The sequence below is a fragment of the Marmota monax genome, unplaced genomic scaffold (genome assembly GCF_021218885.2).
Source record: "Marmota monax isolate L192 unplaced genomic scaffold, Marmota_monax_Labrador192_F-V1.1 WCK01_AAM20220418_F8-fsc00077, whole genome shotgun sequence".
NCBI classification, from domain to species: domain Eukaryota; kingdom Metazoa; phylum Chordata; class Mammalia; order Rodentia; family Sciuridae; genus Marmota; species Marmota monax.
Genome location: NW_026694610.1, coordinates 3,275,161 through 3,347,249, shown reverse-complemented (window position 1 = coordinate 3,347,249; position 72,089 = coordinate 3,275,161).

Genomic DNA, 72,089 nt, shown 5'->3' with positions numbered 1-72,089 from the left:
GCATTTACACATGATTTTGTACAGACAAGAAGTAGTCAGTGTAGGGTTCTGATCAAGGAGTGACAAGGTCAACCTTGAGTGTATTCTCATGGCTTACCCAGGCCAGCCCAGCCAGGCACATGGTATCTGTTTGTCTTGTCTCCATTACAATGTCAGCTTTCCATAATCTTCACCACTGGTGCTCAGAAACACAGTCTTGGTCATAAGAACATTCAGGATACAGAACTTCTCCATACTGTGATTCACACATCCAGATTATGTTAGCTGACAACATGAAGTTGTGAAGCTTTTAGTTTTCTTGATGTTGTCATGGTTTTCCTGCCAACTCAGTCTGGAATAAAAAAAAAAAAAACTAATTTAAAACTGACCCCAGGAAATTTCCTAAAAAAATGTATAGCCTCTGTCCCTCCTTGGGCACAGCTCTGACTTTGTATGGGACAAAAAAGCAGAGCAAAAAATACAACACAAGCATCTCTTTCAGTTATCTGCAAAAAATGAAAAATTCATCATTATCTTACAAATGGCTGTCACTCTGAATATCAGAATCCGAAATGACAGTGTAAGTAAGTGTGAGGGCAGAGAGAGGAAGATTGTGTTTTTAAGCTCCGTGTGTGTGTGTGTGTGTGTGTGTGTATTCCTATGAAACTAATAGCTTAAGGGCAAGTGACTCATTTCTGAACATAGCTTTCCTCATAAAATCTAAGCCCTTGTGGAGATACGATGGTCCACACACTCAACAAGCAGCTTCCCAAAATCTTCATTGTTAAGTTTCTCGCACTTTGCCATAAGCACTCAATAAACAATAAGTAATGAGAAAAATCCATACTATTTTAGGAAATTTTGTGAAACAAATAAAATGAGTACTATTTGTTGGCTAAATGTGAAAGACTGCAGACTAATTTCAGGCAATGATGGAACACTTTGATTCATATATGAACTTTAAATCTAGCCAGACATCCTGGTCCTGCCACCTACTAGTTGTGTAACCTTGACAATTTATTACTGAGTAACTTGCCCAAGGATACACATATAGGAGCCCTTCTAATGTATCAGGTATTTTACACACAAGTAGGTACAATTACTATTCCTGTATTGCATATGAGAAACTGAGGCAGAGATGTCAATTAAATAACTTTCCCAAAGCCATAGAGCTGATAAGCAGTATGGGAAGGTTTCCAACGCCAGCAGTCTGGTTTCTAGATCTTACTCTTATATGATAGTCTCTATTCTTTAGTTTCTTCTCTAAACAGAGATCCCACCTCATATCACCGTGGAGGAGACTTAAGTGAGAAAGAAAGCATATGTAAAGTACTTAGCACAGGGTTGGTATGTAATGCATTCTCATTAAATGTTAAATATTATAATTACTAATCTCTGAGACTTAAAAACTCAAAGAATATTAACTGCAAACTCAATTATCAGTTATATATGTGTATATTATCTTTTGTAAGGGGACATTATCCCAGGCAGAATTTTAGTTATACTAAAACACAACTCTGGGGCATTGTTTCCTCCTTTGGTCAATATATAAAATATAAGAAATATCTGACGTTACTCTAGGGTGACATTACCCAAGGTACCAAGACAGAGAAATGAATATTTTCAGCCTAGATGATTTCTTTTCCTCCTAATTATATTTTGAACATCTTTAAAGCAAGTATAAAAGATGAAGAAATAGATGTCAATGAAAATGAGAGACATTTTTATATAATTTTTTGGAGAATGCTAAAATAAATTTAAGCTTTTTTAAAAACAAGTACATATTTCTTATTGTTTTTTCTAGTTGTACATGACAATAGGATTCATTTTGACATAATTATAAAAGAATGGAGTATAATTTGTTCTAATTCAGTCTCCAGTACTTCCCTTCTCTCTCCTGTTCTCCCTTCCTCGTTCCCTTCCCTCTACTCTAATGTTTTTTCTTCTATTTATTTATATATTTTTTAAAGATTTTACATCTTATGGATGTACATGATGATAAAATTCACTGTGGTATATTCATATATGAACATAGGAAATTTAGGTGAGATTCATTCCACCATCTGTCAATATCCCATTCCTCCTCTCTTCCCTTCATTCCCCTTTGTCTGCTCCACTGATCTTTCTTTTATTCTTTTATTTAATCCACCCCCAGCCACTTTGGATAACCTTTCATATATCAGAGAAAATATTTGACCTTTGACTTTTTGGGACTGACTTGTTTCACTTAGCATGAAAGTCTCCAGTTCTATCCATTTATCAGCAAATGCCATAAAGTCATTCTTCTTTATGGCTGAGTAATACTCGATTGTATATATATATATATATATATATATATATATATATATATATATATATATTTAAATTGTATATATATTTAAATATAATATTTAAATTGTCCTGATTCTATTTTGTAAATGGAGAAACAATCATATCTTTCTAAGCATTAATGGAGAAAGACTAGTGCTTTGTGCATTTTGATATATTTGAGTTCATTTTTCCACAATGTCATACTTTTGACACAATTGGGTTTCTCATAAGTATCCTAGTTCATGTACATCCGAATGCTAAATAATACTGTGTTTCAGTTTTGTGTTGCAAGAACAAATGGAATAAACTTGAATTGTGCTACAATATATATATATAATATTTTCTTTAATCATTCATCTGTTGAAGGGTACCTAGGTTTGCTCCATAGCTTGGCTATTGTGAATTGTGCTGCTATAAACATTGATGTGGCTGCATCACTGTAGTATGCTGATTCAAAATCCTATGTACATATACCAAAGAATGGGATCATATGGTGGATCATATGGTGGCATCATTTCTAGTTTTTTGAGGAATTTCCATTCTGCTTTCCCAAGTGGTTGCATTAATTTGCCGTATCACCAACAATTAATGAATGCACCCTTTTCCCCCACATCCTTATTGACTTTTATTGTTACTGTATTCCTGATAATTGCCATTCTGACTGGAGTGCGATGAAATCAGAGTGTAGTTTTAATTTGCAGTTCTCTAATGGCTAGAGATATTGAACATTTCTTCTTATATTTATTGACAATTTGTATTTATTTTTTGAAAAGTGTCTGTTTAGTTCCTGTGTCCATATATTGATTTGGTTTATTGATTTGGTTATTTGTTATTTTTGTTTTGGTATTAAAAGGTTTTTTGAGTTCTTTGTATATTCTGGATATTAATGCCCTAGCTGAGGAGCAGATGGCAAAGATTTTCTCCCATTGTGTTGGCTCTCTCTTTATTTTCAATTGTTTCCTTTGCTGTGAAGAAGCTTTTTTTTTTAATTTGATGCCATCCCATTTATTGATTTTTTAGTTTACTTCTTGCACTTTTGGAGTTTTGTAAAGGAAGTCAGTTCCCAAGCTTACATGTTGGAGTGTTGGACCTACAGATGTTAGCAGGTGCAGGATTTCTGGGTCTCATTCCTAGATCTTTGATCCATTTTGAGTTTTGTGCAGGGTGAGAAATAGAATAAAATGTCATTCTATTACATAGGGATTTCCAGTTTTCCCATCACATTTGCTAAAAAGTCTATCTTTTCTCCAATGTATGTTTTTGCCACTTTTGTCTAGTATGAGATAACTGTATTTATGAGGGGTTGTCTTTGTGCTTTTTACTCAAATCCATTGAATTTCATGCCTGTTTTAGTGCCAATACCAGGCTGTGCTTGTTACTATAGCTCCGTAGTATAATGAATCCAGTATTGTGTTGTCCCCTGCTTTGCTTTTCTCACTAAGGATTGCTTTGATTGTTCTGGATCTCCTATTTTTCCAAATGAATTTCATCACTGTTTTTTCTAGTTCTATAAAGAGCACAATTAGAATTTTGATGGGAATTGCATTAAATCTGTATAGCACTTTTGGTAGTATGGCAATATTAATTCTGCCTATCCAAGAACATGGGAGATCTTTCCATCTTCTAAGGTTTTCTTCAAAAAGTTCTTTCTTTAGTGTTCTAAGTTTTCATTGTAAAGGACTTTCATCTCTTTTGTTTGATTGATTCCTAGTTATTTTATTTTTTTGAGGCCATTGTAAATTCGATAGTTTTCCTAATTTCTTTTTCAGCAGATTAATCATTGGAGTGTAGGAATGCAATTGATTTATGTGTATTGATTTTGTATCCTGCTATCTTGATGAATTCATTTATGAGTTCTAGAAGTCTTCTGGTGGAAGATTTTGGGTCTTCTAAATATAGATCATGTCATCAGCAAAAAGAGATAATTTGAGATCCTCTTTTCTTATTTGTATTCCTTTAATTCCCTTCTCTTGCCTAATTGTTCTGGCTAGAGTTTCAAGGACTATATTGAATAGGAGTGGTGAAAGTGAGCATCTTTGTCTTATTCCTGTTTTTAAAGGAAACGCTTACCATTTTTCTCCATTCAGAATAATGGTGGCCTTGATTTTTCATATATTGCCTTTACGGTGTTGAGTAAGTTCCTTCAATTCCTAGTTTTTCTAGTGTTGTAAACATGAGTGGGTGCTGTAACAAGCACATATTTTTAAGCTCCATGCAAAAGTCCTTTATTGTGCACAAAGCATAGATCCTTTTAAATGCCTACCTAGAACTTCCAGTCTTAATTATTGTCCTTCTGTTAACTGATTGAAGATTACTGATGAAGGTAGAAATAAATACAATTTAATCAGTGAGGTTTCTTTCCCTCTATCCAGAATATTTTATGTCACCAGTCTGTTCCAGGCACCAATTCTATTCTTTTTGTTCATTTTATTCCTGTAAAAAAAGGCTAGCATGTTTTGAGGTCAGCCTGCCTGCGTCTTTTCTCAACACAGGGTTATATTACTCAGTTGTATTGTTTTATATCTTTCCTTTCAGGTTTTTCTTAGTGTGAGTCATTTTTCCAATCAAATAAACCTGTATTAAATGCCATAGATGAAATGTTCTTTGCTGTGTCTTAAAGATAAAAACTGAAAGCAGAGGGACACAGACACTTGAGGAATAGTGGGAGAAAGAGGACTTCAAATGAAAGGTTCAGAAGAGCCAAAGTGTAAGGTAGAAAAAGTAATCTTAAAAAGTCCAAAGAAAAAAAGTATTCATTCAATTCATCCTTAAAAGCTGGTTTCTCTGAGTCATTTAATTAATGAATAAATAAAAGAAAAACAACAGAAATGAGTAAATTTCTGCCTTTTAGGGCATTTGCCTGTAAAAAGCAAAATTCAAGATGGTAGTTTTTAGGGCAGGTGAGATTAAAAGAGGATAATTAGTTGTTGTTTTCATTTGTGTGTGTGTGTGTGTGTGTGTGTTTAATAAGTGATTTTATGACTTTTCTTATATTAAATAAGAAACTAAACAGACTTCCATTTTCAGGTAGGACATAAAAGGTCATAGCAAGTCCACATCCTTGTTAATACTAAGTAGAAAATCCAGACAAACTGAAAAAAGAAAAGTCATATTTTAAAATCTTTTAGAGATTGTGAATACAGTGAAATCTAGAACTAAAATTCCTGAGAGGATAGGCCACTCAGTTTTTATCTGAGGGCCAGCAGATTTAATGTTACTGTGAATATTTGTTTCTGAGCATGGGAAAGAGGCTGGATATTAGAGCATTGTTCAGTCAGAAGGTAATTTCTGGGACAAAAACAAACAAAACTTTTATCAGTTGCAGAGGGTTATTATGCAATTCTGTAGAACTGAAGAGTCTCAAACATGACTGTTTGTCTACGCAGGACACTTGTTTAATTTTGAAGCTACATGGGAGGTTAGTTAAGACCAAACCTTCTTGAAAGCAGAGGGAAATGTGTAGCTTCACAAAGCAGTGACCTTTGTGGAAAGACACCTGAACTAACTCACCTACATGATTTCAAGGCAAAGAAAGTCATTGATCTCCAGACAGCAACAGGAGTCCTGGAGGGCTGTATCCTAGTTCCAATGTTAGTCTCCAGGAAGACAGAACTTTACTGAAATTTAACCCTGCCTTAAGCCAGCTCAGTGCCTGAATGGGTTATGTTGATAATACTTCTACTTTATTTGCCTCAAAAAGGAAAGAATGAACCCTATCAGGGGAAGATCATATCATCTGGAAGATTTGTAGTTCTTTGTATAAAATGTCTAGAAAAAATAAAAATAGTGCACATAAGATGAGAAAGTCAGGCACAGTGGCACATGCCTGTAATCTCAGCAGCTTGGGAGGCTGAGGCAGGAGGATTGCGAGTTCAAAGCCAGCATCAGCAAAAGCAAGGTGCTAAGCAACTCAGTGAGATCCAGTCTCTAAATAAAATACAAAAAAAAAAAAAAATAGGGCTAGGAATGTGGCTCAGTGATCGAGTGTTCCTGAGTTAAATCCCTGGTAATCCTCACCCTCCAACTAGTTAATAACTAGTAAAGGAAAAGAAAATAGAAGCAGTGCTGAACATTCTTCAGAGACTGAAGAAAGCAAACAAGGATTTTAAAATAACTATGATTAGTAAGTTCAAAAAAGCAGAGGAAAAGATGGAGAACACATGTCAAGATAAAGAATCTCACAGAACCGAAATCTTTAGAAGAGTTTCAAATGCACATTTCAAAATTAATGTATTTAACACGTTTAATAACAAGCAATAGGGTAACAGAAAATGCCCAATGAACTATATAGGGAGTAAACATATATAAAAGTGGCCAAAAGTGTAAGAATTATACAAACCATGTTCAAAATTCTAATGTATGTATAATTGGACTCACAGAAGAAAAAAATAAGAGATAGACTGAGACAGGACCAATTTTGGAAGACATACTGGTAAAGAAGTTTTCCAAAGCTGATGAAACATCGTGGACCATAGACCCAAGCAGCTCAGAGATCCCTAAGGAGAATAGATAGATAGATAGATAGATAGATAGATAGATAGATAGATAGACAGACAGATACATAGATACATAGATAATAGGCAGACAGACATATTTAGGCATGAAGTACACAGATTGGTTAAAAAAATCAGATCTAGAGAAAAAAGTAAAAGTAAAAGGAACCTACATGAAAACAGAAGCACCCATGGAAGGAAGAACATGGGAAAGAATAGATGTAAAGAAAAATATTAAAATATTTCATGATTATTAATTAAAATACATACTGCATTAAATGCATGACAGAAACACAGAAGGCAGGGAGATGGTAAGCAAATGTACGATAATAGACTTTGGTAGCAACCTTATGAGGTAAGTGGTAAAAATAATGATTTGCTTTATTGTCAAGTTGCACAAGTTCAACTCTGAAATTGCGTGCCCTGAAGTCTAGCAAACGTAGCAGACTATAACCACTGTTAGCGTCCTTTGATGTTACAAATTGGGTTAACACATTGTCATTTTCTTGCATGGATCCTTCTACTTCCATATCCTCAGTAAATTTATTCTGGCCAGAAGAATTAAGACTAAAAGCAGTCCTGATCTCATTACTTCCTCTGCCTTATGAGTAATTAATTTTCTAAAGAATTTCCAAGATTATTTGCCCTTCAGAAGAACAAGAACTCCATTGGTGTCTAGATATGCACCTCAAAACCCTTCTGGGCTGGGTGAAGTCGAACACGCCTGTCATTCCAGTGGCCTGGGAGGCTGAGGCAGGAAGATCTCAAGTTCAAAGCCAGCCTCAACAACGGCTAAGTGTTTTTAGCAACTCAGTGAGACCCTCTCTCTAAATAAAATACAAAAATAGGGTTGGGGATGTGGCTTAGTGTTTGAGTGAGGCTGGATTCAATCCCCAGTACTAAAAAAAGAAAAAAAGAAAAGAAAAAGCTTCTGATATGTTGCCTCTCTACTGTGAAACCCCAGGATCTTTTCTCTGAAATCTCAGATAGTATTGAATGATGTAAATACCATTAGACACAGTAAGAGAGGAACTACTACAATAATAAAATACAATAATTATAATAATAAACAGTAATAAAAGTTATGTAAGTATGGTCTTTCTCTCTCTCAAAATATCATAATGAATCATAGTCTCCCTTGTTCTTATGCTCATGTGAGATAATACAATGCCTACAAATTAGTCTACTGCAAAAGTGTTACTTGAAAAAAAAAACACTATAATGCTACAACAGTAAATACCATAAGCAAGACAGGGAGGGAGTGACCAACAGGCAGGTAGTGTACACAGGTAGGTAATCTTGACAAAGGGATAATTCCTATTGTGTGGGGTGAAGCAGAATGGCATGAGATTCCATCACACTACTCAGAATGGCACACAATTAAAACTTGGAAACTGTTTTACTAAAAAATTCCACTTAATGTTTTTGACATTTTGGTTGACTGTAGGTAACCGGAAGTGAAAAAAGCAAAACCAATTATAAGACAGGTAAATTACAGACTCTAACCTGATTGCATTCCTTCAAAATCCCAGCTCCAGTAAATATTGTGTAACCGTGGTTATTTTTATTAACTCTTCTTAACATTTCTATGTGTTTCCTCATCTGTTAAATGACAATGAAGAGAATAACTGTATCTACAATGATTTGGGATTTGGAGGTTTTGTTTGAATTAATGTGTTTAGACTCTTAATCATTTGTGCAAGAAAAACTAACATGCAGTAAATGCTAGTGTCGTTCTTATTCCTCCTTCATTGTTATTTCTTTACTGCCCTGCTTTATGGTTTTATGCACTGGTTTTACTTACTTTATGTTTATGTTTACAACTTTTTCTAATATTTGTTTAATTTTCACAAAAGCATTATTTCTCATAGTGATCTCTAAATTTTTACCTCCATCCATGCCTCCTTGATGTTCTAGTTTTGCCTTCACAGGTGTCAGAAAACAGTTTCATTTTCTAAGTATAGGAAAACAGCCATTTTACCACTTATGGGTGGTTTCATCTGCCAACTATTGACTTCATCACTTGATTCCTTCAAGAAATATTTCTACACCTGTTCTCTCTCCTGCTTGCCCAGCAGGGAAGGTGAATTATATCTGTAATGTTGAGCCCACTGGGATAATACATACTGCATAAATACATGTATGTTTCAGGAGAATGCAAAAGACATATGAGGTCCTGTGATTTTAAGAAAGTGCAATTTCTTAGATCAACATGTTATCACTCCTGGCATATACAAGCACCATAGCTTTGAAGGTTTAAAGATTGAACTACAGTTAACCCTCTATACCTGCAGATTCTGTATCTTCAGATTCAACCAACCACAGATCAAAAATATTTTTTAAAATTGTATCTCTACTGAAAACAGACAGACTTCTTGGTCATTTCTTCTAACCAATACAATATAACAACTATTTGCATAGTATGACATGTACATTGCATTAGGTATCCAGATATATTAAAGCACATGGAAGGATATGCATAGGGTATATGCAAATACTATGCCATTTTATGTAGGAACATGAACAAATGTGAATTTGGTATCCTAGGGGATTCCTGGAACTCATCCTCTAGAATGCATGGGGGGGACTCTATAAATTAGATATATTTCAACAGGTGACAGGAAGAATACCAGAAGGCATGAAAGTACTGATTTGCTCTCATTAGCCATGGATAAGCCCATGTCCTTCCCAGTGGTAGAAGCAGTGCAGGTCAATCTCTGAAGAGAAGACAGCAGAGGAGAGCAACATAGGGCTACTGAGCTAGAGAGGAGAGTAAATATGGGCCAAAATAAAGCAACAAATGAAACTGGGCCTTGAAGATGGATGTTGTCTTCCCATGTCAGCCAGGAATTAATCTTAATACAGTTACATTGAAAAAAATAAACATACTCATTTATTTATTTGGGCAACACCTCAAAAATAGTTTTAAAAATATTGAGGTTCAGTTTGGCAAATTGAAAACACTCTAACAAAATGGTTCACTCCCACCTCAATGTTTAAATTGTCTAAAGGGTTTTGATGCTTTTTCATTTCCTTCACTAACACAGTTTCTCAGAAGAGTCCTTTGATGTCAGGAGGTCTTTCTATGAAGCTCTTGAGAATATTTGTTTTTTTTTTTTTTTTTCTGAGAAACAGAAAGTTACTCACTTTCTTTGAAGTAAGCAAACCAGCATATTAGGGTTCTTGTTTTCAGTTCACAATTCCAACCCCCATGTAAAGCAGGGATTGGAACTGCCACTGTCATCCAGGGTGCAAAGCCAGCCCACTTAGCAAAGGTGCAGTTATTTCCTTCTGCCCGGGCAGTGAAATGTTCCTTTAGTTCTCATTAGAGCTGGTGTGCTGGGAAGCTGTGTGAGTCTATGAGAAACAATCCAGGAATTATTCACTGGATTTTCTTATATTGACCCACCAACTTTAAATTCCAAAATTAGTTGATATAAATCATGGCAAAATGAAGCAATAGAATTTACACACAAACATACACCTATAGATAAAATCATTTTGTAGATTAGGGAGGAGTTAAATTTTCTTCAATCTTTAATATTCATCTGCCATGGAAGTAGATACACGAAGAGGCTCATTCACGTTATTTATATAAAACGTCCTTTGACTGTGTAGTGAGGTAGAGACAAGGCACATAGTGGTCATTGGATTCTCAGAGAAGTCTTTGAAACTTTATTAGAACAAACAATGGATGCTGCAGTAACAAATGCAGGGATATTAACTGATTTAGCATACTAACGCCTTATTTCTTGCTTATGAGAATCAGGTAGCAGAGTTCTATTTTTCAGTTATTCAGGCATCCAGGCTAATACAAGGCCACCCTCTTACAGTTCCATATGTGGATCATGGCCTTCTTGGTGGCAGGGAAAAGCTAGCATGGGGATTTTATCTCAAAAATTCACTTCAGTGCTTTTTCTCAGAAGAAATACATAATTCTTCCACTTTGTTTAGTCCTTGACAACAACTAGTCATATCGCCCCACCGAACTATAATAGGACTGGAAAGTCTAATTATTTTATATTTAAAAGAGAGGAAAATCAGATGCTGCTTTTCAAGAAAAATTGCTACCATGAACCCAAAGAGATATGGGTTATACCGGATATTTATGAAGTAGTCTTTTCAAAATGAATGCCTCCATTTGGTAGCTGGGCTTTTAAAAATAAGAGGCAGCATTACCTATATATGATTGATAAATAAATAGGTAAAAGATCTGGAACTTAGTTATGGGCCTCTTGGAGTTTGGTTTCTTAATAATATTTGTACTTAGGGATTGAGGAAAGAGAAGACAGAACATAAACATGCAGAACAGGAAGCACTGACAATCATGACTTTGGTCACACAATTCCATTTAGTAAGACATAAATGCTTTCAACAATTTACAGCAATTTAATATAGAAGCAACCTTTTTCTTACATAAAAGCATAGAATGATTTGAGTCACAGCAGAAATGGATTATTGACTGTTTCAAAATTTCACTTATATCATTTTGGAAATAAATCAAAGTTTGAGTGCACCAGGGGACTGGATTTTCAGATTCACACAAGAGAAAATTTCATCTTGTCTTGCCTATGTACATCCTGTACACAGTCACAGTATTCCCATCTCACCATGACCTCCACTGCTAACAACCTTTCACTTCCCATCGAATTCAGAATGAAGTGGGAACTCCCTAGTGCACACTAGAGTCCTGGATTATCTCCTCCCTGCCTACCCCTTTAATTTAAACCTCATACTGTGGCCTATACTTTACTCTATTTTCTTGGAATCCCATAGGTCTTCACAAAGAATGGAATCATTTGGCTTTGGCCTCAGCTTCCTGAATCACTGGGATTACAGGCATGAGCCACTGTGCCTGGTTGCTTTTGGATATTTTATATGTATTTAATAATCACTACAGAGGAAATAATTAGCAAAATAGTTTTAGAATATTCTAATTACAATCCTGCTGTCAAAGGTAAACATTTGTTAAACTATAATATATGTTCTTATTTAAAGTAAAAACATAATAAAAAACAAAGAAAGAAAATTCATTCTTTAATTTTCAGATATGTCTGGAATTCATATTTCATTTTCTACAAGCAGAAATATAGACTTATTGATTCCAAAAGTTAAAGCACTGATAGTTTCATAAGATTTTTTAAAATTTCAAACTTCTACAACCTAATAATAATTGAAATCCAAAAACATATTAGCAATAATATAGTAATATTATATATAGTAAATGCTATACTACTAATGTGATTAGTATTAATTTAATAATCTTATCCCCTTCCATTTCTACCCCTTTATGTAATTTGTCATAAATAATCTAATATTCTCTTATTCTCACCTTTCTTCATGCTACATGTTACAAAAATATGTAAATATATCTATAAGCATAAGGGACAGAAAATCCACCCAAATATAATTGAAAATAAGAGCTTGTGTAGCTCCAGGTGTGACTGAAATGATATGTTCGGTTCTCAGTCTTGCCTTGTCTCAGCATGACTCTGTGGATGGGCTTCATCATAGTGGCCTCATGGCTCCACCTGTGGAAGTGGAAGCCCTGCAACTTCATAGGTCCAAGTTGTGTAAGAAAAAGACTGTTTGGGCTTGTAACCCCAGTTGCAAGCACTCACAGGAAAAGTTTGATTGGACTGTATGGGTTTGTATTGTACTGACTTTGTGTTCTTAAGGTCAGTATGTTGCCATCTGCGTCATATATTCTACCTGGGGTTGGAAACCCACATGAAGCACATATACTAAGATGGGAATGGTAGATCCTCAGATGAGATTCAGGAACTTTGCTCAAAGTTCAAGTAATCATGCTGTTCCAAGTCAGAAACTATACCTCATTCCTTCTAATAGTTGAACAATATTTTATGTCATAGAATCATCATATTTTATAAGCTACTAAATTACATTTAGAATTTTTCTGATTTCTCACAACCTAAGGAATGTTGCAACAAACATTCTCATATACTGCTGCTTTTATGCTTATATACTATGGTCTGAAAGTAGGTTATATTATACTAATATTATTGTGTTAATATGTAATATGCACTAGTAGTATATGTAGTATACCTGGGTATACATATTATTTAATACATAGTATATTCTTTATTTTTAATTTGATAAAAATTGCTACCATCTATTTAAAAAGTTAGTAAGAATTTACACCATCATTTGAAAGTGCACATCTCCCTACATATATGTGAGGACTACATGTTTTAGTTCTTTTTGTTTTTGAGGTAAAAAATGTCACCTCCTCTTTTTTCACATTTTATTTACATGTAATTAGATTGATCAATTTTCCAAATATTTATTCCAACAGGTTCATATATTAATGTTCTGTTGGGCAGAGGAGAGAGAGAGAGAGAGAGAGAGAGAGAGAGAGAGAGAGAGAGAGAGAGAGTAGGGATGTGAGTGTATATGTTTAATCAGTTTTCAAACACCCCTTATTACACAGGGATTGAATAGTTGGCTGATTTATGTGTTTCAAGCATCTTTTCTGTTTTTCTTCTGACTTGTAGTAAAGTGCTTTGCTGTGTTCCCCCTAGGGAGAAATTAAACTTTATGTTGTCAAATACGTTGATCTTCACCCTATTTATTGAGTTTTCCATTTTGCTTAAGAAATTCCTCCTTACCAGGTTAGAAAAATCTTACTGGTACTTTCTACCTGATATTAATAATTATTGTTAATATTTGAATATCTGGTTCGTTTGAAATTTTAAAAAAAATATGGTATGAGAGAGGATTCTAACTCTTTTGTCAGTTGAATGGAGCTTACTTTCATTAGATGCTTATCAAAAATGTTCCTTAAGTAATAATTTAAATCTTAATTAATTGATAAATTAAACATTTTAAAAATTATCCATTTTCTGCCCTGTTGGCATTCTCTTCTCACATATTGAATTCTCATACATGTACTTGAATATATTTCTGGAATACTTTAGTCTATCCACTTTGCAATTTGTCTCTTCTTGCATTAGACTATACAATTTTATGGTATAAAAGTTTAGTACCAATAAAGCAGATCTCCCTAAATATTCTTTAAATTTTTTTTTTTTGGCTATTTTGGTCACTCTTATGTGTGAACTTTAAAATGATATTTTCATTAAATTTCCCTAAAACCCACACATACACAGACACCTTTCTTAATTTTGGCTATTTCTAATGGGTGTAATACTGTATTATGTTTTAACTTTCATCTCTTTAATGATTAATGATGTTGAGGATCTTTTCATGTGCTTATTGGATATTAATACATTTTATTTTCAAATTCATTGATTTTTATGTCTTATTGAGTTGTAAATATTCTTCATATATTGAGAATGCAAGTAATTTCTTAAATATATGTATTGTGAATTGTACCTTGCAATTTCATTTTTTGATAGCTTTTTTTTTGAAGAACAGAACTGCTAAATTGTAACAAAAAGTAATTTATCAATTTTTCTTTTATGATTAATGCTTTTGTATCTTGTCTGCTAATTTTATGTTAATCTCTGGACTTTGAAGTTTTTCTTCTATTTATTTCCTAGGACTGTGCTTTGATGGGTATGTGTAGATATGATTCTGTTTGAATTGTTTTTGTGTATTATGCAAAGAAAATACTATTACATTTTGTGGTATCTGGTTTCTGCCTAGCTCTGTGCCTGAGTTCTATTCTGACACTTCCGTCCATCTAGTACTGGAACCTGCCTTGCCTTTTCCTGTCTATCCACATCCTCTACTCATTCCAGCACAGATTTCCAAATATAGATTCCTGCTTATGCTCTGTCCCCACTTACACACCTCCTGGAACTGACTGTCACCTCTAGATAGTGCCCTCTCCTGATTCCCCTGCCAGGACTTCCCCTGCCTGTCTCTCTGTAAGTCCTGCTGCTGCCCACAGCACACATTTGCTGCTGCTTGCAAGACTACACTGCACTAGTGTTCTTTGGTAGGGACTGAAGATCTTCAATGCACCACCACACAGTCTTTCTGCTCAAGGCCGTCTCTGCTTTAGCATCTGATTCCAGTTCTGGCATCTTCCATTCTGTGCCATCCAGTCATTTTAACCAGACCATGCCTTGCCATGTTCAGTGGTAACATAGTTCCTTTTGCATTATTTGGTCATCACTACTCCTTTCAAGCAAGGTGTGTGTGTGTGTGTGTGTGTGTGTGTGTGTGTGTGTGTATTCCTTGGTCAACCCTGTGATAGTTTTTTTCCCTGCCCGCCCCCATGATGATTAATTTTATGTGTCAACTTGACTAGATCATGGAGTGCCCAGGTATTTGACTAAACATTATTTCTGGGTGTGTCTGAGAGGATGTTTCTGGATGATGTTAGCATTCAAATTGACAGACTGAGTCAAAAAAATAGTCCTCCTCTTGTAGGAGGGCATCATCCAATCCCTTGACAGCCTGGATGCAACAAAAAGGTAAAGAAGAGAGAACTGGTATTCTCTCCGGTGTTTCCCCCCAACCTTTCTTTTTGACTTCTCAAGTTGGAACACTATCTCCTGCCCTTGGACTGGGACTTACACCAACAGTGTTCCCGGTTCTTAAAGCCTTCAGATTTGAACTGGAACTACACCACCACAACAATATTTTACTTGGGTCTCCAGCTTCCAAACAATAGATCATGGGTTGCTTAGCCTCCACTATCACATATGTTGCATCTATAAAGAGATTTTAGGTATATAAAATCTTATATAATATGTGTATATTAAGACCATATATGTGTGGTCTTAAATATATTAGCAGTTTCTAAAGTAATATTTATTGGATTGAATTGTCAGATTGAAAGCAAAAATCAACAGCAAGAACATGTACAAATAATGCACACACATTCATGCATGTAGTAGTGCCCTACAGGTGGCTTCTAACTCTTTTTGTTGCCTCTCTTTTTCTCTCTGTCCAAAAAGAGCAGAAAAACAAACATTTCAAAAGAAATTGTGAATTCACAAATAAATCTAAATTTCATAAAGATTTTTTTTAAGTCTCAAAATGTTTTATAGATTCTTACTGCAATTAGCATGAAAGAATACAGAGACAAAGGAATAATATCTGTGATAGAGACTGTGTCTTCAAAATGAGGTAAATATGCAGCAGCTCACAAGATGATGTGCTTTGGGTACAGTCTATTTTCTTTCAGACAGTATTTTATGAGCCTATGGTGAGACTGTCTGGGCAATTCAGAAATTTAAGGGCAGCTCAGACTTACACTCTTTGACCAGGGCAGACAGCTGAGAGTCTTTGTTCTCAGGGGCAACACACTGTATTGCACTCATTATTATAAAGCTAGCTGGCAGAGTTATAAAAAATATATTTTTCAAGAGAGTTTCCAAGCCATTCAACTGTATAAATTACCTAGATACCTTGCTCTCTACTTAGGAAAAAAAAGGAACATTTTTTTCTCTCCACATACAGATTGCGCTTCATTTCTGACTCATTTGTTTTATCTTATTTGTTTGAGGGTTCAAGTTTTGAGTGGGTAATAAATTCACACATCAGACATATATTTACATAATGAAACAGCTCTTTTCAAACTTAGTCTTCCATCTACTCTTCACCCACTCTAAAGATAAAACAAGTAAGCACCCTTGTTACTTTCTTCTATATCCTTCCAGAGACTCCCTATGCATACACAAATGAACATGAACTTATTTTCCAGTTCCTGCCCCTTTTAAAGAAAACATGGACTAGGCTTAAGGGAATCAACAGTGTCTATTAGCCTAGGATTTCCCTGGTTTTTACATTCCAGTTCCTGGAAACCTCTTCAGACTGGGAAGACCAGAATGGTTCTCTAGAGAGGCCTTCTACACACTAACACCAATATATTTTGGAGATGTTTTCATATCATTCGCTCAATCTTCCTAATTTCTTTTCTATATCTGCATAATTCTGTAGATGTACTACCATATATTTAAATATTCTTCTCTTGATAATTGAGGGTTTTTAAAATAATCTTTTGCTATGACTAACTGCTGCAAAGAGTAAGTTTCTATATAAATATGTAGATAAATCTTTAGGTTATATTCTAAGAAGTCGAATTGTTGAGCAAAAGACTTTACAGAAATTGTTAAATTGTCATTTATAGGGATTGTTCCCACTGGAATCCCCTAAAATGCTCAGGAATTCTGTTTCTCTACAGGCAGCATACCTTCGCTGCAGGTATGCTGAGAGATACCATTTCCCCACATCAAATTGGCAAAAACTCAGAAGTTTGACATCCCACTAGAGTTTTAACTTTTATTTTATTTTTAATAGTTAAGGTTGAACTTTATTTGTTGGAAAACCTTTTTTTGTAATTATTTTATTTTTCAGAGAACTGTAATATTTTCTATTTTTGTTCTACTGAGTTTTTTCCTTATGAAAAATATAGTACATCTATTATAACAATTCACTATTTGCATGGTGAGTTTGAACTATTTTTCTCAGTTTAGTATTTTGTTTTGACTTTTCTATACTTTTTTCTCCTCCTGCTCCTCCTCCTCCTCCTCCCCTTCCTCCTCCTCCTCCTTCTTCTATTTTTTGTAGTAAGGCTTGAACCCAGGAGTACTTACTTACTGAACAACATCCCAACCTGTTTTTATTTTTTATTTTCTCGCTGAGTTGCTGAGGGCTTTCCTTAATTGCTGAGGCTGGCTTTGAATTTTAATCCTCCTGCTTCAACTTCCCAAGCTGCTGGGATTACAAGTGTGCACTACCATGCCTAACTTATAACGTTTTAGTGCAGTTTGTTTTAAAGAAAAAATTTACCTTGATTTCTCTTGCAGCTTATTAGTTTTGAACTACAGGAAAGATAACTTCATGGTATAAAGGAATGTTCTTTTTCTTAGTATATTATAGCTTGACTTTTCTATAATTAAATCTTGAATTCATATGACAAATATTCTCAAGAGTGGCAGGGCATAGTTCTGAGCGATTTTTTCAAGATGAAAATCTAATTTCCTCATCACCATTTATTAAATCATTCAACTTCATTCATTGATTTGATATGATACCTAATTATACAGTGAAGTTCTGGACATGTTCGGGCTCTTTTCTGAAGGTTTACTATGTTCCATTGATCTGCCTATTGATTTGTTTGTGCCCTGGTATCATATTGTTTTGCTTATTGAGGCTTTAACCTGTGTCCTAATATCTGGTAAAGCTATTATCATCATTAATAGTTTGCTTTTCTAGAGTTTTCATGGCCCTTCTTCGAACATTTTTTTGTACATAAATACTAAAAAAATTATAATTGCTTTATTAGGATTCTATTGTCTTTATATGTTTACATGGAGAAAACTGAAATTTTTATGATGTTGAATTATCTTTGTCAATCTTTAAGCATTCTCTTGTGAATTCTGTTAACCTTTTAAGTTCTCATTATGGGCATTTGCATATGAGTTGTTAATTTAATCCTAAGATTCTATTGAAATTATTATATTATATTATATTGTAATGATTCTGTTGTAATTATTATAACTATAGAATTGAAATAATACATGCCTGTAATCCGAGCAGCTCAGAAGACTGAGACAGGAGGATATCGAGTTTGAAGCCAGACTCAGCAAAATCAAGGCACTAAGCAATTCAGTGAAACCTTGTCTCTAAATAAAAAAATAAAAAAGAGGGCTGGGAATGTGGCTTAGTGGCTGGGTGTCTCTGAGTTCAATCCCTGGTAAACTACCACCCTCCCCTCAAAAAGATACAATACTATACTTATGTCATTATATTTGTATGTATTTACTATAATTTTGATATTGCACTAAAGCTATGTATTTCTAATAAATTATTGTTGATTTTTGTAAAAACAGTACCCTTAAAATTTATGAAATCTCTTATCAAATATATTTTATCTGATTTTTTTGTGTTTTCTGGATACATAATCATACCAACCAAAGTAGGGATAGGTTCATCTTCCCATTCCAAATTTTATACCTTTGATTTCTTTCCATTGATTTGGATTTTCATTTCAATGTGATGCTAAATCATAGTGAAAATACTGTCATTCTTAAACTTACTGTTTTCTCATGATACTCAGGTTGACAAAGAAATAGCTTATTATATTAATATTCATTTCTATTTCAAATATTGTCTTTTTAAAAAAAATCAAGAAAAATTGTTGAATGTTGTTGGATGCCTATTCAGTTTATTCCCAAATAATCACATGATTTGTAATCTCAAATCTAATGTAATATGAAAAGTATTGTGATATATTATGCCTTTCAGTTTTTGCTGGACCTTTTTTGATAGTACTTTATTTAGAATATTTGCTTTATAATTTCATTTTTCCTATGATCTTTGCAAACATAAATTTGGAAATTTTCCTTTTTTTTCCAATGCTTTCAGTAATTTAATAGTACTGGATTACTTCAGGATTTGGTAAAATTTCCTCAGGGCTGCTGACTTTTTGAGATTATTTCTTGGAAAAATTTTCTAATTTTCCATGTAAGTTTGTCTTTTAAGATTGTCTATTTCATCTGGAGTAAATTTTAAATCATATGTTCCTAGAAAATTATTTGTTTGTTGAAGATTTTCAATCTGTTTATCTGAAATTGTACAAAGACTTTCTTGCAATAATTTAAATTTTCTGTTTCACTCTTGTTATTTTCTAATTTTGTTCTTTTTTTCTTAAACTTACTAATGAATATATATTTATTGAACTTTGTGAAAATCCTGCATTTGGTTATGTTTTCTAGTTCTTCTATTTTTCTAGTTTCTAACATTAAGTTCTGTTTTCACGTTTTAAAGATTTCCCTTGTTCTTTTTTTCAGTTTATTTAATTGTGTTTTTCCATATTTTAGTCACATGTTAATTAATCATGCGAATAAATAATTGTTCCATATTTACATTTTTTATTTTATTAAGTTAAACATTCGACTATAATTTTTTTCTCTAAGCACTATTTTTATTGTTTTTTTATAGTTTGTTTTCTATAAATTTTGAACTTAGTTACCATTTTTCTGTGACTTAAGATTGTTGAAATAGAATTTTATATTTCCAGGTCAAAGACCATTTTTGCAAGAGGCTTAAAAAAGCCCCTCGGACAGATTGCAACAATAAAACAATAAAATAGGTGAGTGTTACTCAGCTCATCTCCCATACAGTGTGTGTGTGTGGGGGGGGAATTCGCATAAAATCTCTCCTAGGCTCTCCGGGGGAGGGATTATCAGAGCAAGCCTGCATAAAGATGCGGGGAGAACTAGAGACACCTGACCTTCAACTCCCCCTCCCATGGGGCGGGGGGAAGGAAACCTGTATTGCCAGCGTGGGGGGAGGGGCAAGCGGAAAAAAATCAAAACAATACAGTGTGTGTGTGTGTTTGGGGGGGGGGGGTTCCTCAATAGCCACCCTCCACGCCCAACAAACGGCAGGCCCAGAGTACAGTTTGAACTGCCAAGAGGCATCACTGATAGGAAATCTGGTCTAGCAGGAGAAACCAGGACTAGCAGGAGAAACCAGGGGACTAGAGGCCAGGCCCTAATGACTGGGTGGCTGGAGAACACACGCCTGCCTGCGAAACTCCACCCTCTGCCAGCTTGACTGGGTGGCTGGAGTCCACCCCTCGCCGGCGACTGACCGTGCAACTGGGCAGCTAGAGATTGCCCGCCCACCAGCAACAGCCGGCCCATTGCCCCTGCGACTGGGTGGCTGGAGACCGCACGCCCACCTGTGACAGCCGGCCCGTTGCCACTGCGACTGGGCGTCTAGAGATTGCCCGCCCGCCGGCGACAGCCAGCCCGCTGCCCGTGCGACTAGGCGGCTGAAGACCGCACGCCCACCGGCGACCAATCATCCGCCCACTGCCTGCTCAACTGGGCGGCTGGAGACCGCCCAGCCACCGGCGTCCGGGAGCTGAAACCAACCAGAGACAGTCCAGTCCCACCCCTCCATTCGGACACCCCAGTAAGGAGCCTGGGGCCCGCCATAGCAGGGAGGTGACGTCACTGGAGCACGGCTGTCGGAATTCCTTCTCAGCGGAATCCACTTTAGCAAGCATAGTCTACCAACACAAAAGAGGATAACAGAGATATAAAAAAACAAAACAAATTTATAGAAGAGAGCAGAAACACAGCAATCAAATAGAATTGGAAAGTAGCGTGAACATCATGAAAAAACAAGGGAAAAAAGGAGTACAAACAATGCAGGACAACTTAAATCTACAGGAGGACCTAGAAGCATCAGAAACAGGGATAGGGAAAGAACTCAAGGCATATCTAACTCAGATGGAAAGGAATATTAGAGAAGACATGAGACAGCAAGTCCAAGCAATAAAAGTATATTTTGAAAATGAATTAAACAAACAAATTCAAATGGCAAAGAACGAGATTTACCAGGAGATAGAGATCTTAAAAAAAAATCAAACAGTAATCCTAGAAATGTAGGAAACTATAAACCAAATTAAAAACTCAAACGAGAATATTACAAATAGACTAGATCAAGTAGAAGTCAGAACATCAGATAATGAAGACAAAGTTTATCAACTTGAAAAGAATATAGTCAATACAGAAAAGATGCTTAAATCCCACGAGCAATCTATTCAAGAGATATGGGATGTCATAAAAAAACCAAATCTGAGAGTCATCGGGATAGAAGAAGGCACAGAGAATCAAATCAAAGGAATGGACAACCTAGTAAATGAAATAATTCTAGAAAACTTCCCAGAGATGAAAGATGGAATGGATTGCCAAATCCTGGAAGCCTACAGGACCCCAAACATTCAAAACTGTAATAGACCAACTCCAAGACATATAATTATGAAGATAGCCAACATACAGAACAAGGAGAGAATATTAAAAGCTACGAGAGAAAGGAGGCAGATTACATTCAGGGGTAAACCAATTAGGTTAACGACTGATTTTTCATCACAGACTTTGAAAGCGAGAAGATCCTGTAACAATGTATTTCAAACGCTGAAAAATAATGGATTCCAACCAAGAATACTGTATCCAGCAAAATTAAGCTTCAGATTTGACAATGAAATTAAAATCTTTCACGATAAACAAAAGCTAAAAGAATTCGCAGCCAGAAAACCAGCACTGCAAAGCATTTTGAGCAAAATACTACAAGAAGAGGAATTGAAAAATAGTGTCCAAAACTAACAGCAGGAGGTATCTCAGTAAAGGGGGAGGAAAATAACCAAAAAGTAAAAACTAGCCAAACTAAAATAAATAAATAAATAAACATGACTGGAAGTACAAATCATATTTCAATTGTAACCTTAAATGTTAATGGCCTAAACTCACCAATCAAGAGACATAGGCTAGTAACCTGGATCAAAAAAACAAATCCAACAATATGCTGCCTTCAGGAGACTCATATGATAGGAAAAGACATACACAGGCTGAAGGTAAAAGGTTGGGAAAAATCATATCACTCACATGGCCCCCGGAAGCAAGCAGGAGTGGCCATACTCATATGGAATAAAATCAACTTCAAACCTAAGTTAATCAAAAGGGATGAAGAAGGACACTATATACTGTTAAAAGGAACCATCCACCAACAAGACATAACAATTATCAATTTGTATGCACCAAACAAACAATGGAGCTGCAATGTTCATAAAACAAACTCTCCTCAAGTTCAAGAGTCAAATAGACTACAACACAATAATTATGGGTGACTTCAACACACCACTCTCACCATTAGACAGGTCCTCTAGACAAAAGCTGAATAAAGAAACTATTGAACTCAATAGCACAATCAATAACCTAGATTTAACCGACATATATAGAATATATCAACCATCATCAAGTGGATACACGTTCTTCTCAGCAGCACATGGATCCTACTCAAAGATAGACCATATACTATGCCATAGGGCAACTCTTAGTAAATATAAAGGCATGGAGATAATACCATGCACCATATCTGATCATAATGGAATGAAACTGGAAATCAATGATAAAAGAAGGAAGGAAAAATCCTACATCACATGGAAAATGAACAATATGTTACTGAATGATCAATGGGTTACAGAAGACATAAAGGAGGAGATAAAAAAATTCATAGAAACAAATGACAATACAGATACAAAATACTGGAATATATGGGACACAGTGAAAGCAGTTTTAAGAGGGAAATTCATTTCTTGGAGTTCTTTCCTCAAAAAAAGAAAAAAACAACAAATAAATGAACTCACACTACACCTCAAAAACCTAGAAAAGGAAGAGCAAAATAACAGCAAATGTAGTAGAAGACAAGAAATAATTAAAATTAGAGCAGAAATCAACGAAATTGAAACAAAAAAAACATTGAAAAAACTAAAAGTTGGTTTTTTGAAAGAATAAATAAGATCGACAGGCCCTTAGCCATGCTAACGAAGAAAAGAAGAGAGAGAACTCAAATTACTAACATACAGGATGAAAAAGGCAATATCACAACAGACACTACAGAAATACAGAAGATAATTAGAAAGTATTTTGAAACCCTATATTCCAATAAAATAGAAGATAGTGAAGATATCGATAAATTTCTTAAGTCATACGATCTGCCCAGATTGAGTCAGGAAGACACACACAATTTAAACAGACCAATAACAAAGGAAGAAATTGAAGAAGCCATCAAAAGACTACCAACCAAAAAAAGCCCTGGACCAGATGGGTATACAGCGGAGTTTTACAAAACCTTCAAAGAAGAATTAATACCAATACTTTTCAAGCTATTTCAAGAAATAGAAAAAGAAGGAGCTCTTCCAAATTCATTCTATGAGGCCAACATCACCCTGATCCCGAAACCAGACAAAGACACTTCAAAGAAAGAAAACTACAGACCAATATCTCTAATGAATTTGGATGCAAAAATTCTCAATAAAATCCTGGCGAATCGGATACAAAAACATATAAAAAAAATTGTGCACCATGTTCAAGTAGGATTCATCCCTGGGATGCAAGGCTGGTTCAATATACGGAAATCAATAAATACTATTCACCACATCAATAGACTTAAAGACAAGAACCATATGATCATCTCGATAGATGCAGAAAAAGCATTTGACAAAGTACAGCATCCCTTTATGTTCAAAACACTAGAAAAACTGGGGATAACAGGAACTTACCTCAACATTGTAAAAGCTATATATGCTAAACCTCAGGCTAGCATCATCCTAAATGGAGAAAAACTGAAGGCATTCCCTCTAAAATCTGGAACAAGACAGGGATGCCCTCTATCACCACTTTTATTCAATTTTGTTCTTGAAATACAAGCCAGAGCAATTAGACAGACAAAAGAAATTAAAGGCATAAAAATAGGAAAAGAAGAACTTAAATTATCGCTATTTGCGGATGACATGATAATATATTTAACAGACCCAAAAGGGTCTACAAAGAAACTGCTAGAGTTAATAAATTAATTCAGCAAAGTGGCAGGATATAAAATCAACATGCATAAATCAAAGGCATTCCTGTATATCAGCAACAAAACTTCTGAAATGGAAATGAGGAAAACCACTCCATTCACAATATCCTCAAAGAAAATAAAATACTTGGGAATCAACCTAACAAAAGAGGTGAAAGATTTATACAATGAAAACTACAGAATCCTAAAGAGAGAGATAGAAGAAGATCTTAGAAGATGGAAAAATGTACCCTGTTCATGGATAGGCAGAACTAACATCATCAAAATGGCGATGTTACCCAAAGTTCTTTACAGGTTCAATGCGATGCCAATTAAAATCCCAACGGCATTTCTTGTAGAAATAGATAAAGCAATCATGAAATTCATATGGAAAAACAAAAGACCCAGAATAGCAAAAGCAATTCTAAGCAGGAAGTGTGAATCAGGCGGTATAGCGATACCAGAGTTCAAACTGTACTACAAAGCAATAGTAACAAAAACAGCATGGTACTGGTACCAAAACAGGCAGGTGGACCAATGGTACAGAATAGAGGACACAGAAACCAATCCACAAAATTACAACTTTCTTATATTTGATAAAGGGGCTAAAAGCATGCAATGGAGGAAGGATAGCATCTTCAACAAATGGTGCTGGGAAAATTGGAAATCCATATGCAACAAAATGAAACTGAATCCCTTTCTCTCGCCATGCACAAAAGTTAACTCAAAATGGATCAAGGAGCTAGATATCAAATCAGAGACACTGCGTCTGACAGAAGAAAAGTTGGCTACGATCTACATACTGTGGGGTCGGGCTCCAAATTCCTTAATAGGATGCCCATAGCCCAAGAGTTAATAACAAGAATAAATAAATGGGACTTACTTAAACTAAAAAGTTTTTTCTCAGCAAGAGAAACAATAAGAGAGGTAAATAGAGAGCCTACATCCTGGGAACAAATTTTTACCCCTCACACTTCAGATAGAGGCCTAATATCCAGAATATACAAAGAACTCAAAAAATTAAACAGTAAGATAACAAATAACCCAATCAACAAATGGGCCAAGGACCTGAACAGACACTTCTCAGAGGAGGACATACAATCAATCAACAAGTACATGAAAAAATGCTCACCATCTCTAGCAGTCAGAGAAATGCAAATCAAAACCACCCTAAGATACCATCTCACTCCAGTAAGATTGGCAGCCATTATGAAGTCAAACAACAACAAGTGTTGGCGAGGATGTGGGGAAAAGGGTACACTTGTACATTGCTGGTGGGACTGCAAATTGGTAAGGCCAATTTGGAAAGCAGTATGGAGATACCTGGGAAAGCTGGGAATGGGTCCACCATTTGACCCAGCTATCGCCCTCCTCGGACTATTCCCTGAGGATCTTAAAAGAGCATACTATAGGGATACTGCCACATCAATGATCATAGCGGCACAACTCACAGTAGCTAGACTGTGGAACCAACCTAGATGCCCTTCAATATATGAATGGATAAAAAAAATGTGGCATCTATACACAATGGAGTACTACGCAGCAATAAAAAATGACAAAATCATAGAATTTGCAGGGAAATGGATGGCATTAGAGCAGATTATGCTAAGCGAAGCTAGCCAATCCTTAAAAAACAAATGCCAAATGTCTTCTTTGATATAAAGAGAGCAACTAAGAACAGAACAGGGAGGAAGAGCATGCGGAAAAGATTAACATTAAACAAAGACGAGTGGGGGTAGAGAAAGGGAGAGAGAAGGGAAAGCATATGGAAATGGTAGGAGACCCTCAATGTTACACAAAATTACATAGAAGAGGATGTGAGGGGAAAGAGGGGGGAAACAAGGGAGAGAATTGAACAACAGCAGATGAGGCAGAGAGGGATAATGGGAGGGGACGTGAGGGGGGATAGTAGGGGAAAGGAAAGGTAGCAGAATACAACAGTCACTAATATGCCATTATGTAAAAATTTGAGTGTGTAACTGATGTGATTCTGCAATTTGTATTTGGGGTAAAATGGGAGTTCATAACCCAATTGAGTCAAATGTATGAAAGATGATATATCATGAGCTTTGTAATGTTTTGAACAACCAATAAAAAAATATTTAAAAAAAGTAAAAAAAAAAGCCCCTCATCCAACAGTATATGCAAATGGTAAATATAAATATAAAAAGAAAAATAAAGAAATTATAAATTAATATCATGCAATACCATATAAGAATGATTAAAATTAAAATGGCAGAAGCATCCAAGGTGATGAAGCCACATGTACTTTCCTGGAGGTCTGGTGGAGGCATAAACCAGTGCAAACATATCAGAAAGGAATTTTGTTGTATCAACTGAAGTAGAACTTCTCCTAGTGTTCTGCCCACCTGAAATCTAAAATGTCCACCAATCATGTATGTAAATATTCGTATATGTTATTAAAATTGCATATTATAGTCCAATGTAAGACAAAACCAAAATGTCCCCAACAATGAATGAAGAAATAAACTGTGGCAGAGTTACATAATTGAATAGCCTGCAACATTAAAAATGAATGAACTTCAGGTACATATTACAAAATCAATAAACCTCACAAGAATAATACTGTCCAATTATATATGTACAATAGCTGTCAACATTAAACTTTTGTATTTAGGATTATTCTAAAAAGGTAAAAGAAAGAAGGTGATTACCACATAATTCAGAATATTGGCTATATTTAAAAGAAGCAAGAAGGTTGTAATTAGGAAGATGAGCAGAGAACTTCTGGCATGCTGGCCATATTCTATTTACTGATCAATGTGATGGATCCGAGGTTGTCTGTGTAATAATCCATTAATCATTTTTTCGTGCATGTTTGCATGTGAATTTTATTTCAAGATAGATATATACCACCTACACAAACGTTTATGAAATAACCAATGTTCCAAACATTGTTTTTATCTGCATGAATAAATGAATATTTTGGCATAGTTCCTGCACTAGAAAGTTCTACAGTCCTCTGGGGAGACTGATGTTTAACAAGGTTGAATGTGATGAGTGTATGTAGGTGCAGAACACATTGTGAGTACTGGTTACTTGCAGTAAATTCATCACAAAAGAATTTCTGAGTAGGTAGGAAAAGATGTCTTTCACTGGGTTCTGAACATGGAGAATGCTTTACTTTTTACATTAGTTTTCCTGACTCTGTATCTATAGAGAAACTAAAGAATCCTACAAACATTACACAGAAGATTAAAATCACCTAAAATATCACCACTCAGATGTGACCATTGACCAAAAACAAAACAAAAATAACAAACAAAACACTAGTGTGTTTTCTTACAGTTTTTACAGTGCATCTGTCCAACAATCATTGACTGAATAGCAGTATTCAGATCTCCATTCAGCAATGAAAAAAAGCAACTTATTAAGCTTGCATTATATTATCTATGCTCGTGTGTGGGCAGGTTGGCAGGGAGAGGTATAGACAATTAAGGCTTAAATGAAAATTAAGAAAACCTTGGTAATTAACAAGTGGCATGAAGAAGATGCAATAAGGTCTTGGCTCCAGGTGGAGCTTTACCTTCACTAATAGGCTTATGAAAAGCCATTTTGCACCGGCAGCATTTGCAGTGAGATTTAAATGATAAAGAGGTTGCTGTAGAAAGATCCTGGAAAGAAATGTCCAAGTGCAAGAAATAGCAAATGCGGATGTTATCACTTAACATATAACACGAACATTTCCTTCTATCACTTACTCTCAAACCCATCAATTTTCTTGTGGCCTCACAATGGTTCATTATATAACTGTAACATCATTTACTTGCTCTTTTCACAATTGCTGGAAATTTGCATCCTTTCCAAATTTGTGCTAGTAAATAGGACTGCAGTGAATGTTCCTGATCATTAATTCCTGTGTACACACGTTAATTCCTTTGCAGTAGTTGGCAAAAGCAAAGTTATTGGTGAAATGGAATAAACATCCTAAAGGTACTTTTATCTAATCAGCTTACCCTCTAGGAAGTAAGTTGCATTCCTAGAAATGGAGAGTAGAGGGTATATTTCACCAATATTGTTACCACTAAAAACAGCAGTAACAACAGCAGCAAAACATTTGTCTCCTGGAAAAACAATTATTCCACTGTTATTGTATATATTTAATTAAAAATGAGATTGAATTTCTATTTTTCCAAAATGGCTACTTGCCCATTTTTTTGTCAGAGTATTCATTTTTTATTCTTAAAACTTAATGTTTATCATATATATGGAATATATTTTTTCCAATTTTTATTTGGCATTTAATTTTTTATGATCTCAATTTTATATAACTAAAGTAATATTTCCTTTGTGGTTTACTAATTTGTTTTTATTTGGTCAATCATTCTGATCCTAAGTTAGATCAATACTTGTCTATATTTTTAATTTTTAAAATTAAAAAGCCATATAGGGAACTTAGTTTGACCTATGGAATGAATCATACATCTGCTATTACTGTTTTCTAAGCAGGTTTATTTTTTGAACAATTTGTTGAATCTTGTTTCATTTTCCCAGTGTGATTTGAGGTGACACTTGAAAGATTATGTGCCATAATCTTTACATGAATCCTGGGGTCTTTTTCTGGGCTTTCTAGTTAGTTCCATGATATGTTTTTCTATCACCAGAACTTAACTGCTTTAGTTATAGGAGTTTTACTGTTTGGAATTGCAGGACCTACCTTTATCAAAACTTTCCTTTTTATGACAAAACAAGTACATTGGTAACTGCTGGTGGAAATTTGGGTAGGCACATCCTCTGCAGAGGGAAATCAGTCAATATCTATCAAAGTCACAAAAGCCCAGCACCTGGGTTGGATCCAAAGCCTGAATGACTGATGATTATATATTTTGGAGCTGTGTTTAGGAGGAAAAAAATTGTAAATACAAAAGAAGTATAATAGTGAATGTTTATTTAGAATTCAAAAAATCCACATGCATCTTCAAATCTAGAAAAGTTCACATACTTTATTTACTAACTCCCAGAGGACCTTTGCACTTTTCTCTTTAATATTATTTGTTGTATACTCCATGATTACTTACCTCTGTGATTTTTTTTTAACAGCAAGAGCAACTTTTAAAATATAATTTATAGAGAAGTCAGGCATGGTGTATGCCTGTAATTCCAGCATCTTGTGTGGCTGAGGCAGAAGGATGGCAAGTTCGTCTCCAGCCTGGTCAACTTAGAACCTATCTTAGAATAAAAAACAAAAGGCCTGAGGATTTAGCTCAGTAGTAGAGCACTCCTAGATTTAATCCCTAATACTGAAAAAAAAATCAATCAATAAAAATTATTTTTAGAGAAAAGAAAGATAATTAAAATTCAATCTCTTCTGACACAATTGATCAGAAATCACTTCTTACTACGGTTTCAGCTTTATCATACTTTATCTACTGCTTCTGGAGGAACTCAAATCTAAACACAAATTTAGAAAAAACAATGTGTACTTAACTCTGTTTTAATTTCACTCAATATCCATTGATAGACATTAGATAGAACAATTTTCACATTCTTGATTTGGGTTAATTTCTTAGCTAGCTAGAGTTTATTTCAAATACTTTTTGTTTTTGCAGAAAGAACATATTTGTGGCAAGTTTGTTTGTTTTTTTTTTTTCTTTCTCTTTGCTTTGTTTTGCTTTGTCACTTGAGAACATTTGAATGAATTTGTTCAGGCATCGTCTTCAATCTTTTAGTTTTGACAGTCATCCAAATTCAGGATGGTTTTTGTTCTTTTGTAAACAATCTGTTTTGTTATTATTTTTTAAATTTTTTTTAGTTGTTGATAGACATGTATTTTATTTATTTATTTTTTTATATGTGGTGCTGAGGATTGAACCCAGTGCATCACACATGCTAGGCCAGTGCTCTACCCCTGAGCCACAACCCCAACCCTTATTAATTTTTTTTTGTACTTAGATAAATATAGTATTTTTTTTCTTTCCCTTGCCCTTAAAGACTTTCCAGTGTGCTTCTAAGTATGGTTCTAGTTCCACTCATTATTTTTATAGAATTGTGTGTGGCCTTTTTCTTTTTAATTTAAAAATAAAATACGGTAATTTCTCTCTCCCAGCCCTGTATTCTTAATTTTTCAATTCTTTTTGAAGAGATGGTTAATTTACTTCTCCTTTTATGAGAATTTGAGAGAAGGTCTTTCAGTATTGGCTGACCTGCCTCAGAACTGGCTTCATGGTGTGTGACCAAGAAATCTCACAGCCAGTGCTCGGTAGTACCTGACGTACCTGGGTTTAAGATTCTGCTGTCACCATTCAAAAATTGTTCATTTTATCCTTGAATCTGGAAGTTGCACTCTAATGGGATAGGTGCAGGTGGCCATGGCTTGAAGCCTCTGCTCACTGGTTGTCTAGCCTCTTGCTGCCAACACACTTTGCTCTGGGCCACTCGCTCCTGTCCACTCCTCAGCCACTGGTGCTGCCCTGTCCCCTGCAGGCTTATGGGCACCCTAGGGAGTTGCTTTGAGCACATGCTCTTTGTGCTTTGTGCGCTGTTTCACTTCAGAAAGGGGAGTCCCCAGCACATGAGTTTCTGCCATCAATCCACGAGAATGCACCTGAGAGATCACTAACAGCAAAGGAAGAACACAGTGACAGGTGGAGTGAGAAGGACTACAGAAGAAACAACCACCCAGGGTTCCTGAGTTTTTGAACAAGAAAGCCCTCATATTCATTTTTCACTGCGTCCTGCAAGCAAATTGAGCCTCAGGCCCTAGTGAGTCTCTCAGAACATGGCGTCTCTTCCATCAGATTTTGTGAAACCTAATCAATTCCTACTGAAAAGATTCCTGAGGTCCTACACACTGAATGCACGGTCCTGCTGCATTATCTTACAAACAGAACCAGTTTGCTTCTTCTCAATACCTATGTCTTGTGTTCCTCAGTGAGACAGTGTGAACGGAGCATTTCTCATCTTTTTCTGCTCTCTTTGAACTCTCATGGGTTCATCACAAAGGGCACTCTTTCCTGAAAGAATCAAAAAGGAAGGTTATGAATCAAGAAATCGGGGAAGGAAAAAAATGAAGGAAGCAGGAAGGGTTCTCCTTGTCACTGGGATTGTTACTTATCGTTCTGCAATGTTTATGATGGTTTTCTCCAATGGAAATGACATTTATTTATTATACTTTCAAAATTTATCTTGGGAAGGAAATTTGCTTTCTAGCCAGTGGACTCTGTTTGCAAACATGCCTTTATTTACTGAGATTTCTATTAAAGCCTTTTCTTGCCCAGACATGATATTCTGATGATACTATTCTTGGGACTTTCTTGAAACATATTAAGCCAATGTCTTCCTACTCATTTTTGTCACTTTGAATTGATAGACATTCATGGTGCATAACTGGGTGAAGGGTTGTTATTCCCAGACCATAAGCATTTATCTTTGCCTTGATAAAAGTTTCCATTTTTATAATGCCTTCAACCTTTTTTTTTTTAGTTTCCCCTCACGTTACTGCATATTAATATTGTGTAAATGGCCAGTGAATTCTTCCACTGTGAACCTGGGTATGTACATTCAAACACTGGTGGGAGAAATTTTCTAGCTTTGTTTTCAACCTTAATCCTCCAAAATGTGAATTTCTCTGTGGCTAAATTATTTCAAAAGTACTTTCCTTTTATAAATTAAGAAAAAAACTTAGTTTATTTAGCTGAGTGTTTATATTTTGACCCAAATTTTATTTGATGTCATTTTTATCTGCAGCTGCATATGGGTCAGCTGTTTAAAATTAAGCAACTCTCACTCCTCACATAATTGCTGAAGCAATATAACCTATTAGTATCAGAAAAGTGAGTAGATTTAAATCTATTAGGTATTTGTGTTTAATCTATAGAAGAAGACAGAGAGATGACCAGGGAAGGGATCTGAGTGCCTATACTTATTTTGACTGACTGAATATCATAGTATTGTTTTGCTTATTTCACACCCACCCCACTTCATCAGAATATTCCAGTGCCACAGAACTGAAAGATACATGGCATAGAGGCTGTCATAGATGAGGATCTGATCTTGGTAAGTGATTTGATGTGCATGCATGTCTATACTGCTCTCAGTGGAAAAATGTACTGTATGTTCCATAGAATAGGACAGGTTCAAGCCTTTGGGTGGGATGATTACTCACTCTCTTGGGATTGGTGAGCAATGAATCAGAAGAATTCACTCTGCAAGGCGTGTGTGTACATGTTATGGCTTGGATGTGGAAGGTCCCCAAGAAGCTCATGTGACAAAAGTGTGATCCCGCTGGAGTTAAGTTTCACATGTGGGAATTTTCGGCGATGAGGACACTTATAATCATATTGGTAAATTAATCCATTTAATAATTTGAACGGACTACTGCAAGGTAACTATAGGCAGGTAGGGCTTGGCTAGAAGAAGTAGGTCACTGGGAATGGGCCTGTGGGGATCATATATCTTGTCTCTGACCTCTCTCTCTCTCTCTCTCTCTCTCTCTCTCTCTCCTTCCCAGCTGCCATGAGCTGAGCAGGTTTCCTCCACCATGCCCTTCCACCATGATGCTCTGCCTCATGTCAGCCCCAGAGCTATAGAGCAAGCCGGCCATGGACTGAGATCTCTGAAACTGTGTCCACAAAATAACCTTTTCCTCCTCTAAGTTGTTCTTATCAGCTATTTTGGTCATAAAGACAAATAAACCACCAAACCAAATCAAAACAAACAAAACAAAAAAACAAATTTTTTACGTTCCATAATCTCAGAGCCATTTTAATCCACTTTTAATTCCTTTTTTTTTCTCTTCATCCTCTTAGTACACTTTGTGCTGCTATAATAGAAGACCACAGATTGGATTATTTCTAATAAATATAAATTTATTTCTCATAGTTTTAGAGTCTGGCAAGTCCAAGATTAAGGTGCTGGTTTCTGGTGAGAGAACAAGAGAGAGCAAGAGTGAAGCATGTTTAAAGAGGGGGAAGAACTCACCCTTTTGCAAGGAACCCACTCCTGGATAATAAACGCACTGCTGGAATGACAACATTAATGCATACAAGAGGGTGTGCCTCATGACCCAGAAACCTCCCATTTAGGCTCTGCTTTCTGACATCACTACCTTTAGGATCATGTTTCCAGGACATAAACTTTGGTGGACACATTCAAATCATAGATTCTGCCCCTGCTTCCCCAAATTCATATCCTTCTCACTAAAAAATAAATTCATTCCATTCCAATAGCACCAAGTGTTAACTTGTTTATACCACCAGTTCAAAAGGCCAGAGTCTAGATTAGATGTGGCTAAGATTCAAGACACCATTTAACCTGAGGCAAGTTTCCCTCTATGAGCCTGTGAAATTAAACAGTATATCTACTTCTAAAACACAATGGTAGAAGAGGCCCAGGATAGACATGCCCATTTCAAAAGTGAGAAATTTACAAGAAGAAAATGAAACTAGTCCCAAGTAAACCCAAAATTCAACATGGTGAACACCATCATTGTATTTTGAGGCAGGGTCTCACTGTTTCTCAGGCAGGTCTTGTACTCCTTAGCTTAAGTGTTGCTCTTGCCTCAGCCTCCCAAGTAGTGGGATCATTGTGCCTAGCAAGAAATGCCAATTTTTTTTTCTTTTTTTGGGGGGATGGGGTGGGGCATGGATACCAGGGATTGAACTCAGGGGCATTTGATCACTGAGCCACATCCCTGTCCTATTTTGTATTTTATTTAGAGACAGGATCTCACTGAGTTGTTTAGTAACTCGCTTTTGCTGAGGCTGGCTTTGAACTCTTGATCCTCCTGCCTCAGCCTCCTGAGCCACTGGAATTATAGGCATGCACTATCACACCCAGTGCAATGCTAAATCTTAAACCTTCAGAATAACCTTCCTTAACTCCATCTCCATGTTTCTCAGAAGACTGAAGTGGGGATTGGCCCCCAAGGCCTCAGGAAACCCCACCCTCATGGCTTTGCTGAGCTCAGCCATGCAGCAAGTTTCCTGAGTTGGAGACTTGTGCCTGCAGCTTTCCCAGGCTGGCATTTTACAGTGGTTTGAGGGTAACATTGTTAGGTCCCTTGGCTCCACCAAGCATTGGTCTAGTGAGAGCTCTCTGTGCCAACGTGGTCCTTTTGCAAATTGTTTGACCCTTTTGCAAAGGCTGTCTGAGACATCCTGTGAAATCTGGGTGGAGGCCAACATGGGCCCACAGCTGGAGCACTCAGCCTGTCTGCAGAGTCAGCACTGTATGAACTTTACAAGAATTTTACTGCTCTACATGGTGTGAAACTCAAGTATCCCCTAAAAATCCACGTGGTAAAGGCTTGGTTCCCAGGATGGTGCTACTGAAGGTGATGGAAACGTTCAGAGGTGGGCTCTAGAAGAAGGATGCCTTTAGACCTTTAGGAACATGCATTCGAAGGGGATTATAGAACCCTGGCACTTACTCCTTTTTATCTTTTGCTCATGGTACGAGGTGAATGCTTTTGTTTTAATGTGTGCTCTCACAAGGATGCACTGCTCTGCCACAGGCCCAAAAGCAATAGGTTCACTCAAGCACAGACTAAAACCTCTAAAACTGGAGCCAAAATAAAACTTTTCTCATTATAAATTAATTAGCTCAGATATTTGTTATGATGATGAAAAGCCTGACTCACTCAGCTGCTTAGCAGGGAAGAAAAACACATGAAAATGTTATTTTAACCCAGTGTTGCAAGGACAATGATAGGAATACATGTAGCATACCATAGGAGTGTAGTTATCTTAAAGTTGCTGTCAAGATTTTCTTCCCAGAGAGCATATTTAATTTTAAAAGTACTTTAATCATAACCATGAGCCTACAACAGAGGTTACAAATACAAATGCCGGTGGGTGGCTAGCAGGTACAAATATAAGTAGCCAACAGACATACAGATGTAAGAGTAGGTAGGGGTGGTGAGTTTGGAAACTGTGATGAACAGCAGAATACCTCCCAGATTAAAGGGTCAGGCACTACTCAGCTCTAGCCAACTGTGCCAAGTGAGGTTCAGTGTGGCCGAATATTCTGTTTTAGTTTTTTCTTTGTTTTGTTTTCCCCAGGAGAAGCTGGAAACTTAAGAGTTTTGTGCTATGTCTGTCTCTTAATTTTCAAAATGTTTTTAGTTTTTGTAATTCAAATTATGACTACTACTGCTAATAGCGATGACCCTAACACAGAGAAAAACACCATGTAGCTAACTATAAGACATCTGTGGGCCTCCAGCTTGTGACCTTTGGCATATAAAACAGAGTCAAATGGTTTAGCAAGATATCTAACACTTTGCGTAATCTGTAACCAATCTACTTTTCTCTCTAAACTTCTGGGTCAGCCCATATCAAGAACGCTGATATTTCTGGAATACACCTTCCATTCACATGCCAAATATCTTTCTGCTTTCTGTCTGCAATGCCTCTCTTCTATTCCTTATCAATTTGCCAAAGTTTCATTCCTCTTTCAGGCTCCAATATACATGTCAGTTACTCTGTGAAAGCCTTCCTTTTATGCACAAAAGAAAATTAATTATTTTTCCTCCTAGAACATTTTATTGCCACTACTAAGAGAATACTTGCATTTGGTTCAAAATACCATCAGTTCTAAGTTTTTCCCCTGCTTTTCAATTTTTAAATTTTTTTTCTAAACTCCGCAGTTTTTTTTTCATTAAAGTTTAGTTAAATATATGTTTAAGGGTTTGTAATATTTTATATAGAGTTCAAAGTGCATGGCATGAAGTTAGCTGTGTAATCTCAGTCTGCTGTGTGGCTAGTGCCTTATTTTTACCCCAAGTATATTTTAACACCCTGATAACAACTGCAATTCATTTTGTTTTGCTGCTATAACAAATTATTTCAAATTTAGCAAATTGAAACAACACATATTTATTATTTCTCAGGCAAGACATTCTGCCTTCATCTCAATGGACTAAAATGAAGGTGGTAGCAGACTGTATTCCCTTGTAGAGGCTCTAGAGGGGCTAGTTATAGCTTCCAGTGACTGCCTGCCAGACCCCCTTCCAATGTGTTTGAAGCCAGTAGTGGTGGGTTTTGTCTTCAGAGGCAAAACTGACCTTTATTTTGCTTTCTCTTTCACTTCTTATGGTACCATTCAACTAATCCAGGAAATTGTCTTTATTTTAGAGTCAGCTTATTAGCAATCTCAGTTTTATCTGCAATCTTAATGTCCCCATTCCATGGAATCTAACATATGCACAAATTCCAGGGATTGGGTTATGGACATCTTTGAGATTCTATTACTATGCCTACCACATCATACCCATAATAGCAATTTAATTTTACATCAAGAAAAGTATATTTAAAAAGAAGACAAAAGAAAAGGGAGGAGAAGAAAGGCCCAGCCTCCTATCCTTTATATAATCTACAGGGTAAAGAAAAATTCCTTGTTTTTCCAATTGATCTTTGTTATGCCTTCCAAATTAGTCATATATGGAGAACATGGGTCCATGCATGTATCTATGCATCCACCTAGATCTTGCTCCAGAAGAACAACTGACATGATCATACCTACTTCTAAAAACTATGCATTTCCCAAAGCAATTTTTTCTCTAAATCCATAAGGAGAACAATTCAGCCCAAGCACAAACTTTTCTATAGAACAACTGCTTATAATATTATCTTCTAAGTGAATTATTACATATGAATTATTTTTTTATGTTTTAAAGAAATATCACTTGCCAAAATCTCATGAGAATAACATATCTATGTCATAATAAGTCAATCCAATTTCTGGTTTTTTTCGTCTTCTTTTCAAGGCTGATGATGAAACCCAGGGCCTTGCACATATTAAGCAAATATGCAGCCACTGAGCTAAGTCTCTAACCCCTGATTTCTGCTTTTCTTTTTCACATTTTCTTTGGCATTATGCAAACAAATCAGGGTCCCTCAATAGCAGATTATGTCTAGTTGAGTTTTAAAACCAAAAGTACCTGCTTAATCAGATTAATCAGAATATGAGTAATACATGTGTGATACAAACCTTTTTTCAATTTTTTTTAGAACTGTACATTGAACCTAAGGGTACTTAATAATTAAACTATATCCCACCCCTTTTTATTTTGAGACAGAGTCTTGATAAGTTCCTGAGAACTTCTCTAAGTTTCTGAGGTTGACTTTGAGCACGCTATTCCCCTTCCTCATCTTCCCCAGCAGCTGGGATTACAGATATATACCACTGTGCCTGGCAATACAAATCATTTCTACATGTGTTATCATTTTAGAAGACAAGAACCATTGAAATAATTTGAAATACTGCTTGGAAATGAAGTTTGTGGTTTGAGAATGGGTACCACTTTCCATTTTCAGGTTTTTCATGACTCTTCAGATAAACTCTTTACTACTTTAAAAGTTATATTTGGGATTGTTAATGAACCATGGGAAATATGGTCATCTGCTAATCAGGATACAATGTAAATGAAATTAATAAAATATTGTTTTCTAATTTTAGCAGCTTAATGATCTATTTTGTATAAAATTGTATCAAATATAATGTCTTAACAAACATTTCACAAGTTGTGAGAGTCATAAGTTCATTAATGGTTTAGATATTTTAAGGTTGTAATAAAAATATCATCTGTGACTGAAATTTCTGGAGACCCAGCTAGAGGTAATGTTCCACTACAATCAGGATATGAGAAGGTCCAGAGGATTATACCAAAGGCAAACTGCTCTTAACCACAAGATTTATGATTTTTTTTCCTGAAAGCTAGAAACATTAAATTCTTTAAAGTAGTTAATTTTTTAATGCAACTATAGAGTGCCTTATTCATTCTGATAGTGGTGGTGGGGGTAATCAAAATCAAATAGAAGTATAAAATAAAGACTCTCAAATAGATACAATGAACATGAGATTTCAGAACAAGAGCAAATATTGGGTCCAAATCACATCATTTTTTAATAGTTTGCAAGAGACTTTTGTATTTATTATTGTACTTAATTCTTATAATGTTTTGCTAGTATAATTATGTCACATCAACTTTGACTTGCTAGCTTCAAGGGTAACTGTGAGGCCAATGTGATAGAAGTGTCCCAATTTTGAGACTTTGAATGTTTGTATTTGCAACTCTTTTTGTTCATGAAGTTTATAGAATCAGAGATAAGTGGCACGAAGTAGATTGTGATTTTTTTTTTCTTGAAACTTTTTGGAACACTGTTAACTCTTGTTTTGGCACTATCTAAGCATTTCACAGAAAAATAAAAGCATTCTCCCTTATCCTTCCCACGTCCTGCCCCTCCGCTCACCCTCTCCCTCCTTTGCTATAATTTCCCTTATTACTATTCTGTTTCCACATTCTGTGTCAACACAAAGCTCTATATGATTTCCTAATTTCTTCATTTATAGCAGACATCTTTATCTTTGTACCTCCTCTGTGTGTTCTTTTAAATATATAAATATTGAAGGACTTTAAGTGTTGTTTAGAGGCCAACTGGTGACACCCATGCTTAGGTCTTCAGCAGTCCTGCACACAGGCTAACACATTCAGATGAAGAGCCATTCCATTTTACTCTTCATTTATACGAGCTGCTTATCAAATTCATGTTCTCATTTTCACCCTGGACAAGAGTATATTTCCAGATTTCTCCTGAAATTGTGCCCTTGTGACTGAGATTGAACTTTTCTTCAAGTACCCGGCTTCTGAAAAGGAAAGAAGATAGATCCCACTAGAGTCTGCAGGCCCAGTGCTGTGGTGTGTAAGGTGCACAAATACGATGGATGCATCACACAGGGCTCTTCTTCAGCATAAGAATGTGCAGAGGAGTGCAAGTGAGATGCAGTCCTCTGAGAATCAGTTAGAATACATGACCCAGTTTCAAAGGGTCCAATGGTAACTTGGGAAGCTTTGGGGGATTGTACCTTGTTCCTAGGGACTGTTTGACTTCAGCTACCTGAGATCTAGACAAAGGCCCAGATTAGACACAATGGCCAATAGAAATAGAGTAGAAAATTCAGGACCATCAACATGAAGGTTAACATAAAAGACGAAAATTGAAATGCAGAAGGGAAGAGTCAACATTCAAGGACAGCTTCTTATAGCATCAACCTGAGACTATCAACCACAGAGGAGCAGCAGAGGTGAGCCGTGGGAGACCATGGTCCTTCCTCTCTATCCTTGCCACAAAATTCTCCATTCATAGAATAAATAGCAACAGAGCCAGGCCTTCAGGCTTGAGGGAATGGGCAATGGTCTGTGGGTAAATGCTTATTAACAACTGGTTCTCTGTGGGGAGAAACGTGACTTGCAGCGACTGACCATTGCCTCGGTGTAAGTATTCCTATCAGGGTCAATTTCCAAAGGTTATCACAGAATTTGGATTGGGAAAGGATGTATGAAATAGACTCTTGTGAGCTGGCCCAAGCCAGTTTCATCAAATTAGGGGCAAAATCGAGAGTTCTGGATATTATCTGAGATTATAATGCTACAATGAAAAATCTTAAGAATTAGCAAAAATGAGAGTTTTATTCATTGAAAAGTGTTAGCTTCAGATGGAGCAATTGTCAAGATTCCTGATAGATTCCCAGTAAGAATGAGCACAATTGGCAGCATTTATTGAAAAAATAAAATCTATTCTATGTTTATAACTTAATGAAAGGGATTTTTAATTAACCTGGTCATAGAAATCTTGAATTCATAATCAAACAAAGAAAGGAAATTCATCAAAAAGGGCCCTCAGAGGAATTATAATCTTAAGAACTCAAGTTTTCAGAGTGGGGGCTTTCCATTCCATGGTTTAGTTTATTTCTCCTATTTTATTCATTTTGGTGCTATTATAAATATTCCATATTCTTAATTTTATTTTCAGGTAGTTCATTGTTGTTGTACAGAAGGAACTGACTCTTATATAGTAATTTGGTATACTGCAACTTTACTGTATTCTTTAATTCCATCTCTGTGTGTGTGTGTGTGTGTGGTCCTTAGAGCTTTCTACTTACAAGATAATGTTATCTGCAGACTTGATTTTACTTCCTTATTTTTCTGGGTATTTTCCAAGAGCTGTAGGAGGGTAAAATCGGGTTTGTTCAACTGATTTTTATACACACCCGGGTGTGTATAAACTTTCTGTTACATGAAACAAAGTCATGCAGCATGGTGCCTGTGGTTAACAATACTTCATGTCAATAGAGATTAAATAGAAAGAATAGAAAGTCTAGAAGTAAACCCACACATCTCAATAGATGCCCAGAACATACACTGGGGAAAGAACAGTCTCTTCAACAAAGAGTGCTGGGAAAACTGGACATTCATATGCAGAAGAATGAAATTGAACCCTTACTTCATACCACATATAAAAATTATTTCAGGGCTGGGATTGTGGCTCAGTGGCAGAGCACATGCTTAGCATGGGCAGGACCTGGGTTCAATTCTCAGCACCACATAAAAATAAAGGCATTGTGTTGTATCCATCTACAAAAAAAAAAAAAAAGATCCTCTCTCTCTCTCTCTCTCATTAAAAAAACTTAAAAAAATTATTTCAAAGTGGATTATAGACTTAATTGTATGTATGTAGGACACTACAAAACAGCTACAAGAAAACATGCAAGAAAATTTTCAGTATGGGTCCAGGAAATAATTTTTTGAATATGACTCTAAAAACACAGGCAAAAAGACTAAAATAGACAAAATGGATTTTGTCAAACTAGAAATCTTCTGCACAGTGAAGAAAACAATCAACAAAGTGAAGAGAAAGAAGAAAACCAAGTGTTTGAGAAGTGGTTAATATATAAAATGTATAAGGAATTCAACAACCCAATTGTGAGAAAACAACCCTATTAAGATTGGGCAAAGAACCCGAACACATATTTTCAAAAGAAGGCACACAAGTGGCCAATGGTTTTATAAAAAAGTACTCAACGTTGGTAATCATCAGGAATATACAAATTAAAACTATCATGAGATAACACCTCTGTCAGAAACACTGTTATCAAAAAAACAAAGATAAACAAGTGTTGGAGAGGGTATGGAGAAAAGGAATCCCTTGTATATGATTGGTGTAATGTAAATTAGTATATCCATTATGGAATTCAGTGTGAAGAGTCTTCAAAACATTAAAATAAAAGTAACTTCCATATGATTCCAAAAGGATTAAAAACAATATGTTGAAGGATATCTGCACTCTCATGTTCATTGCTGTATTATTCACAGTTGCAAAGATACTGAGTCCACTGAAGTATCCAATGGTGGATGAAGGAATTTAAAAAAGTTTTTAAAAGTGTGGCATACCCAAAACACACACTATAGAATATAATTCAGGCTTAACTTATGACAACATACATAAACGAGAAGGACATTATGGCAAGTGAAATATGCCAGGCACAGAAACACAAATATTGCATGATCTCCCTTGCAATTGAAATTTACAATGAGCTGATTAGAAGCAGAAGGTGAAATGGTTGCTAGGGGTTGGGAGAGGGGAGAGAAAATTGAGGGATGTTAGTCAGAAGGCACAAAATTTCAGTTAGTATGAATAAGTTCTGAAGAATTATTGTACAGCAGACTGACTCTAATGAATAATAATATGTTGTATACTTGAAATTGCTAAGAGAATAGGACTTAAATATTCTTACCACAAAATGAGCAAAGTATCATTGAATCAATCATTTCAAAATGTCACATTTTACAACATGAGACACAGAATTTTTATTTGTTGATTATACTTGATAAAGAAGTGGGGGGAATTTTTAACAGGATATATTGTATGTTAAGTGTTCTTACAACAACAGAAAATGGAACAAAATAAAACAAAAATCAAGGGCACAAGGACCTTTTTTGAAGTGATGTTTATTACCTTGATTGTGTTGATGGCTTCATGGGTTTATGCTTGTATCCAGACTCTGCAAGTTGTATAAATTAAATAGGTACAGCTTTTACACAGCCATTCTACCACAGTACAGATGCTTTTTATTGACTAGTGGCTGAAATACAGTCTTCTCTGCTGCTGTGGGTTCCTCCTCCTCTGGTGGCCTGTGTGACTGCACCCATAAACCCCTTGCATGCATAGAACGGCAAGTCTAAAACCAGCACGTCATGGCTCTGTAAAAGGCTGGTTTATCAGTAGAAAAAGGTAAGAAAAAAGCCTCCCCTGCCTCCTTTGGGGGAAAGAAACAAAGAAAAATTCCTTCAGTTTGGGATCTTCAGAAGAAAAAGAAAAAGCCATTTCTAAGATTAGGCTCTTCACATAAAAACTAACAAGCAACAGGTACACCTGGAATGAGGCCAGACCAAGCGAAAGGATCTGAAGAGAAAGGAGCACAGCTCAGAGCACATGAGCTTCCCACTCAACACAAGCCCCCTTGGGGATGATGCCACAGACGTCACAAAACACCCACAGAAATGAATCACTCTGAAGGTTTAATAGCAGTGGAAAAATGGAACCACCCCAAAACTAGAAAAAAATACAAATAGAAACATCCTAAAAGAGACTTCAATATGAAAAAATGTAAATGTTTGATAAGATAAAGGAAAGAGTGAGACAAATAGACCAGAAGAGAAACACAGAAAATTCAGATTTTATTAAAAAAAATGAAGAATTTGCAATGATATTATAGCCACTGCACTTAAAAAATCAAGACTTAATGATCATGTGTCTAGATTAGACATAGAAGATTGTGCAATTGCAAGAAAGATATTGGGGAAATTATCCAGAAAATGACATAAAAATAATCAAACAACAACAAATGAAAGGTACAGGGACATGTAGTAGGGAATGAGAAGAAGTCCCACAGGGCAAAATCAGGAGGAGGACAGAGCATGCGATGAATAGCAGAGGGCAAACACTCCAGAGGTAGGTAGGATCGACACCCCAAAATTGCATCCTATCTTCATTTTTCACCTCTTTGTCTCCTATGGCAACAGCATTACCTGTTGAGAGCCACAGCCCAAGGGGCCCCAGCAAACTTCCAGCTGCCAGCAAACTTCCAGCCGCCAGCTGATGATTGGCTCACAGCGGCCCCAGCAACTTCTAGCTGCCAACTGATTGGCTCCTCTGCGGTGATGCTCATTGGGCTGTTTCCCTGCCCTTTCAGACCAGGGAGCTGCTCATTGGGGGACTTTTTTTGGCTCCACCCACGTGACCCAGCCAATCGCCTCAAGAGCAGGAGGAGTGGGGGAGGTAGAGAGGCTTGTGGGAAGCCGGTGGTGGCAGTTGGGCTCTGAGGGTTTTTCCTGAGGAGCTGTGTGGTGTGGTGTGTGTGTTCTAAAAATAAAGTTCGTTTCGTTTGACAAGTGGCTCCTGAATTGTGCCCAGCCAGACTGCGGCAATTACCTACCATGGCTATAAACACTGTCTGTAGGATGGTGCCTCCAAAACGTTATATCCTTGACCCAGACTTCATTTTGAATTCCAGAGTTCACCATCCATCTGGTTAAATCCATTTATGTCTTTTACAGACATCCAAAAATCAACCCATGTTGAAAGCTGAATGTTATATTCTCTCTAAACCAATGTTTTCCAGATCAGCAAATCACCATCTCCATTCATCCCAATGCTGGAGATTTCTGGTATTCCTTTTTGAAACCCCTTCTCTCCTTTTCCCCAGATCTAATCCTCATCAAAGCCTGTCGGTTGAACCTCTAAAAAGCTCTGATACCATCACATCACTTCCCACCTCTCTTCATCTGGATTTTTGCAATAGTTTCCTGATTAATCTCTTCATTTTCACTCTTGTCCCCTTTCAATTGATTCACTAAACACTAGCAAATCAGGATCTAAAAAACCACAAATTAGATCATGTCCCTCTCAAGCTTAAAATTCTCCATTGCTTTCTCTGTCTTTGAAAAATCCTAAATTCTTTGCAGGGCTTTTGTAAACAGCAATGTCCCCCTTTTGAAAGATGTCCAAATGCTAATTTCCAGAACCCATGACTATCTTGTTTCACTCAATGAGGAGGAATTACAATTGCCAATGCTAAATTGCTAACCAGTTGACCTTAACATGTGAAGTAGCCTGGGTGGGCCAGGTGGATCCAAAGCAATCACAAGGATCCTTCTAAGTCAGAGAGAAAGGCAGGAGAGAGTGACTCAGAGCACTACGGTGGGGAAAGACTCAATCTTTGCATCATTGCTGGCTTTGAGGATGGTAAGATACTATGAGCCCAGAATGCAGGCAGAAGAATCGTTCTCTTTATTCCTTAAAGCTGGAATAGAACACAGTCCTGAAGGTCCTCCAACCACATGTAGCCCATTGAGACCCACTTTGGACTTGTGACCTGCAGAGCTGTAGGATTTATGCTATTTTAAGCCATAAGTTTATGATAATTTATGACAAAAATAAGAAACTATAGGAGGACTTACAGGCATCCACAGGACTAGGCCAGTGCTTCCCTCTTCAGTTCTTCCTGGGTACTTCTCCTGCCTATTGTGCTCTGGCTACCCTGGCCTTCTTTTGGGTCCTCAATGCTGAGCTCTTAGCCAGCTATAGAGCCTCCTCACCTCCCTTTCCTTCTTCCTGGAGGGGGGTTACTTTACCTGGTGCCTTAGTTCATACCCTTCTAGAAGCAAACCCTGAGGTAAGTACTGAGTTCAAGTTGTTCACATGGGAGGTTGTCCTCAGAAACACAGGAAGAGAAGAGGAGGCTGAATCAAGGAAAAACACATTGCCAATAAGGGCTTCCAGCAAGCAGGTCACTGCTGTGGACAACAGACGCAGACGCCTGCTAGGAATCGCTGGGAGGCAGCATGGAAGAAACCTCTTTGGGATATCTCTGTATATGCAAGCATTTTAAGTACTTAATAATTATTAAGTGAATAGAGAATAAATTAATGACTGAGGTGTTGCATGAATGGTCCTCATCATGTGCTACATGGCATGTAACAAACTTCAATAAATTTTTTCTGCTTTGGTATATTTCCAAATTTGGTAAATCTGGGTTATCTTTTTCTTTTTCATGCTATATAGCCTCAAAGAAACCAGTGAAACTTTCTATTTCATCTCCTAATACCTTGATGATAAATAAATTCTTAATTTTCACTCCCAAGGTAAGCAGAGGAGGTGGGGGAGCCATGGAAAACTTGAGAAGTTTTTCACTATATGCAGAGAGGTGAGGAAATGGGCATATATACTAGTTTGGAGGGAGGAAGTACACATTTGATGGAAAAATTGTTGAATGATTATGATTTTGATATGTGACTATGCCTTACAACATTGACAAGAAATGAACTAAATCATTCTCACAATTTCATGATGCATTTCAAGCAATGGTTGCTTTTATTTTGTTTTTAAAATAGTGAATTTTTCTTACTGTGAAAAATTTGCCATTATCTTTCTACTCTGACTTATTTTTTATGCTTTATTTAAGCTTCTGGTCTCAAAAAAGCATTGACCTTTCTTGCCCCTTGAAAAGCAATTTCTTAAAGTTATACAGTGTTAAGATAGTCTGCTAAAAGCCTCAGAGATACTGCATGGCATGGGGCTTTTGCCAACAAAAATGTTCAAATAGCCAGGCACAGAGTCACATGCCTATAATCCCAGCGGCTAGGGAGGCTGAGGCAGAAGGATTGCAAGTTCAAAGCCAGCCTTAGCAACTTAGTGAGGCCCTAAGCAACTCATCAATACCCTGTCTCTAAATAAAATATAAAAAAGGGATGGGAATCTGGGACTGAGGCTAAGTGATTACACACCCCTGGGTTAAATCCCTGGTACTAAACAACAACAACAACAACAACAAAGTTCACATATTTAAGTGAACAACAAAGTTCACATATTTAATTTGCTTTATGCATGCCAGCAGCTGTATCAAACACAATTATAGAAATGAAGATCCATTCATATTTTAATTCGTATATAACAGTTCTCTGGGAAAGGTAGAGTCAGAATTAACTGAATGGATTACATGGATAAACTCTCCCTCACACAGGAAGCACTGTTATTTGGGTCACTGCTGCCAACTGCAAGAGTGTATTGTACCTTTCAGATGTGCTGGGGTGAACAAAAAGCTGAAAGCTCCTCTATTGTTATATAAAAATTAGTTTATCTCATTAATGCATCATATAACAGTGATCTGACTTTTGTGATGTGTTCATTAAAGAACAAAAACATCATGTCCTCAAACATACAGTCTTTGTGAAGAAAAGACAAAGCCAAACAGAGCACAACCCATTCAGAGAGATGACCTTGAGATGTTCAAGACATGGGGTGAATAGACGTCAGTTGGATTTTTGTCCACTATATTCCCAGTGGTAGAGTTGGAGCTAATCTTTTGTTTTCTCTCATATGTGGAGGCAAGAGAGAACAAAAGAAAAAAAGGGACCTCATGAAAATAGAAGAGAGACCAGTATACCCGTAGAGTAGTGGGAGGTGATCCAGAGAAGAGAAAGTGTGGGGGAGGGAAACAGACTAAACCATGCTATGTGCATGTATGAATACATCACAATTAATCCCACTATTATGTATAATTTTAATATACTAATAAAAATTAATAAAATTTTAAAAATAATGACATCAGAGTGGGTAAGTTCTTTCTCTTCCCAGTGTCTACAGCAGACCAAAGATAATGAAGATTCATGTAGATCATCCTATTACTCATAGTTAAAGAGGATCCTCCTAGTTACTTTAAATATGAAAATAATATATTAGGTGTTTCTGTAAGAACTTCAGTTATTGAACCTCCAACATGCTTCAATTATTGATCACTACTTGACTTTAATCAAGGAAACAGAAGATAGATTTCCAACTTTGAAAAACCACTAGACGAGCCTAAATTGAAACAAAGACCTAAAAGACAAAGGAAAGAACACTTTGATCTCTGGGCTGATGACAAAGGCCAGGGTTCAAAGATGGAAATGTTCGTGAAAGTCAGGTGGTGAACTGGAGAGCCAGAGAGGTAGGATATGTATAATTGTGTAGAGGTTCTACAAATAACTAATGCGGACCACAGAAATCCTTTGATAAAATGACTCAAAATATAGTGAGCCTCCTGCCCATCAAGGTGGTGTTTCTACTGGAATTGAATAAGAATGGAGTAGAACAAGTAAGACTCATATCAAAGGAGAAAACAAGCTGTGGTATCAGAGGAAAGGATGGGGAAAAGGACAATTAGATCTCAGGAACCACAGAAATGTTTTGAAAAATATGATATTAACCCTCAGAAAGGTTGGAAGGAATGGAGAATTCTCAGCTCCAAATAAACGAGAAGACAGGCATACTTTTATTATGAACTTCTCCCTCTTTGGATGCACTTAGAAAAGTATATCCTTTCACTTTAATAAATTGATTTATTTAGCACATTCATTGAGTGCCCAGTATGTACCAGGTACCACACTGCAGTTCCCATAAAGATCAAGACAAAGTTCTTGGCCTCACGAAGCTTATATTTTAGAAGACTTTGTCAATCAACACATCAAGAAGTAATAATAAGAACTGTGAATAGAATAAATGGGATGAAAATGGAGATTGACCAGGGTGAGTTTATGGACTGTTAAATAAGCATTCAGCATCCAGGAAAAGCTCCTCTAAAAAGGTATTACTGGGAAGTCCAGAATGACAGAGAGTAGTCAACTTCAGGAAGCCCTAGAAAGGAATTCCATGCAGGAAACTAGCAAATACTCCAAAGGCCACTCCATTCATGAATCTTCTTATTAATTTATCTGTGGCATAAGTGTCTATCAAGACTACTGAATAGGGCTGGGGATGTGGCTCAAGCGGTAGCGTGCTCGCCTGGCATGCATGTGGCCTGGGTTCGATCCTCAGCACCACATAAAAAGAAAAAGATGTGTCCGCCGAAAAACTAAAAAATAAATATTAAAAAAATTCTCTCTCTCTCTCTCTCTCTCTCTCTAAAAAAAAAAAAAAAGACTGCTGAATAGCAGACACCATCCTAGGTGGAATGGAATACATCCATAAACAAGATCTGCATGATCCTCATGCTCAGAGATAATGATCTAGAGGAAGTCTATAGAAGGGCCTGAATAGACACAAAAGCCTGAACACCTGACCTTTATGCAGGACAATGTCTCTGGTTCTCAGGTAAAGAGATACCAGGAAATAACCTTAAAGTTAGGTCACTAGACAGTCTTATTTCACCACATCTTCCCTGTTTGCTAGCAATTAGAAGAACACATATTTCACATACTTAGAGTCACTAATACCTTCATATGTTCAGGCCACTTTGAGGGACAGCATTACTGGTCAGTGGAAATAACACCTACAATTCAAACAAGGGAACTACAGAATCAGGGTCAAAGTCCATACTTTCTAATGTCCCAGTCCCACTATTCCCCAAATTCACTTTCCCTGCATGACTTCCTGTCTTTAGGCAATGTGCTCACCAAGAGTCATACAGCAAAGAGAGAAGTGATACATAACCAGGATGCTGATACATAAAGCCACCAGAAATGTGAGGCCATCTCTGCTGGCAGGTGTAGCATTTCCAGTATACATAAGTAATATAATCATTATTAATGCTTTACATCTTGTATATAATTATATATAAATTTTTAGATATTATGAATAATATTACATATTATATATAATCTTAGCTATCAGTCAATTTTTTTTTAAAATTAATTAATGAAAGGATAATGATAAATATCCTTTGTCTTAAGCCATAGTGGTTGACATCAAGTGTCATTTCTCACTTTAGAAATCCCATTGGAAGAAGAGCAAGCTCATGTGGTCTAGGATGGCAGATTTAATGCATAGAATGTGAACGTAGTGACAAAAAGGTGAAGGAAGCCAGCTGCATTCAGAAAATCCCCTGGAGAGAAAAGGACACAGATGATTGGGATGATATTTCTTAAAAGTTGTGTGATATTTTACTTGAACAAAAAGGAGCCTTTGGACAGTGGTGGAAGTGACACAAGAGCTGGGCATGGTGTTCTAGGTTGGGGTTAAAAGGGAAAATTTTTTCTCTTAGTGTCTCCCTTCCTGAGAGAATAAACTATTTCTTTAATGCTTTCTGATCTTCATAAAGACATCAGACCACACTAACCTTGTTTTAGTCCCTGCTACTTAAGCTCTGCAAGTCCTTTGAAACCAGCATCAAGGCTGGTTAAACTAAATGTCAGTCATTGCATCCAGGTGCCCCTGCTGTTCTTGGTCCCTTACCTCATTCTACTGGGACCCTTTGATTCCTGCTCAGAACAGGAAACAGAAATGTGTGGGGGTGGGGTGGGGCGCACTGTGAGTGTTAAAGAGAAGGCACTCTCACTTCCCCTTCTTCTGTTTACTACAGGCTTCTTTTAAACATAGTTACCATCTGTTTCTTTTAGATGAATGCAAATTGTTTAGGAATGAAAGCTGTTCCTTTGACTGACATCTCTCTACCTGCATGTCCTCATTGTAAGCAGTTGTGAGCTATCAGATGTGGGCGGCAGGTGGTGGCATAGTAGAAACAGGATTGAGCAGGAAGTTTTAAGACTTGGGTTTCTCATCACAACTCTGTCATGTGACTTAACACATCAGTTTGGATATATTCAATGGTTTAGTAAACATTCCTTGAACACCTATTGTGCATTAGGTGCTGAACCTCAGTTTTTTCATCTGGGTAATTACCAGGATTTTCTAGGATAGTTTTTATTGTCTCAATTATGTTAGAAGTCTACTAAAAAATAAAATATAAACTTGAAGAAATAAAGGCTCAAACTTAACATTTCTTTGTCTAGGGAGCTATTCAAGACATGAGGATATGTGTCAATAAATTATGGTTCAAGAAATACCAGGAGAGGGGATTCAACATGGTGGCGAGAGGGGAGGCAGCGCTTTCAGTACCTCCCCAGCAACAGGGTCAGAGAGACGCATGGATACGCTTAGATTCGACCTGCTGAGAAACTCCTAGCAAAATTCCACTAAAGAGAGACCGGCCGGGAATCGGTAGGATTTTTGGAGGTGACAGTTTGCGCTAGACGAGTGAATCTCCGCCACGCAGCGCAGAGGTCCAGACCCGCCAGCCGCTGCCCGCACGACTCGGCGACTGTCGGCTGCCTGCACCGGCCCCCGCATCAGGGCGGATAGCCTCCAAGGCGCAGCGCAGCAGGAGTGGTGCAGGGACTCTAGGAAGAGGTCTCTCGCCAAGCTTTCATGAAATAGCGAACCGGGAGCTGAAACCAACCAGAGACAGACCAGTCCCACCCCTCCCACTCCAGCAAGGAGCCTGGGGCCCGCCATAGCAGAGAGGTGACATCACCAGAGTTCCGCAGAATTCCTTCCCAGCGGAATCCACGTTAGCAGGTGTGTGACTCCCACCCCCTCCAGATACAAGCAGCCAGGAAACCACTGGGGGCGTGTCTGTAGGGAAGCAGAGGGGATTCCAGATCCCCACCTCCCCTTAACACCAGCGGCGACACCCAAGATCTTAGCTGCCAGTTTCTGGGGGCGTGCCCACCAAAGGGGTCCGGAAAAATTAAACTGTTGGTTCCCAGATCACCCCACCACAGCACTGGGGCTTAGATGAATGACAGAGAGGGTGTTCATCGTTCGGGATATAGGACACGCGGTTGGGGCTGCAAGTGTAATCAGATCCTTGGGGAACCGCCTCTGGTGAACAGGACCTGGCTGGCTGGCTGGGAGGAGGAACAGGGGGAGGGGCTGGATAAGTGAAAGGGCTCTGGACTAACAGGATTGAGAGACTCCCAGGAGCCACCGTACAGGGATTTCTGTCAGCACATAGAGGGCAGAAGCTCAGCTCAGAGGGCACAGCTCTGCCTATTGGAAGAGAAGAAAATGGGATTCAGCCATAGAACAGGGGATGCCAGCATGGCAGAGATCTGATGTCATTGGAGAGCAGCCGAGGAGAGAACTTCATCGGTGCCAGCGGAGACGGAAACAGTTGGTCCCCTGGTAGGGAGGGTGAGTCACAGATACCCGAGTGTCGTGGAGCCAGAGGGGAGGAGCGGGGCCGCTGCCCGCGCCCGCAAGGTAGGCAGACCTGCGGCCAACCTGCAGATCAAGCCCAGCGGTCTGCAGGCGTGGTTGGAGGGGCAGGGCAGAGCCGCCGCCCGCGCCGGCAAGGTAAGCAGACCTGCGACAGACTGGCGGATCAGGCCCAGCGGCCTGCCAGCGTGGTACACACATCACCCCAACTGGAGTAGGGGCAGAGCAGAGCCTTCACCTGCGCCCAGATCAGGCCCAGCGGCCCGCCTGTGTGGTGGTCAAGTGACCCCAATTGGAGTGGGGGCGGAGCGGAACTGACACCCTTGCCCGCAAGGTGGGCAGACCGGCGACCAACCTGCAGATCAGGCCTAGCGGTCCCCGGGCGTGGTAGGAGGGGCAGGGCAGAGCCTTCGCCCCCACCTGCAAGGTAGGCAGACCTGCGACAGAATGGCAGATCAGGCCCAGCGGCCTGCCAGCGTGGTAGACACCTCACATCAATTGGAGGAGGGGCAGAGCAGAGCCCCCGCCCGCACCTGCAAGGGAGACTTTTCAACTATACAAGAGCAATATAAATATATAGGGGGGGAAAAATTTCAAAAACACAACAGTTTCACCAAGAAGAAAGAAACGCAAGCAGTATGAAAAGACAAGGAAAGAAAGGACTACAAGCAATGCAGTTCAACTCAACTTTAGAAGAGGTAACAGCTGCAGCAGATGGAATGTCAGATAAAGAATTCAGGATATATATGCTTCAGATGATCTGGAGTATCAAGGAAGACATTAGACAGCAAAATCAGACAATGAAAGATCACTTCGACAAGGAATTACAGAAACAAATCCAGGAAGCAAAGGATCAACTATACAGGGAGATAGAGGTTATAAAAAACAAACAAACAGAAATCCTAGAAATACAGGAAGCAATAAACCAACTTAAAAACTCAATTGAGAATACTACCAGCAGAGTAGAACACTTAGAAGATAGAACATCAGACAATGAAGACAAAGTATTTCAACTTGAAAAGAACATAGACAGCTCAGCAAGACTGTTAAGAAACCATGAGCAGAACATCCAAGAAATATGGGATAACATTAAGAGACCAAACTTAAGAGTCATTGGGATACAGGAAGGTATAGAACTCCATACCAAAGGAATGAGCAATCTATTCAATGAAATAATACGAGAAAACTTCCCAGACTTGAAGAATGAGACAGAATCCCAAATTCTAGAAGCCTACAGGACGCCAAATGTGCAAAATTATAAGAGATCCACACCTAGACACATTATAATGAAGATGCCCAACATACAGAATAAGGAGAGAATTTTAAAAGCTACAAGAGAAAGGAAGCAGATTACATTTAGGGGCAAGCCAATCAGGATAACAGCTGATCTTTCAACACAGACTCTGAAAGCTAGAAGATCCTGGAATAACATATTTCAAACACTGAAAGAAAATGGGTTCCAACCAAGAATTGTGTATCCAGCGAAATTAAGCTTCAGGATGGAAGATGAAATTAAAACCTTCCATGACAAAGAAAAGTTAAAAGAATATGCAGCTAGAAAACCATCTCTTCAAAACATCCTCGGCAAAACATTACAGGAATAGGAAATGGAAAATAACAATGAAAACCAACAGTGGGAGGTAGGACAGTAAAGGGGGGGGGAATAATCAAAGAGGAAAACAAACCATGTTTAGTAACATAAATAAACAAATATGGCTGGAACAACAACCCATATCTCAATAATAACCCTAAATGTTAATGGCTTAAACTCACCAATTAAGAGACACAGGCTAGTAGAATGGATCACAAAACAAGACCCAACAATATGCTGCCTACAGGAGACGCATTTGATAGGAAAAGACATACATAGGCTGAAGGTGAAAGGTTGGGAAAAATCACATCACTCATATGGACTTCGGAAACAAGCAGGAGTGTCCATACTCATATCAAATAAAATAGATTTCAAGCCAAAGTTAATCAAAAGGGATAAAGAGGGACACTACATACTGCTTAAGGGAACCATACACCAACAAGACATAACAATCATAAATATATATGCCCCAAACAATGGTGCAGCTATGTTCGTCAAACAAACTCTTCTCAAGTTCAAGAGTCTAATAGACCACCATACAATAATCATGGGAGACTTCAACACACCTCTCTCGCCACTGGACAGATCTTCCAAACAAAAGTTGAATAAGGAAACTATAGAACTCAATAACACAATTAATAACCTAGACTTAATTGACATATATAGAATATACCACCCAACATCAAGCAGTTACACTTTTTTCTCAGCAGCACATGGATCCTTCTCAAAAATAGATCATATATTATGTCACAGGGCAACTCTTAGACAATATAAAGGAGTAGAGATAAGACCATGCAACCTATCTGATCATAATGGAATGAAACTGAAAATCAACGATAAAAGAAGGAAGGAAAAAGCATACATCACTTGGAGAATGAACAATAGGTTACTGAATAATCAATGGGTTATAGAAGACATCAAGGAGGAAATTAAAAAATTCTTAGAGATTAATGAAAACACAGACACAACATATCGGAATCTATGGGACACATTGAAAGCAGTTCTAAGAGGAAAATTCATTGCTTGGAGTTCATTCCTTAAAAAAAGAAAAAAACAACAAATAAATGATCTCATACTTCATCTCAAAATCCTAGAAAAAGAAGAGCAAAACAACAGCAAAAGAAGTAGAAGGCAAGAAATAATTAAAATCAGAGCTGAAATTAATGAAATCGAAACAAAAGAAACAATTGAAAAAATTGACAAAACTAAAAGTTGGTTCTTCGAAAAAATAAACAAAATCGACAGACCCTTAGCCATGCTAGCGAAGAGAAGAAGAGAGAGAACTCAAATTACTAGCATACGGGATGAAAAAGGCAATATCACAACAGACACTTCAGAAATACAGAAGATAATCAAAAATTATTTTGAATCCTTATACTCCAATAAATTAGAAGATAGTGAAGGTAGATAAATTTCTTAAGTCATATGATCTGCCCAGATTGAGTCAGGAGGATATAGACAACCTAAACAGACCAATATCAATTGAGGAAATAGAAGAAACCATCAAAAGACTACCAACTAAGAAAAGCCCAGGACCAGATGGGTATACAGCAGAATTTTACAAAACCTTTAAAGAAGAACTAATACCAATACTTTTCAAGCTACTTCAGGAAATAGAAAAAGAAGGAGAACTTCCAAATTCATTCTACGAGGCCAACATCACCCTGATACCTAAACCAGACAAAGACACTTCAAAGAAAGAAAACTACAGACCAATATCTCTAATGAACCTAGATGCAAAAATCCTCAATAAAATTCTGGCGAATCGGATGCAAAAACATATCAAAAAAAATGTGCACTATGATCAAGTAGGATTCATCCCTGGGATGCAAGGCTGGTTCAATATACGGAAATCAATAAATGTTATTCACCACATCAATAGACTTAAAAATAAGAACCATATGATCATCTCGATAGATGCGGAAAAAGCATTCGACAAAGTACAGCATCCCTTTATGTTCAAAACTCTAGAAAAACTAGGGATAACAGGAACATACCTCAATATTGTAAAAGCAATCTATGCTAAGCCTCAGGCTAGCATCATTCTGAATGGAGAAAAATTGAAGGCATTCGCTCTAAAATCTGGAACAAGACAGGGATGCCCTCTTTCACCACTTCTGTTCAACATAGTCCTCGAAACGCTGGCCAGAGCAATTAGACAGACGAAAGAAATTGAAGGCATAAAAATAGGAAAAGAAGAACTTAAATTATCACTATTTGCAGGTGATATGATTCTATACCTAGCAGACCCAAAAGGCTCTACAAAGAAACTATTAGAGCTAATAAATGAATTCAGCAAAGTGGCAGGATATAAAATCAACACGCATAAATCAAAGGCATTCCTGTATATCAGCGACAAATCCTCTGAAATGGAAATGAGGACAACCACTCCATTCACAATATCTTCAAAAAAAATAAAATACTTGGGAATCAACCTAACAAAAGAGGTGAAAGACTTATACAATGAAAACTACAGAACCCTAAAGAGAGAAATAGAAGAAGATCTTAGAAGATGGAAAAATAGACCCTGTTCATGGATAGGCAGAACTAACATCATCAAAATGGCGATATTACCAAAAGTTCTCTATAGGTTTAATGCAATGCCAATCAAAATCCCAATGGCATTTCTTGTAGAAATAGAGAAAGCAATCATGAAATTCATATGGAAAAATAAAAGACCCAGAATAGCAAAAACAATGCTAAGCAGGAAGTGTGAATCAGGCGGTATAGCGATACCAGACTTCAAACTATACTACAGAGCAATAGTAACAAAAACAGCATGGTACTGGTACCAAAACAGGCGGGTGGACCAATGGTACAGAATAGAGGACACAGAAACCAATCCACAAAACTACAACTTTCTTATAGTTGATAAAGGCGCTAAAAGCATGCAATGGAGGAAAGATAGCATCTTCAACAAATGGTGCTGGGAAAACTGGAAATCCATATGCAACAAAATGAAACTGAATCCCTTTCTCTCGCCATGCACAAAAGTGAATTCAAAATGGATCAAGGAGTTTGATATCAAATCAGAGACACGCCGTCTGATAGAAGAAAAAGTTGGCTACGATCTACATACTGTGGGGTCGGGCTCCAAATTCCTCAATAGGACACCCATAGCACAAAAGTTAATAACTAGAATCAACAAATGGGACTTACTCAAACTAAAAAGTTTTTTCTCAGCTAAAGAAACAATAAGAGAGGTAAATAGAGAGCCTACATCCTGGGAACAAATCTTTACTCCTCACACTTCAGATAGAGCCCTAATATCCAGAGTATACAAAGAACTCAAAAAATTAGACAATAAGAGAACAAACAACCCAATCAACAAATGGGCCAAGGACCTGAACAGACACTTCTCAGAGGAGGACATACAATCAATCAACAAGTACATGAAAAAATGCTCACCATCTCTAGCAGTCAGAGAAATGCAAATCAAAACCACCCTAAGATACCATCTCACTCCAGTAAGATTGGCAGCCATTAGGAAGTCAAACAACAACAAGTGCTGGCGAGGATGTGGGGAAAAGGGTACACTTGTACATTGCTGGTGGGACTGCAAATTGGTGCAGCCAATCTGGAAAGCAGTATGGAGATTTCTTGGAAAGCTGGGAATGGAGCCATCATTTGACCCAGCTATTCCCCTTCTTGGTCTATTCCCTAAAGACCTAAAAAGAGCATGCTACAGGGACACTGCTACATCGATGTTCATAGCAGCTCAATTCACAATAGCAAGACTGTGGAACCAACCCAGATGCCCTTCAATAGACGAATGGATTAAAAAAATGTGGCATTTATACACAATGGAGTATTACTCTGCATTAAAAAATGACAAAATCATAGAATTTGCAGGGTAATGGATGGCACTAGAGCAGATTATGCTAAGTGAAGCTAGCCAATCCCTAAAAAACAAATGCCAAATGTCTTCTTTGATATAAGGAGAGTAACTAAGAACAGAGTAGGGACGAAGAGCATGAGAAGAAGATTAACATTAAACAGAGATGAGAGGTGGGAGGGAAAGGGAGAGAAAAGGGAAATTGCATGGAAATGGAAGGAGACCCTCAGGGTTATACAAAAGAACATACAAGAGGAAATGAGGGGAAAGGGAAAAATAATACAAGGGGGAGAAATGAAGGTCAGTAGAGGGGGTATAGAGAGAAGAGGGGAGGGGAGGGGAGGGGAGGCGGGATAGTAGAGGATAGGAAAGGTAGCAGAACACGACAGTCACTAGTATGGCAATATGTAAATCAATGGATGTGTAATTGATGTGATTCTGCAATCTGTATATGGGCTAAAAATGGGAGTTCATAACCCACTTGAAGCAAAGTGTGAAAGATGATATATCAAGAACTATGTAATGTTTTGAACAACCAACAATAAATAAAAAAAAGAAATACCAGGAAAGAATTTTTCTCTGGGTAGGAGCAATAATAACCTGACAACAAAACAATATTTCACCCCTTAATGACAGCCAGGGTGTGGCACAGAGTGCTGGACTTAATAAATAGGAAAGCTCAACCCCTCTAATAGAGGGAACATCTTGTGACAGATTGCCTAACCAACTGAATTCACATAGGGTGTTATTATGTTCTCTTCACTTTGAGCCCCAAATTTAACTCAGGTCTCAACCTAGATACAAAACTCCCTGACTAGAAGAATGCAGACCCAGTATGTGTCACAGAACTGGACAGTCTACTAGATGTATATATTGCAGTATTCAATAATCATGTGAGGCTTTGTAGGTGCCCAATGCAACCTTTAGCTAATGTGTTGCCATTATAGAATGGTTTATGGGAATAATCAACTAGATCAGCCCACCTGTGGTTGCCATATCAAAAAGATGAAGGGGGTAGGAAGAGAAAGAGGAGGAGGAAGAGAAACCAGTCTGGAGATACTGATGAATGAGAAATTTTTAAGATCAATGTTCTAGGTGTATATTTAAAAGTTTTAAGGATGTGTATTTGTGTCTTCTCTGCTCTCTTGTTGGGAGAAATACTCTAGTAATGTGTCTAGGTTTCTTTTAGGTTTGACTCTAACACCTACTTTCAGGTAAGTTGATCATTTACTATCTTTGGACCTCAGTTGGGTCATCTAAAGATGAAGGTTGGACTACATCCAAGATTTTTAATCTGATGCAATTGCATTTTTAGTTTTTTTAATGAGAATTGTAAAATAGTATACTAATAGAATTTCATTGCTGGGGTTGCTTTGAAGTATAAATTAGATGACACATGGAAAGTTATCCTTGGCATATAGGAATTTCTGGACACATGAAGACCACTAGATCTGTTTGCTTCTCCCCCAACATCTGTAGCATTATTCCATGTTTCCACTCACATTCTTAATCAATGCTTTAAGCTTTAATTCAAGTTTAGTGAGAAATCCAATACCTACCACAAAACATATTTGGGGGCTGTTGGTCAGGGGAGTGGCAGAAGCCCCTGATCATTTCTCATTAAGTTTCAGATTCCACTGGATTCTCAATGTCTGTTCTGCACATCTGCCTCTGCCACTGCTTCTGTATGAGCTTGTGAATTTGCCTCAAGATGGGTACTGCACCCCATGCCCTCACTCCATTCCTTTCCTTCCCTGAGTTCCATCAATGCATAACAATGGAGCTGTTTCTCATTGAAGGTTTGGGCTAATGGATGAAAATGGAGGGAAATTACTGCACATAATAGCACAGCATGGCAATAATTTAAAATGGAATATTAAACAAAATGAGTCTAAAATCCACAGTCTTTCTCTTCCTCTATGAATGTCTCTTAATTTCTGATTCCTCCTGGTGTTATCTTCTTAGGACTTTCTCTCTCCCTCACTTCCCTGGCTTTCAATGCCCCCCATCCCAATTCCAAACATTTCTTATGAATATGAATTTCATTTTCTACCCACTATCCAAATTGAGTTCTGGTACTGTGCCATCTATCTAATGCAAAACACAGGAAGAAACTTTTAAATGATCACTCCTCCTTCAACATGATCACATTTTCAGGCCGAGTTCTCATCCGTGAAGACAGTTTAGGAAAGAAGAAATACAAAATTATACAGATGGTATAAATTCTCACCAAGCTTAGTGGGAGCTACTCTGTCATATGCATTTCTTTTCTCCTTCCCAGTATGAACATTTTTATTATACTTTTCACCTATTGCAGTATTTAAAACAGATGAACAGTGTGATAACTTTCTGAAGAAAAGGATGGAGATTCTGAAACCCCACATACTGCCCCTCTCAGGCTAACTCCACGTGCTCCATGCTGTCCTGATCAACATGACAAAATCACCAATCTTAAAACTATATGCAGAAGGATTATTTTTAAAAATTTTTCCAATTTCTAAGGGACGAATAATATTATAAAATACAAATGAATTACCAGAAAATAAAATCAAAAGCAAAGACACAAACTCAATCTCCTGAGCTTATTTTCAAATGACATGCAATAGATAATATGACCGTACACAATTGCTATATACATATCTAGAGGTGTGCTTTTTATTTTTCTACCTATCTTGATAAACATGAGTTAATGGACAGTTCATGGGACCAGATGTTTTTGAAGTTTATACCCAGGTCTTAAAAAGGTAACATTCTCCTGCAAAATCTTATCACTGCAGGTTTGATGTGTGAACGGTGCCACAGTAGGTGTGAGGAGCATGCAAGTCCATTTTAAAGGAAATTCATTTGTGAAGCATCTGTTCAGCCTGCAAAGTCTTGTCTGAGTTTGCTCCAGCTCCTAGCATGGGGGTGTCACAATGATGTGTGCAACAGCCCTTTGAAATACGCTGGAGGACATCATCTCACTTCTTATGACAACTTTTTTTTTTTTTAATTCTCTCAGAGCACACTGGGTTTAATTTTTCTAGACCCTGAGGCGAGGACTTTGTAAAACTTAAGAATAGCTGGATTTGTTTTTTTGAAATTGTTTTTTTTTTATTTTTTATTTTTTTAAGTTTAGTTTATTTTTCAAAAATAATTTTGAAAGTTACCACAGAGTATGAAAAACAGACAGTAAACACTAGGACTACTTCTAGTGTGTAGTCTCTCCCTCATAAATAAATGATTTGTAAAAACTTAGAAAAAAAAAGTCCTCAGTCTTGAGAGTTTTGGCATTTAAGGGACCTTGGAGAGCTTTGTTCTTCTGTGTAAGTGTTTACATCTGTTTGTGTGGACAGTGAGGTGGGAGGTGTTGGATAGAGGACTAAGACTTTTGGGGTATTAATTGGTGTTAATTGAGCAGTGAGTTTATAGAGACTTTTCCTGGGATACTATCTCGACTTTTAACTTGACCTCTTTCTTATCCTTCCATTTCTACTCCCAAATCCAGTAGTAGAAGAGTTGGAGGAAACAAGAGAGAGATCTGGTTCAATTAAAATTAACAAGAGCCTCTACACATTTTAGTCATTAGGTCCCTCTCTCACTCTTTAAATTTGCTTCAAATTCAGTTTCAACATATAGCTTGGGGTTCCATCCTTAAAGTGGATGTGGAGTAGCTTCTTCTTCACTTTTCTATAAATTTTTCAGAGTTGAGATGATTTTATCCTTCATTAGACTTTTTTACCTTAACTCAGAAACATAAATTGGGTCTTTTCCTTGTGACTTGTGCTTTTTAATACTATTCCAGAGAATCCCTGAGAAGTAGATCAGGTTCAAGAAAAAGCCCACTTCCCCAGGATTTTCATTCTTGAAGTTCATCAGGTCTGGGAAAAAAAACTCAGAAATTTTAAATATGGGTCAAGACTTGGTATATAGATTTCAGTTGTTCTTTTACTACTCTTGTCATCATCCCAAGTGATCCACGACTCTCTAAACATGGCTCTTCAAATTAAAATCCTGTATTCCTCCCTCAAACTGAAGGGTCTGTTCTGTGGCCATCCACTGGGCACTTGATGCTGTGATAGGCATTGAAAATACAACTTAGTCTAATGTAAAGGCTCCTCCTTCTAGAATCTCACAGAGCTCCATCTGCTTGTTGATTATAGCAATTCAAGTTCGTATCCATGTCTGCAAAACACCCAAAAATTTTACTTGCGATTTTTGTCTGTTTTTACGAGGGACTTTAAAAGGCCAGAAGTTAAAATCATGGAATCTCATCTTAGACTAGTTTCTTGTGTCCTACTTACTAGATAGGTTGGACCTTCACGGTACTCTGTTCTAATAAATCACAGCACTTGTGCTCATTAATAATTTATCTCTTTAGCTTCTTTAGTGGGATAGAGCTTTCTGAAGACAGGATGTCTCAGCAATTGTTGGGTTTTCAAAACCTAGAACATTTTCTGTTACAATGTAGGATCTATAATTGTTTATTGAATTGTTGGATGAACAAAGAAAAGAAAGGAAAAGCTCTGCTTACTTTTCTTTTAAATTCATCATGGTTAAGTTGCCATTGAAAAACAGAATATTTATAAAGTTTATCTCTCTATGCAGTCCCCCAATTCCCAGAAGTTTCATACTGATTTATTAATATGAGAAATGAGAGATTTTGAGACTAGCATCTCACCTTTACTATGGGGTTCTTGGCCTTGAGTATATGATAACAGCCTTGTGGCTGAGACAACGTGGATACAATATTAATATAAGGCCAGTTAGCCTTCCATTCCCACTCCACCCCACTGAGACAGTTTCCTCTTCAATTGAGACCCTGAATATGTGGGGCCCCACCCTCTAGCCCTATGTATGTCGGCCTGGGAAAATGAAAGTCATTTTGAGTCACAGTATCTATCGGAAAAATGAGATAACAATACTTTTCTCATAGAACTATTTGAGTAGTATTAGAAAATAAACATTTACATTTTAAAAGAGTTTATTTGACCAAGGAGTAATTCATGAATCTGTATCACCAGACCACAAGTAGTACGGGACTCCATTGAGGAGACCTAACGTGAAAAATTTTACAAGGTATTCTCAGAAACCAGACAGAGAATATAGTTGTTTCCCACATGTTTGTGTGGTATATGTTCTAAGACCATCAGCAGGTGCTTGAAAGCACAGATAGTACTGAATCCTACAAAAACTGTTTTTTTTTTCCTCTAATACTACCTCTGGCAAAGTTTAATTTACACATCAGTCACAGTAAGAGATTAACAACAATAACTAGAAATAAAGTAGAACAATTATTGACAATGCATTGTCATAAAAGTTATGTGAATGTGATCTCTCCATCTCTTTCCCAAAATATTTATGTTCCTTTCCTTGTGCTGTTGTGAGAAGATAAAATGTTGGCATTATGAGATGCAGTGAAGTAAATGATACAGGCATCATGACCTCAGTATAAGATTGCTTTTTTTCCCTTATTAAATCCCTCAAAAGAGGCACTTTCTGGCCCTCTCTGGTATATATGAATTGCCAGCATAATTACTTCTGTGTTTTGGGCTTGAACACAAGAACTATGAAACCAGAACAGTTTTTTTGATAACTGTGATGACTACTAAGTAACTAACGGGCAGGTAGTGCATCTAGCACAGATACACTGGAAAAAGGGATAATGTACTTGCCAGGCAAGATGGAGCTGGATGAAACAAGATTTCAACATGCTACTCAGAATGATGTGCAACTTCAAACACAAAGTATTTATTTCTAACATTTTCCATTTAATATTTTCAGATCCTGGTTGACCATGTTCTGAAAATATAAAGAACAAGAAAATACAGAAAATATATGTAGAAAGAGAATTTTTTAATATTTATTTTTTAGGTTTTTTTTCGGTGGACACAACATCTTTCTTTGTATGTGGTTCTGAGGATGGAACCCCGGCCTCACGCATGCCAGGTGAGTGCGCTACCACTTGAGCCACATCCCCAGCCCTTAGAGAACATAGAGAACAGAAAATATAGAGAACAAGACTGAGGATAAAGGAGAACTACTGTATTTGATTGATTAAAGTGGAAAGTCCCCCGACAGAGCTTAGTTAAAGATTTCTGTTTAGCAAATAACCCAATCAATAAATGGGCCAAGGAACTGCACAGACATTTCTCAGAAGGTGATATACAATCAATCAACAAATATAAGAAAAAATGTTCAACATCTCTAGCAATTAGAGAAATGCAAATTAAAACCACTTTAATATTTCATCTCACTCCAGTCACAATGGCAGCTATTAAGAATACAAGCAACAATAGTGTTGGAAAGGATGTGGGGGAAAAGGCACACTCATACATTGCTGGTGGGACTGCAAATTGGTAGAAAGAGCCAATTTGGAAAGCAGTATGGAGATTCCTTGGAAAACTGAGAATGGAACCACCATTTGACCCAGCTATCCCACCGTCTGTACCCCAAGAACTTAAAAACAGCATACTACAGGGACACAGCCACATCAATGTTTATAGCAGCACAATTCACAGTAACTAAACTGTGGAACCAACCTAGATGCCCTTCAGTAGATGAATGGATAAAGAAAATGTGGTATATATACACAATGGAATACTATTTAGCATTAAAAAAGAATAAAATCATGACATTTTTCAGGTAAATGGATGGAGTTAGAGGATATAATGCTAAATGAATTTAGCCCATTCCAAAAAACCAAATACTGGAATGTTTTCTCTGATATGTAGATGCTGATTCATAATGGAGTTGTGGTGGTGCATGGGAGGATTAGATGAATTCTAGATAGAGCAAAGGGGAGGAAAGGGACCAGAGGGGGAATAGGGGTAGAAAAGATGGTGGAATGAGATGGACATCATTACCCTAAGTACATGTATGAAGACACGAATGGTGTGACTCACTTTGTGTACAACCAGAGATAAGCAAAACTGTGCTCTATATGAGTAATATGAATTGTAATTCATTCTCCTGTCATATATAACAAGTCAGAATAAAAATATTATAAAAAAAGATTTCTGTTTGGTATAGATTATGTTTCATTTTCCTAGGCTATGCCTGGGATTTATGTTTGTTAGTGCAAATTTTTGAAGCCATCTCAGACTAATAGTTTCTCAGTTACTTTTTATTAATACTAGTGAAGAGTATTTATAAAATGCTTATATCAGAGTCTTGAACATAGTGATTGATTAATGTTCGTCATTATGAAAGAAGGGTTTTTAAAAGTGTTTATATTTTTCTGAAAAAGTGTTCATTTTTTAATTACTAATATCAAAGGGAACATTTTTCTAGAATTTGTTCTTCATCAACATATGCAAAATTGTTAGTAACTGCAAATCCCTGTAGCTCTTATCGATTCTTGAACTATAACATTAAATTCTCTCTGCTGCTTATCTCCATAAAGGAATGGGTGAATTTTTCTCCTTAAGGATTTTAGAAAGTTCAGTCAATATGTGGCAATCACATTTGATTCTGGAACATTATTCATAGAGAATAGAGGGGGTCTGGAGCTTCCTAGTTGCCATTGCCCCTGACAAGCAAGCACCTTCTGCTGCCTATAAGCCAGATAAACGAAGTTTTGAGAGGCATCATTCTCTGATATATATCCCTTCCCTTTTTTCAAGGCGTTTCAGTGCAATTCACTCTGGATTAAGCCAAGCAGCACAGCAAGAACTAAATAAGGAGAATATGACACACGGGATTCTACTTATCCTTAGGATGATTTCTCTAGATTACTTCAGTGTTTATTACCCAGGAAAAGATGGAGACGTCCCTGAATTCTCTGAATCCATTCCATTCAGTTTACAACTATCTGATAGTACTGGGAAATGTTGCAGACATCTATGCTCAAAAACAGGCTAAAATCTGTCAAGGGAAATTTACATTTGCTAAAGTATACAATACAAACCTGAGAATGAGCAACTTGTATGTCCTCAACAAAGAAGGAATGTTCAGCTTTCCTCCTTGCAGTTACCACATGATGTGTATATAACTGTAAATTATTGTCACATTTCTCTGTTCAGCTCAAATGTACTTTCATCTGATTTTTTAAACAAAATCAATAAATTACCATAATTTGGACATCAATATTAAGGATCCCACAGTGACAAATCATCATAAGGAATATCTTTCATAGCAGAAGATTTCAATTACCATAATTCTGTTGCTTCTCCTAATGTTCTTCCTCCCATTAGCAATTTTCTTCCAGAGGAAATCTTTGTGAAGAAGAAATACATTTTTAAAAAATCAACTTCTTGAGGATTCACAACAAATAAAGCTATTACTCATTTAATATGTGGTCATACATGTTTATTTCTTATGATATTGGCGATCTTACCCAAAAGAAGAGTTTACTGAAGCAGCCCCATCCAAGAGCTACTAAGGGAGTTTGAGGTTGGCTCTTCCCATCTAACATTCAGATTTTTGGATTGGTAGATATTGGACAGCTTCCTCCTTTTAATTGATTACAAAGGACTAGAACTTTATTTTTTATTAAAGTATTTGTAGTGATTTTTTTTCAATTATGTTGAAATACTATCCTGCTTCGATCTCTAATAATTTTAATAGGATCCAGAGACCATTCGTTAGCTTTTTGTTTTTAGCTTTAGAAAACACATTGCTGCTGCTCCCAATTTCTTTTTGTGATTTTTTCAATGGACCTTTGGAGTTACTGAAGAAGAAATGTGGGAACTTATACAGCAAGTCAGTAGGAGTGTATAAAAGATTTCCAACTAGAGCAGAACACCTACATTTCTGTAAACCAGAGATCGTCTATGTCTTGTCTTCTATAATTTGAAATAATTTTAACTGCCATAGTATCTGCTAAACTTGTGAATTTGGAGGTTTTTATGAGGTTTAAGCTTGGTACCTTTTAAAAATTAATTAATTAATTTTAATTAGGTATATATGACAGCAAAATGCATTTTGATTCATTTACACAATTTCAGCACAACACTTTATTTCTCTGGTTGTTCACAATGTAGTATTGCACCATATGTGCAGTCATACATGTACCCAGGATAATGATGTCCATCTCATCCATGTCCCTTCCGCACCTCTCGCTGCCCTTTGACCAAAGTTCCTCCATTTTTCCCATGTCTCCCCCTCCCCATTATGGATCAACATCCACTTATCAGATTGTATATTTGGCGTTTAGTTTTTTGGGGATCAGCTTACTTCACTTAGCATTATATATCCAACTCCATCCATTTACCTGCAAATACCATAATTTTATTCTATTTTAATGCTGAGTAATATTGCATTGTGTATATATACTACGATTTCTTTATCCATTCATCTATTCAAGGACATCTAAGTTGATTCCACAGTTTAGCTATTGTGAATTGAGCTGCTATAAACATTAAGGTGGCTACGTTACTATAGTATACTGATTTTAAGTTCTTTGGGTATAGACTAAGGAGTGGGATAGCTGGATCAAATGGTGGTTCCATTCCCAGTTTTCTAAGAAATCTCCTACTGCTTTCCAGATTGGTTACACTGATTTGCAGTCCCACCAGAAATGTATGACTGTGCCTTTTCCCCTACATCATTGTGAATTATTTGTTGTTGTTTGTATTCTTGATAACTGTTATTTTGACTTGAATAAGATGAAATCTTAGAGTAGTTTTGATTTGCATTTCTCTAATTACTAGAGATGTTGAACTTTTTTATACATTTATTGATCAAGTGTATATCCTCTTCTGAGTAGTGTCTGTTCAGCTTCTTAGCCCATCTATTGATTTTTTTTTTTTGGTGTTAAGTTTTTTGAGTTCTTTATATATCCTAGAGATTAGTTCTCTATCTAATGTGCATGTGGCAAAAAAAATGTAGACTCTCTCTTTACCACATTGATTGTTTCTTTTGCTGAGAAGAAACGTTTTTAGTCTGAGTCCATCTCATCACACAACACCAGATCTTAAACTATACTACAAAGGTATAGTAAAAAAATGGCATGGTATTGGCACCAAAATAGACATGTAGATCAATGATACAGAATAGAAGACACAGAGAAGAAGACACAGAGAAAAACCCACATAATTACAGTTATCTTGTACTAGACAAATGTGCCATAAACATATATTGGAGAAAAGATAGCCTTTTCAATAAATGGTTCTGGGAGAACTGGAAATCCATATGCAGGAAAATAAAACTAATCACCTATCTCTGACCATGCACAAAAGTCAACTCAGAGTGGATCGAGGACCTACAAATTAGATCAGAGATGCTGTGCCTAATAGAGGAAAAAAGTAGGGCCAAATCTTCATCACATCAGATTAGGCACCGACTTCCTCAACAAGACTCCGAAAGCGCAAGAAATAAAATCAAGATTAGTACTTTTTAAAAAGAATTTTTAACATTTTAAATTGGAATCAAGTGTTACTTCTTTTTATTTTTTATTTGTTCCTTCTAAGTAATTAATTACTTCTGAGACATTAATACCATGCTTATAGTCTGTCTGATATGGTACTAAGGTTCAGAAGTTTGCAAAACCCTTCCCACACTCCTCCACTCATAGAGGAATATAAAAAAATCTGGGGGGAGGGAGTTTTTCTTTATTTCCCAGGGTGTCCTTGAATTCCTGGGCTCAAGGAATTCTCCCAGCTCAGTCTCCTGAGTAACTTGGACTACAAGTACATGCCACTGGACCCAGCTTGTTTCTCTTTTGAATAGTAATAGAACAATTATAAATAATGAAATTATTTTCTAAAATGGGTGTTGCATTAATTTTCTATTGTTGCTGAAACAAATTACCACAAACTTAGTGACTTAAGATAATGCAGATTTATTCTTACGGTTTTGTGGGTTAGACATCTGACAGCAGTCTCTCTGGGTTAAAGTCAGTCAGTGGCTATAATACTTCCTAGAGGCTCAAGGGAGAACACATTTCCTTTCCTTTCTCAGATTTTAAAGTATGCCTTTCTTGACTGAGAATTTCTTTCCACCTCTTAACAGCCAGCAATATCAGATCTCTCTAGCCATCGTACAAAAGTTACATCTCCCTCTGACCACATCTCCTTAGGACTAGGAAATGTTCTCTGCTTTTAAGAACTCATGTGATTACATGTGACCCACCAGCAATGCTGGATAATTTCCCATCTCAAGTTCCTTAACTGAACCTCGTCTCTAAAGTCCTTTTTGCCATATAAGGTAATATATTCTTAGGACTAAAGCACAGACGTCTTAAGGAATCTGTTATTCTGCTTAGAGTTGGTGCTATTTTCCCCACCAGGGAAAGTACAAGGAATGTGCACTGTGGTCTCTAATAGCACATCACCTACAATTTCTGTTGACTTTCTTCTTCAAACCCTCAGTGCCATAGCTTTCTTTCTCTGAAAGACAGAGGAACAGAATTGTGTATTAAAAAATAGGTTAACACAGTTAATATGACTAAGGACTCTAGTGGGAAAAAAAACAGATGAGTAATAAAAACAAAGCAATAAACACTGTAAACAGGAATCAAAAGGGAATCTAGAAAAGAAAGACAGCAACAGAATGAAGAATGACCTTATCATAACTGATATAGCCAGGGAAAAATATCACTGAGTTGTCAATAGACGTTTGCCAAACTTGTACACAAGGGGAAAATGTACCAAGCAAAGCAGGACAGAACATTCAGGAACTGTGGGACAGTTTCTAAAGATAGGACACACATACAATCATAATGCAAGAAGGAGCAGAAAAGAGACTGGAGGAAAAGATATATTTGAAAGGCATTCCAAATTAACAATAGACCTCAAGCCACATATCCAGGAAGCTCAGAGAATATGAAACAGAGTGAATATCTCCAGCACACACACATGCCCTAGGCATATTGTATTCTAGTTTTAGAAAGTCAAAGTCAAAGGGAAATCTAGAAAAAAGCTGGGAAGAGAGATTGAACACATTAGACATAGAAGAACAAGGAAAGACATTCTTTCTCATCAGAAACCAGACATAAAACCACAAGCAAGAAGAAAATAAGTAAAAAATATGGTGTTGACAAAACCCATCAACTTAGAATTCTATCTCAAGCAAATTTATCCTTCAAAAGTGAAAAAGAAATGAAGATTTACTTACATAATCAAAAGCAAGGGGTACATTAGCTGCAGATCTGCCTTGCAAAACATATTAAATGAAGTTCTTCAGGTAGAAGGAAAGTGGGATAGGTCAGAAACTTGGATCTATACAAGCAAAGAAAGAGCAATTGAGAAAGAACAAATGAAGGTAAAATAAAATCTTCAATGTTCTTATTCTTAATGAATCTAAAAGATCTATGTTTGAAGAGATAGTATCAACAACGTATCAAGTGAATAAAGCATATGAAGTAGTAAATTAAAAGCCATGGACAGAAATAAGAAATTGGCAATACCCTATGACTGTTAGAATGGCTAAAATCCAAATATGGACATTACCAATTGCAGGTGAAAAGGTGGAGCCATGGGAAACTTCATTCATCGTGGTGGAAATGCAAAATGGTAAAACCATTTGGAAGACAGTATGGCAGTTTTTTTTAAAGCAAAACATGGTCTTACTATATCCATAATTCCTCTCTTCAGAATTTACTCAACTGATTTGAACACTAACGTACACACAGAGACCTTTATGTGGATATTTATAGTAGCTTTGTTTATAATCATCAAACACTAGAAGTAACCTAGATGTCTTTCAGTGGTGAATAGGTAAAGCATCTGTAGTTTGAACATAATAGTGAAATGCTATTTGGAGAGGAAAATGAAGTGTCAAGACACAGAGATGCAGATGAATCTCAAATGCACATTGTTGAATGAAAGAAGGCAGTCGGAAAAGGCTACCTATTCTAGAATTCACTTTATATAAGACCCTGAAAATATTAAGCATATCAGTGGCTACTAGGGTTTGGTGGGTGAGGAGGTTAATTAGGGGATTAATAAGACAGTGAAACAATTCTGTATTTTATCATAATGATGGATATGTGTTTATCAAAAATTATAAAATTTGACAGCATGAGGAGTGAACTAAAAGAATGCAAAGAAAAAAATGTTTAGGATGTTGGTGGATCCCGGAACTAATTGCAGAATGTGATGAAATTGTAATCTATTATTACAGATGTACAAAATAACCCTCACTAAAGCTGGCGGGAGAAAAGGTGTTGATCTATGTGACTTTGGAAATGAGTAGCGTCTGTAAGACAAAAGGCAAAAGAAACTACATACGCACTGCATCCAGTTGAAAGAGTCCCTTCTGTGGGGAGGGGGGAGGGTGGATGATGGGAAAGGCAGCAGAGCACAACAGACACTAGTATGGCAATTTGTAAATCAATGGATGTGTAACTGATGTGAATCTGCAATCTGTGTATGGGGTGAAGGTGGGAGTTCATAACCCACTAGAATCAAAGTGTGGAATATGATATGTCAAGAAATTTGTAATGTTTTGAACAACCCACAATAAAAAATTAAAAAAAAAAAAAAAAAAAAAAAATAAAGTTCCTCCATTCCATGCTCCTCCCCCGCCCCACCGCAATGATGCATCAGCATCCTCATATCAGGGAGGACATTTGGCTTTTGGTTTTTTGGGATTGGCTTACTTCACTTAGCATTATATTCTAAAAAAAAAAAAAAAAAAAAAAAAAAAAAAAAAAAAAAAGAAAGAGTCCCTTCTCCCAGGGGTATACCACTATGTGTGTATACTTGAAGTGAACAAGAAAGCAAATGAATCACAGATGTTTGCAGGCAGGTTTCTCACAATTAGAGTGAGAGTTATGGATAAGCATGGAGGAAAGGATACTAGGAGGAATGATCCTCTTTGCAGCAATGGATCACAGTTGGTGTTATCCATATAAACTCATTCTTAGCTTAATCTAGATACAGACTGTCATATGCAGAAATATTTATAGATATGTATATATACATGGGTTATGATATGTACATATTTTCTCTCCATCTGTCAGTAAAGAGGGGCTGAAAACAATGGTTCTCTGGTAGCAACAAGCACATCTACCACCCCAGTCTTGGTTTCCAATGTCAATCTCCATTAAAGGAAACTAGACCGCCTTGGAGAAATGACTGGTTCTAGAACTGGGGCAGGAAATATAAAAGACGAATCTTGAACATCTTTCTGTGACATGAAGTAAAGATGTGCTAAAAACATAAAACAAACCAAAACAAAAACAAAAATGACACATGAGCCAATAGAAAGAGCTCTCACTGGTCAAAGCTGGAACAATAGAAAAAATAAAGTAGTAATGAGCTATAACCCAAAGTATAAAATAATTATACACAAGTCCATATTTATATGAATAAATGATTGAATGAATAAATAAATAGGGAAGCGTAGAAAAATGTCCCATGTAGAAAAACTCTAAATTATTTATGTACTTTTTAGGCCCTGAAGGAGGTGAAGCATGGGAACATAAATCCACATTCCTGTGTTTGTTCTATACATAGTGACTTCTTTCAAAAGAGCACAGTACAGAAATGGGTGGCGGAACAGTAATATTACAGTACAGAAACCTATGTGAGGCGCTATTCAAGGTCAACACCAACAATAGATTAGTTTGATAGCATGTGCTCTTGATGTTATATGATGAGAATGGTATTGTGGCCTTCCTCTCCAGACTCATAACTCAAATCTAATTATTTTGTAAAAACCAGACAAATCCCAATAGAGGGGCAGTCTACAAAATACCTGATCAGTATTTCTTAAAACTTTTAAGGTCATACAAATTCCAATCAAAAGGAACCTAAGGATGAAGGATAACTAAATGCAACATAGTATTTTTTGTGAGATTCTGCAGTATACGTGGACAATGGTTAAAAATTAATGGAATATGAATAAAAGTATAGACCTTAGTTAGCAATAATGAATTAATTATTTGTTCATTAATTGTGACAAATATACCATACTAGTATAAGATATTATTAATAAGGAAACTGAGTGCAGGGTAGATGGAAGCTCTCCAGACTACCTTTGTAATTTTTCTATAAATTTAAAACTATCCTAAAGTGAAGTATTTTAAAAAGCAATATTTTATAAATCTTATAATGACATATACTACATCCCTACTAAAATATCTAAAATAAAAATTATAATTATACCAAGTCAAATGAGGAGATGGACCTATAGAAACATTCACACTGTTGAAGGAGATGTAAAATATACAGCCACCCTAGAACCCAGTTTGACAGTTTCTTAAGGTGAACCATATATTTACCCAAGTGACCTAGCAATCTCATTCCTGTGTGCTTACTTCAGAGAGATTAAAACTTAAGTCCATACAAACACTTGTGTACTAAATTTTATAGCAGCAATATTTATAATCAACAAAAAGACCCAATATCCTTCAACAGATAAATTTGCAAAACAAATATAGTAGACACATAAATCAAATGTTCTTCAGCAATAAAAATTAATAAACTATCTGTCCATGAAACAACTAGGATAAATCTTAAAGACATTAGGATAATAAAAGAAGTCAGTCTCCAAAGTTTTCATACTTTTATGGTTTAGGTTTTTTTATGACATTACTGGAAAGACAAAACTACACTGATGAAGAACAGACTTGTGGCTACCAGGGACCCAAGGGTTGAAAGAAGCCAACCATAGTGGGGTAGCATCTGAGTATTTTTAGGGTGATGCAACTCTTCTATGTTTGGATGCTGGCAGTGTTTTCACAAATCTATGCTTTCATGAAAAGGTGTAAAATTATCCAAAAAGTCAGTGATACACTGTTATTTTAAAAAATAAAATAAGTATTAGAATAAATCCAGATCCAGGTCTGCTAAAACAACTATCATCAAAACAGGTTTACATGCCCCGTCTCGAACACCTTTTTGACTCTCGAACTTTATTAAAAAGGTCTTCCCCTAATTATGTATGTT